This window comes from Phyllobates terribilis, unplaced genomic scaffold, assembly GCF_046119375.1.
Source record: "Phyllobates terribilis strain yellow unplaced genomic scaffold, ASM4611937v1 Scaffold_1__5_contigs__length_1240528914, whole genome shotgun sequence".
In the NCBI taxonomy this organism is placed as follows: Eukaryota; Metazoa; Chordata; class Amphibia; order Anura; family Dendrobatidae; genus Phyllobates; species Phyllobates terribilis.
In genome coordinates this window covers 818,597,651-818,669,739 of record NW_027362761.1, presented here as the reverse complement: position 1 = coordinate 818,669,739, position 72,089 = coordinate 818,597,651, and the positions used below count along the sequence as shown (strand labels likewise).

At 45.0% G+C, this 72,089-nt stretch overlaps 1 protein-coding gene across 1 annotated transcript; it reads left to right on the top strand.

Annotated features, from left to right (window-relative positions):
* The first annotated feature begins 28,947 nt into the window (after positions 1-28,947).
* On the top strand, positions 28,948-54,506 carry LOC141152939 (uncharacterized). The gene is made up of 5 exons (XM_073637591.1): positions 28,948-29,134; positions 32,603-32,667; positions 46,971-47,024; positions 48,735-48,815; positions 50,479-54,506. The coding sequence occupies exons 1-5, from the start codon at positions 29,128-29,130 to the stop codon at positions 51,631-51,633; spliced, it is 1,362 nt and encodes a 453-aa protein (XP_073493692.1). The 5' UTR covers positions 28,948-29,127; the 3' UTR covers positions 51,634-54,506.
* The last annotated feature ends 17,583 nt before the right edge of the window (positions 54,507-72,089 follow it).

The window sequence follows — 72,089 nt, the reverse complement described above, 5'->3', positions numbered from 1 at the left end:
AGGATTTTCGAGACCTTATGTCCGTCGCAGTGCCCCAGTACCAGATGCCCAGTCGGCACTACTTCTCAAAGAAAGGTGTGCCTGCGCTCCACCAGCATGTCGCACACAACATCACCGCTTCTTTGAGAAACTCTGTGTGTGACAGGGTGCATTTCACCACAGACACTTGGACGAGTAGGCATGGACAGGGGCGTTACATGTCGCTGACTGGGCACTGGGTAACTATGGTGACAGCAGGACAAGGGGCTGCTGTCCAAGTCTTGCCGTCCCCACGAGTTGTGCGTCAATCCTCTTTATGTCAAAGTTCCACCACTGCTTCTGCCTCCTCAACCTCCTCTCGGTCTTCCACCTGCACCCAAAGCCTGTCTGGTCATGCCACAAGCTTTCTAACTGCGCAGAAGGGATCCTGCACACCTCCTTACTATGCTGGCAGTAGGGCTCAACGTCATCAGGCGGTTTTTACATTGAAATGTCTGGGAAATGTGAGTCACACAGCTGAGGAGTTGTGGTCAGCTCTGGAGAACCAATTTCATGAATGGTTGTCTCGACTGGACCTGAAACCAGGGAAGGCCGTGTGCGACAATGCTGCAAACCTGGGTGCGGCCCTTCGCCGGGGCAATGTCACACACGTGCCTTGTATGGCTCACGTGTTGAACCTGGTTGTCCAGCAATTTTTAGCCCACTATCCCAGACTAGATGGCCTTCTGCAGAGGGCACGGTCGCTGTGTGCTCACTTCCGCCGTTCGCATCCCGCAGCTCAGCGACTTACATCTCTACAGAAGTCGTTGGGCCTGCCACTTCACCGGCTAAAATGCGATGTGCCTACCCGGTGGAATTCAACTCTGCACATGTTGCAGCGACTGTGGCAGCACCGACAAGCCCTGGTGCAATACGTTCTGACGTATAGCCTGGGCCAACGAGATTCAGAGGTGGGGCAAATCACGCTGGAGGAGTGGTCTCAGATCAGGGACCTATGCACCCTTCTGCACAGTTTTGAAATGGCGACGAAGATGTTTAGTGCTGACGATGCCATTATCAGCATGACTATTCCGGTGATTTACATGCTGGAGCACATGTTAAACAGAATTCGGAGTCAGGTGGTGGCACAAGAGGAGGTGGAGGAAGTAGAGGAGGAGGAGTTGTATGCGGAAGGGCTAACATCTGCAAGGTCCAGACGGTCGGCAGCACCAAGGCGGCAGGCATGTGAGGGTGGGGGAGATGGTTTTACCAGGGCGCATGGTAGCAGCCAAACTAGTGAGGAAGGTGCAGGAGCCCAGGAAGAAGTGGAGGACGAACTGATGGAAGACTCATCAGATGAGGGAGACCTTGATCACATTTCTGTTGTGCGAGGTTGGGGGGAGAGGACAGAGGAAGGAAGCATGATTGTTACCTCGCCACCAACACAACAGGGACTTGGTGCTCCTGGATGCGCAACACACATGAGTGCCTTCTTGCTGCACTACCTGCAACATGACCCTCGAATTGTGAGAATTAGAAATAATCCTGACTACTGGGTTGCCACACTGTTAGATCCCCGGTACAAAAGTAAATTTGCAGAAATTATTCCTGCCATAGAAAGGGATGCACGCATGCAGGAGTATCAGCAGAGACTGTTGCAGAATCTTACATGTGCTTTTCCACAAAATACCAGTGGTGCACGTAGTGAATCTCACAGTTCCAACTTGCCAACCGTGGTCTGTATGGAATTGTTCAATAAAGGGCCCAAAATTAAGATAACATAGATGGGAGAGGTCTCTATGAATAGGAATTCCTAAGTATTTGATACCCTGTGAGGGCCAGGCAAAGGGAAAGTTGGACTGGATGGAATCCTATATGGATTTAGGGAGGGAGACATCGAGGGCCTCAGACTTCGCTGCATTGATTTTAAAATTTTACCATGTAACAAAGTGATCTATTTCAGCTATAACAGCAGGGATGGATATATGTGATTGAGTGATATATATGACGCGCCCCCTGGGCCATATTCTTTAGGGGGAATATCCGGAGCCGGATCAGATGGGAGTTGTAGTCTTCCGAGTGGCTGTGACCCGGTCCGTGCCCAGGGTGTCAAACTCAGTTGTATGTGGCAGTCCTACAGATGTTATTAAGTTCTTTATTGTCGACTACGCCACCCGTTGTATTGCGGTCACTATGGCCGCCGCTGCAGCAGGGTCCGCTGAGGCTGATGGTGTTGGTGCAGCTTTTGGTGGTATAACCCCCAACGGGTGGGGTATAGCCTCAGGGGGTCAGGTGCAGAGGATGGGGGTTGTGGTGGTGCAGCATAGATGTTAAAGGAAGACAAAGTCGGGTTGTGCAGTTTAGGGTATTTACTCACTGCTGATGTTCCGGTCACTCCAGCTTCAAGTGACCTCCCGAGCCGTGCTGCATCCACCAGGTCCTGGATCCAGCCAACCCCCAAGCGAGTCCGGAGCGTGACCCTGAGCTCCCCTTCTGTCCTTTCTCTGGCCGTCCCCACTATTGATCCACCCAGGTCCAGCTCCCTCGGGCCTTCTGTTGGGAGACCCTTGGCCTTGGGTTGCCTGACCCTCCACGTGGTATGCCTTCGAGGTGGATGTGGTGGGTGGCCATGGCAGACGCTGCCCACGGCCTCCGGTCTCTGGCTAGGGTGTGCTTTTGCCCCCACCAGCTTGGGTTCCGGTACCCTGATGCCAACTCTTCACCCGCTGATGGACTTTGGGTTCTCAGAGTTCCCTTTCTGTTTCCCCCTCTGGGTCTTTCTGGCTTTCTCCTCTCTCTCTCTCTCTGGGACTGCTCTGCTCCTCTTCCTCCTCTGACTTCTCTGCAAAGACTCACAGACTGACCCTGTTCTTTGATGGTGCCCACCTTATATACACCCTCTATGTGTGAGCTCAGGTGACCAGCACCCAATGAGCTCCTATCTTTACCCAGGCTGCTCCCCCTATCTGCCCCTACACTACTTGGGATGTACCACCCCCCTCCCACTCCAGCCAGGAACAGACTCGGTCGTACCTGCACATTTCTAAGTGGGAGTACCGTCGGCCTGCTCCTCGGAAATGGGATGTGTGTAGTGCATGCAGCCTACCGAGCTCAGTTCCACACTCCATCCTTACCCGGGAGTGGAATATCACACCTCTGGGTTGAGGTGCAATACCCCTGTAGCAGCCGAATCCTCAGGGTGCTACATATACTAGGACATCATCAGCAAATAGAGAGCACTTGTACTCGGTGCCTCCCACCTCAATCCACCTAATATTGGGGTTATGGCGAATTGATGAGAGCAGGTGCTCCGTCACTAGGATGTATAAGAGAGGGGACAGAGGACATCCCTGCCTTGTCCCATTGGTGATTGTGAAAGGTGATGAAAATGTTCTGACGCACCCCCTGGGCCTTGGGACACCCGGAGCCGGACCCTTTTTGGTGGATGCTGGTGGTTGTAGTCCTCGTGGTGGCGATCCGGTTCCGTGGCTCAGGGCGGTCAAACCAGTGGCGGAACTATTTATGTGGTTTTGATGTTTAAATGTCCGACTACGCCACCCATGGATTGTGGTCAGAGTGAACCGCCGCTACAGGGCAGACCGCTAAGGCTGGTGTTGTGGGTGCAGCAGAGCGTAGCATAACTCCCCACGGGAGGAGTATAGCCTCAGGGCAGTGTATGCGGAGGATGGGGGTGATGGTGCAGGGCAGCAGCAGTAACGACACGGAGTCAGTGATGCAGTTCAGGGCCTTTACTCACAGTTCTTATTATCCAGACCACGTCTGCAGGTAACGGCTGCCCACGTCGTACTGTGCTCACCAGGTGAGGGGCTCAGACAACTCCCAGATAACTTTGGAGCGCTTCACAGGACCCCCTTTGTGTGTCCTTTGTCTGGCCTTTCTTACCAACACTTCTGTCCGGCTGCCTCGGGCCTCCTCTTGGTAAACTTGGCGCCAGTTTCCCTGACCCTATGTGGTGCCTTCCTAGCGGGTGGAGCAAGGGGCTGCGCCACATAAAATGTCAGAGCCTCCGGTCTCTAGCTGAGGGTCGTTTCCTGCCTCCACTAGTTCGGGGACCGGTCTCCCCCTTTGGCCTGACCCCTCCACGCAGGTGGATTCGGGCGTGCGGTGGCGACTCGCCCGTCCGCACCCCTGGGATCCCTTCATTCCTCGTTCCTGGAGCCTTCTCCGCTCCTCTTCCTTCCTTCTCCCTCTTGCAGGCCTGGGCCTCTGTTACTAGGCCCGCCTCCGGAGCAGAGCTCATGCAGAGCCCCTGCTCCCTGCCACTTCTGCTCAGACTTCTCTGCACTGAACTAAGATGGTGCCCACCTTTTATACTCCCTTCTCAATGCACCCAGGAACTGCTTCCTCCCTGCTCCTGCACTGCAGGGTTCCCCTTCCTCAGTGTTCCCTCCCCCCACTCCAGCCAGGGACAGGGACTGTCGTGCCCATCTCAGGGGCATATTGGTCGCCCTGCCCCACGGCAATGTGGTGTAATGCATGCAGGTGTCGGGTCCTGATCCACACTCCATCCTTATCTGAGAGTGAGATATCACACCTCTGGGTGAGGTGCAATACGTCTGTAGCAACCGAGCCCTCGGTGCTACAGTTCCATTTATCTTCAGCCTAGGTGACGTATTGTGATACAGGGCCGTGATTTTGGCTATAAAAGGGTCCCCTAGACCCCTACCCCAAGCTTTTTAAGAGAATCATATATGGCGTGCCAGGAGACTCTATGGAATGCTTTCTCAGCATCCAACGAGAGTATCTACTTACAAATTTTTAACTGCATCTAGCCCAGGAAATACTTTGTGCCTAGTAGCAGTGTCTGCTAGTCAGCGGATTATCCCGGCTGTTAAGCAAGCTACACCACCTGTAGTTTGGACACTTAATTTTTTCAAAGGAAATGCTTCGGGACCACGGGATACTTAGTGAAGAGCATCAGGAGGCACCCCAAGGCATAGGGGCTGGGACTGGCACTAGGATGCCTTGCGGTGGACAGCCGAGCTCGATTCTTATAAAAGCTTTTTAACTGCAGCAGCTTTAGTGGACGCTACTGGAGCTGGAATTACGCGGCTGCTGGCATGAGACTTGCCCTCCAATAGATCCTTGTAAATGGATTTAAAGTGTATTCATTCAAATTAGAGGGACAATTTAAATTAAAAAGCTTAGAGCTGCCTCCACCACAGGGGGGCTCTCTCGACCCACCAGCGGACAGGCACCAGTATTGGGAGAGGGGGGCTGGCCGTCAGGGTTCACCGCGGCTCTGGCACAAACCCGGCAACACGGAGGTGGCACGGGCAGGAGCGGACTGGCCGTCTCGGCTTCTCACTTTTTGGATTTTAGAAGGGCATGACATGCCTATATCTGTGTCTTCCCCTCCTTTTACTCCTCCACCTCTTTTCTTTTCGCATGACTATATGTACTTGTCACTTTTCCATGTGTTAGTTGTGTCTTCTGAGCAGTTTGTCAGCTTTTGGACACCTTTGAAGGTGTTTTCTATGTGTTTCTATGTGTTTTTGTTTGCCTGCCATTGGTTTTAACGGTGTTCGAAGGTGTTCGACGAACAGTTCAACGAACAGTTCGGCGAACACACGGGTGTTCGACGAACCGAACCGAACTCGAACACTACGGGGGTGGCTCAACACTACCGGGGACACCCTTATCAACCTCGTCTAAGCACAACAGCCAGCCCTCGGTCCCTCAGATGTGGACAAGTAAAAGACCATTTCCCCCTAGCCATGAGAAAGCTAAGAGGTTGAATTTCACCATCTGCAAGCTCTTGGCTACAGAAATGCTGCCTTTCCGCCTGGTGGGCACAGAGGATTTTCGAGACCTTATGTCCGTCGCAGTGCCCCAGTACCAGATGCCCAGTCGGCACTACTTCTCAAAGAAAGGTGTGCCTGCGCTCCACCATCATGTCGCACACAACATCACCGCTTCTTTGAGAAACTCTGTGTGTGACAGGGTGCATTTCACCACAGACACTTGGACGAGTAGGCATGGACAGGGGCGTTACATGTCGCTGACTGGGCACTGGGTAACTATTGTGACAGCAAGACAAGGGGCTGCTGTCCAAGTCTTGCCGTCCCCACGAGTTGTGCGTCAATCCTCTTTATCTCAAAGTTCCTCCACTGCTTCTGCCTCCTCAACCTCCTCTCGGTCCTCCACCTGCACCCAAAGCCTGTATGGTCATGCCACAAGCTTTCTAACTGCGCAGAAGGATCCTGAACACCTCCTTACTATGCTGGCAGTAGGGCTCAACGTCATCAGGCGGTTTTTACTTTGAAATGTCTGGGAAATGTGAGTCACACAGCTGATGAGTTCTGGTCAGCTCTGGAGAACCAATTTCATGATTGGTTGTCTCCACTGGACCTGAAACCAGGGAAGGCCGTGTGCGACAATGCTGAAAACCTGGGTGCGGCCCTTCGCCGGGGCAATGTCACACACGTGCCTTGTATGGCTCACGTGTTGAACCTGGTTGTCCAGCAATTTTTAGCCCACTATCCCGGACATGATGTCCTTCTGCAGAGGGCACTGTCGCTGTGTGCTCACTTCCGCCATTCGCATCCCGCAGCTCAGCGACTTACATCTGTACAGAAGTCGTTGGACCTGCCACTTCACTGGCTAAAATGCGATGTGCCTACCCGGTGGAATTCAACTCTGCACATGTTGCAGCGACTGTGGCAGCACCGACAAGCCCTGGTGCAATACGTTCTGACGTATAGCCTGGGCCAACGAGATCCAGAGGTGGGGCAAATCACGCTGGAGGAGTGGTCTCAGATCAGGGACCTATGCACTCTTCTGCACAGTTTTGAAATGGCGACGAAGATGTTTAGTGCTGACGATGCCATTATCAGCATGACTATTCCAGTGATTTACATGCTGGAGCACATGTTAAACAGAATTCGGAGTCAGGTGGTGGCACAAGAGGAGGTGGAGGAAGTAGAGGAGGAGGAGTTGTATGCGGAAGGGCTAACATCTGCAAGGTCCAGACGGTCGGCAGCACCAAGGCGGCAGGCATGTGAGGGTGGGGGAGATGGTTTTACCAGGGCGCATGGTAGCAGCCAAACTAGTGAGGAAGGTGCAGGAGCCCAGGAAGAAGTGGAGGACAAACTGATGGAATACTCATCAGATGAGGGAGACCTTGATCACATTTCTGTTGTGCGAGGATGGGGGGAGAGGACAGAGGAAGAAAGCATGATTCTTACCTCGCCACCAACACAACAGGGACTTGGTGCTCCTGGATGCGCAAGACACATGAGTGCCTTCTTGCTGCACTACCTGCAACATGACCCTCGAATTGTGAGAATTAGAAATAATCCTGACTACTGGGTTGCCACACTGTTAGATCCCCGGTACAAAAGTAAGTTTGCAGAAATTATTCCTGCCATAGAAAGGGATGCACGCATGCAGGAGTATTAGCAGAGACTGTTGCAGAATCTTACATGTGCTTTTCCACAAAACACCAGTGGTGCACGTAGTGAATCTCACAGTTCCAACTTGCCAACTGTGGGACCGTCGAATGTTCAGCACTCAAACCGTAACAGAAACACAGTATCTGCTGGTAACATCAATTTTGCGGAATCATTTCACCACTTTTTTAGCCCATCCTTTGCAAGGCCACAGGAGACAAGAAGTCTGACACATAGTCAACGCCTAGAGACGATGGTACAGGAGTATCTCCAAGTAAACATTGAAGCCATGACTGTGTCACTGGACCCTTGCTCTTTTTGGGCTTCCAATATGGATAAATGGCCGGAGCTAGCCACTTACGCCTTGGAGATCTTGTCATGCCCCGCAGTCAGCGTTCTGTCTGAACGTGTGTTCAGCGCTGCTGGTGGTGTGCTGACAGATAAGCGCACGCGCCTCTCCACTGATAATGTAGACAGACTCACGTTCATAAAGATGAACAAATCATGGATCCGAAACGACTATTCTACCCCTGTGTCATCCTGGGGAGAGTAAAAGCTTGATGATTGGTTAAAATCACCTCACCAACCGTTTTAAGCTTTCAAATTACTAATCATGTTTATCTGTATCTTGGCTGGAAAATAATTTGGGCTTTGTAACAGTGTGCAGCACTGATTCTATCAGGCCATCTATACTAAGCTCCACCAGATTTAAAATTACTAATCATGTTTATCTGTATCTTGGCTGGAAAATAATTTGGGCTTTGTAGCAGTGTGCAGGACTGATTCTATTAGGCCATCTATACTAAGCTCCACCAGATTTAAAATTAATAATAATTTTTAGCTGCATCTAGCCCGGAAAATAATTTTGGGGCTCCGAGATGCGCAAGACACATAAGTGCCTTCTTGCTGCACTACCTGCAACATGACCCTCAGATTGTCAGAATTCGAAGTAATCCTGACTACTGGGTTGCCACACTCTTAGATCCCCCACACTCTTCGATCAACCTTTTCATTTTAATAAAGACCAAAAAAATGGTCATTTTTGAAATTATAAGCATTAGCAGGTTATTAGAAACTGAAATCAAACAGTTTTCAACTCAAAACTTTATTCTAGGTGACGTTACATTTGCACATAGGACCCCTTGTTCGAAAGCAGCTTCTGAACTCTCTCGTCCATTGAATTTGTCAGGTTTTGGATGGTTTCTGCTTCAATTGTTTTGCATGAGGACAGAATACCCTCCCAGAGCTGTTGCTTAGATGTGATCTGCCTCCCGCCATCATAGACACTCCTTTTGATGATGTTCCAGAGGTTCTGAATGGGGTAGAAGTCACGGGAGCATGGGGGTCACACCATAAGTTTGTCCCCTTTTATGCCCATATCAGCCAGAGATGCAGATGTGTTATGAGCAGCATGAGACGGTGCATTATCATGCATGAAAATGATCTTGCTGTGGAATACATGGTTCTTCTTTTTGAACCATGGCAGGAATTGCTGTTTGAGAAACTCCACATACATTATGGAGTTCATCTTTACCCCTTCAGGGATCCTAAAGGGGCCGACAATCTCTCTCCCCATGATTCCAGCCCAAAACATTACTCCACCTCCTCCTTGTTGGCGCTGTAGCCGTGTTTGCGTGGGGTGTCCATCAACCAGCCATCCTCCACTCCATCCATCTGGACCATCAAGCGTTGCACGGCACTCATCCGTGAACAAAACAGTTTTAAAATCAGTCTTCATGTATTGTTTGGCCCACTGGAGCCGTTTCTGCTTGTGTGCAGTGGATAGAGGAGGTCGGCAGGATGGCGTACGCACAGCTGCAATCCTCTGAAGGAACCTGCATCTTGTTGTTCGGGGGACGTTGGAGGCACCAGCAGCTTCAAAAACTTGTCTGCTGCTATGACAAGGCTTTTTTGCCGCTGCTCTTTTAACCTGACGTAATTGCCTGTAGGAAAGAGTCCTCAATTTGCCCTTATCAGCACGCACGCGTGTGTACTGTGAGTCAGCTACATACTTCTTGATTGCCAAGACACTTCATCCTGATCATCGCACAATGTTGATTGTAGTCATGCCTTGACCTAAACACTCCACAATTTGTTGCTTCTCAGCAGCCGACACATCCTTTTTCTTTCCCATTTTGGCAGAAAATGTAGGCTGCTTAATAATGTCGGACAGCCTTCTTAAGTAAGCTTGCCTTTCATTGGACACACCTGCCAAACTAATTAGCACAGGTGTCTGCAATTGCTTACAGTGATATAAAGAGCCCTGACACACATCAACATCAATGAGTTTAACTGACAAACAAACAAATTCTTCCCTTATCACTCCTAAACACTTTTTGCATAATAATTTGGAACACAGTGTACATGTGCTTTTCCACAAAATACCAGTGGTTCAGGTAGTGAATCTTACAGTTCTAACTTGCCAACCGTGGTCTGTATGGAGTTGTTCAATAAAGGGCCCAAAATTAAGATAACATAGACGGGAGAGGTCTCTATGAATAGGAATTCCTAAGTATTTGATACCCTGTGAGGGCCAGGCAAAGGGAAAGTTGGACTGGATGGAATCCTGTATGGATTTGGGGAGGGAGACATCGAGGGCCTCAGACTTCGCTGCATTGATTTTAAAATTTGACCATGTAACAAAGTGATCTATTTCAGCGATAACAGCAGGGATGGATATATGTGATTGAGTGATATATACTAGGACATCATCAGCAAATAGAGAGCACTTGTACTCGGTGCCTCCCACCTCAATCCACCTAATATTGGGGTTATGGTGAATTCATGAGAGCAGGTGCTCCGTCACTAGGATGTATAAGAGAGGGGACAGAGGACATCCCTGCCTTGTCCCATTGGTGATTATGAAAGGTGATGAAAATGTTCTGATGTGCCCCCTGGGCCTTGGGACACCCGGAGCTGGACCCTTTTTGGTGGAGGCTGGTGGTTGTAGTCTCCGTGGCGGCGACCCGGTTCCGTGGCTCAGGGCGGTCAAACCAGTGGCGGAACTATTTATGTGGTTTTGATGTTTAAATGTCCGACTACGCCACCCGTGGATTGCGGTCAGAGTGAACCGCCGCTGCAGGGCAGACCGCTGAGGCTGGTGTTGTGGGTGCAGCAGAGTGTAGCATAACTCCCCACGAGAGGAGTATAGCCTCAGGGCAGTGTATGCGGAGGATGGGGGTGATGGTGCAGGGCAGCAGCAGTAATGACACGGAGTCAGTGATGCAGTCCAGGGCCTTTACTCACAGTTCTTATTATACAGACCACTTCTGCAGGTAACGGCTGCCCACGTCGTACTGTGCTCACCAGTTGGTGGGCTCAGACAACTCCCAGATAACTTTGGAGCGCTTCACAGGACCCCCTTTGTGTGTCCTTTGTCTGGCCTTTCTTACCAACCCTTCTGTCCGGCTGCCTCGGGCCTGCTCTTGGTAAACTTGGCGCCAGTTTCCCTGACCCTATGTGGTGCCTTCCTAGCGGGTGTAGCGAGGGGCTGCGCCACATAAAATGTCACAGCCTCCGGTTTCTAGCTGAGGGTCGTTTCCCGCCTCCACTAGTTTCGGGGACCGGTCTACCCCTTTGGCCTGACCCCTCCACGCAGGTGGATTCGGGCGTGCGGTGGTGACTCGCCCGTCCGCACCCCTGGGATCCCTTCGTTCCTCGTTCCTGGAGCCTTCTCCGCTCCTCTTCCTTCCTTCTCCCTCTTCCAGGCCTGGGCCTCTGTTACTAGGCCCGCCTCCGGAGCAGAGCTCATGCAGAGCCCCTGCTCTCTGTCACTTCTGCTCAGACTTCTCTGCACTGAACTAAGATGGTGCCCACCTTTTATACTCCCTTCTCAATGCACCCAGGAACTGCTTCCTCCCTGCTCCTGCACTACAGGGTTCCCCTTCCTCAGTGTTCCCTCCCCCCACTCCAGCCAGGGACAGGGACTGTCGTGCCCATCTCAGGGGCATATTGGTCGCCCTGCCCCACGGCAATGTGGTGTAATGCATGCAGGTGTCGGGTCCTGATCCACACTCCATACTTACCCGAGAGTGAGATATCACACCTCTGGGTGAGGTGCAATACCTCTGTAGCAACCGAGCCCTCAGGGTGCTACAGTTCCATTTATCTTCAGCGTAGGTGACGTATTGCGATACAGGGCTGTGATTTTGGCTATAAAAGGGTCCCCTAGACCCCTACCCCAAGCTTTTTAAGAGAATAATATATGGCGTGCCAGGAGACTCTATGGAATGCTTTCTCAGAATCCAACGAGAGTATCTAATTACAAATTTTTAACTGCATCTAGCCCAGGAAATACTTTGTGCCTAGTAGCAGTGTCTGCTAGTCAGCGGATTATCCCGGCTGTTACGCAAGCTACACCACCTGTAGTTTGGACACTTAATTTTTTCAAAGGAAATGCTTCGGGACCACGGGATACTCAGTGAAGAGCATCAGGAGGCACCCCAAGGCATAGGGGCTGGGACTGGAGGTAGGAAGCCTTGCGGTGGACAGCCGAGCTCGATCCTTATAAAAGCTTTTTAACTGCAGCAGCTTTAGTGGACGCTACTGGAGCTGGAATTACGCGGCTGCTGGCATGAGACTTGCCCTCCAATAGATCCTTGTAAAAGGATTTAAAGTGTATTCATTCAAATTAGAGAGACAATTTAAATTAAAAAGCTTAGAGCTGCCTCCACCACAGGGGGGCTCGCTCGACCCACCAGTGGACAGGCACCAGTATTGGCAGAGGGGGGCTGGCCGTCAGGGTCCACCGTGGCTCTGGCACAAACCCGGCGACACGGAGGTGGCACGGGCAGGAACGGACTGGCCGTGTCGGCTTCTCACTTTTTGAATTTTAGAAATCCTCCACCTCTTTTCTTTTCGCATGACTATATGTACTTGTCACTTATCCATGTGTTAGTTATGTCTTCTGAGCAGTTTGTCAGCTTTTGGACACCTTTGAAGGTGTTTTCTATGTGTTTCTATGTGTTTTGTTTGCCTGCCATTGGTTTTAACGGTGTTCGAAGGTGTTCGACGAACAGTTCGGTGAACACACGGGTGTTCGACGAACCGAACCGAACTCGAACACTAAGGGGGTTGCTCAACACTATTTAGCAGCTGTCACACACTAAAAGACGCTTTTTTTGGCAAAGACTAGTTTTTGCAATCATTTTCCCATATTTCGGCCACAGTAAAAACTATTTGATAGAAAAAAAAATTTTTTTGCATCGTTTTATTCTGAGAGCTATAACTTTTTTATTTTTTGGCTAATGGAGCTATTTGGCAGCTTATTTTTTGTGGAACAAGTTGACGTTTTTAGCGGTACCATTTTTATTTAACTGTCTTTTTGATCGCATTTTATTCCATTTTTTGTTTGGCGGTATGATGATAATGCATCGTTTTTTATTTATTATTTTTACCTTATTCACTAAATGGGTTAACTAGTGGGACAGTTTTATAGGGCAGGTCGTTCTGGATGCAGCGATACCAAATATGTGTAGTTTTATTGTTTTTTTTTCATAATAACATTTATTTATGGGTACAGTATATTTTTATTTTTTTGGATTATTTTTTATTTTTTTATATTTTTATATTTTTACAATTTTTTTTTCACTTTTTTTCACTTTCTGATACTTTTACACTTGCATTTTTTTGCAGGTTGATCACTTGCATAGCAAAGAGATGCAGCAGCATCCTTGTGCTATGCAGGCTGTCAGCCCTGCAGGCACAAGTTAGATCGTTCACTGCGCATGATCTATCTAACTTCATGATTTCTGATGACCCGGATGTCGTCATGATGACATTCGGTAACCATGGCAATGATCGGGACCCCGCGTACACAGTGCGGGGTCTCCGATCCAAGTTAAGAGGGGATCTCTTACCTCTGCCTGTTCCCGCAATGCTGCGATCGACTTCGATCGCAGCATTTAGGGGAATTATTGTGCTGGGACTGGTGCTGGACCGCTCCTAGAACATAGTACCGGGTGTCAGCTGTTAGAATTAACTGACAACCAGCGGCGATCGCGCCCGCACAGCCTCTGTGAAAGGCGCCATCAGTGAGGTGTAATAATATGGAACTGGTCATTGAGGCCCAGGTTACAGGTATGTATTATTGCGCCTCACATCAGAAGGGGTTAAGGAGGGAATTTAGATGCAGAAGCACCAAGTATATGTCCCCAAATCTGCTCGACTTGAAGTCCTCAAACTTGTACATGATTACAAACTTGTAGGACACCCTGGAGTCATGAAAACTGAAGAACTACTGCTCCATTCTTTTTGGTGGTCTAATTGTAGGAGGGATGCGATAAAATATACTTCTTCCTGTTTAACATGTGCACAGAAAAAGACGCCACAATCTTACATTTTAGGACTCCTTCAACCTCTTCCTGTTCCATCCAGGCCTTGCGGATCAGTCTCAATGGATTTTATTGTGGACCTACCTCCATCTAACAAAATGACTGTTATTTTTGTCGTGGTGGATCGGCTCACAAAAATGGCACATTTTATTCCAACTAAAGAGATTCCTACCTGCTAAACCAACCACAGAATTAATGGTCAGAGAGATAGTCAGGCTGCATGGAAGTCCTGACAATGTAATTTCTGATAGAGGTGTTCAGTTTATAAAAAAATTTTGGGAAAGCTTCTGTATAGCTTTAGGAGCTACTGTCAATTTGTCTACTGCTTTCCATCCACAATCAAATGGCCAGACTGAGAGAACTAACCAAACTCTCGAAGAATATCTGTACTGTTTTATTTCTTACCTGCAGGATGACTGGGTGGACTATTTGTCAATAGCAGAATTTGCCTACAATAACTCCAAACACAGTTCTACATCCCAAAGTCCATTTTTTACTAATTATGGCTTGTATCCAGTAATTTATTTTTAATCTTCCATGTAATACTTCAGTTCCTGCTGTTTCTGACAGACTGACAAAGTTTCAAGAAGCAGAAGGAGGGCAAGCCAGATACTGGGGCAGGTAAGCACTCAGAGTCGAAGATACAGGGTTGTGGGCTCCATATGAAGAATGGGATGGGGGTCTCAGTATGGAGAATGGGGTAAGAGTAGTGTTGAGCGAACATGCTCGACACTGCTCGTTGCTCGCCCGAGCATCTCACTACTCGGGATGTTCGGCGAGCACTGAGCATTTTCGGGTTACTCGGGCGGGAGCTCGGGTCTCCGTCCTGCATGTTTGGCACTCTTTACAGAGCCAATGAACATGCAGGGATTGCCAGCCAGTCACTGTAATGCCGCAGCCATGTTGTTTGTGGGCATTACAGTGATTGGCTGGATGCACAGCGTCACCTCGAGTATTTAAAACCGGGCGCCGCCATCTTGGACACAGTCGCTCTGGATCAGACAGTGTAGGGAGAGTTCTGCTGAGCTAGGGAGAGATTTATACTGCAAAATAGATAGTGTAGGGTCTCTAAAGCCTGCAAAATCAAACAAACAGTCCTTCTGAGGACTAATATCCATCCCAGATATCAGGCAGGCAGGCAGGCTGTATAGGAGATGCAGTGGTTATACCAACAAACACTGCATTACAGTCCTGTGTGCTGCTGCTGCTCAAATTGATAGACTTAGCCCCAGGTCTCAGGGGCCAGGAAAAATCCTTTTTTTTTCATCTAAATCCTCTTTTTTTTTTTTTCTCTCAGTCAGACTGTGCAAATACCCATCTTATTAACCTTTTGGTATTTTTTCCGCCCCCCCCAAAAAAAATTTAGTGTGTCTGTGAGTGTTCAGACACAAATTTATCTGTTTAAAAGAGTCTGGTTTCAGCCAGATAACTAGAACTGTGGTTTTGCAGTTCCACGGTTCAAATTTCTGTATTATACACTTTTTTGCCTTTTTTCCATAAAAAAAAACAGTTTGAGTGTCTCGCTGACTGTTCAAACACAAATATATCTATTTAAAAAAGTCTGGTATACGCCAGGAAATTAGAACTGAGGTTTTCCTCTTCCACGGTTCAAATCTGGGTGTTATCCACCTTTTTGCCTTTTTTCCATAAAAAAAAACAGTTTGAGTGTCTCGGTGACTGTTCAGACACAAATATATCTGTTTAAAAGATTCAGGCGTAGGCCAAAGAACTAGAACTGTGGTTTTCCTCTTCCACGGTTCAAATCTGGGTGTAATCCACCTTTTTGCCTTTTTTACATAAAAAAAAACAGTTTGAGTGTCTCGCTGACTGTTCAGACACAAATATATCTGTTTAAAAGATTCTGGTGTAGGCCAGAGAACTAGAACTGAGGTTTTCCTCTTCCACGGGTTCAAATCTGGGTGTAATCCACCTTTTTGCCTTTTTAACATAAAAATAAACAGTTTGAGTGTTTCGCTGACTGTTCAGACACAAATATATCTGTTTAAAAGATTCTGGTGTTGGCCAGAGAACTAGAACTGTGGTTTTCCTCTTCCATGGTTCTAATATCCTTTTTATTACCCTTTTGCCATTGATAGTGTGAGTGTAAGCTATTTTACTTCATTTACAATGGGCAAGGGACATGGAACGTGACGTTCTGGTGATGGTGCGTGCAGAGGACGGGCCCTGGCCAAGGTGAAAATGTGCCACAACCAACAGCCACATCTTCTAGCTTCCAGTTCTTGACCGAATTACTAGGGAAGCACACAACAACACCCCTATTGCCAACTGATCAGTGTGAACAGGTTATTAATTGGATAGCAGATAATACTTCCAGTCACCTGGGCACCACCACCTCCGGTCTGTCTTCCACATGGTCAAGTCTTAGTAGCCGTGAGTCTCGACCGCATACTCCTCCTCACCCTGATGCTCCTTCCTCCCACCATGCCAAATGTCCTCAGACAGCAACTGATCCCACAGTTGGGCACTCTGAAGAGCTGTTCACTGGTCCATTTCCATATTTGTGCCCCTCGCCTGCTCCGCTTGAAGTGGTGGAAGAGGAGATCCCATGTAGCGATGGCCAAATATTTGAACAGCCACGGCCACAGGAAGGCGACGCTGGAAATTTGTCACAAGAGGTGGATGATGACAAGACACAATTGCCAGGAAGTGAGGAGGAGGATCGTGGTGCACAAGTGGAAGAGGAGGAGGTGGTGGATGATCTAGTAACTGACCCAAAGTGGTAGGAGGACATGCAGAGCGAGGCCAGCAGCACACAGGGTGAGGGAGGCAGAGTACCCCAACAGGCAGGAAGAATCAGTGTGGTGGCCGCACACAGAAGGCAGGCAACAGTTCCCCGTAACACCAACATGAGGGACGCTGCCAGTACAACCTGTAGGTCTTCCAGAGTCTGGAATTTTTTTAAAGACTCTGCTGATAACCCCAAAAAGGCCATTTGTACCACCTGCCATGCCAGCATCAGCAGGCATGACAAAACTACCAGCCTGACCACCACCAGCATGATCAGGCACATGGCAGCAAAGCACCCGACTTTGTGGGGTAAACCCTAGGGTCCACGACCAGTCTCAACGGGTGTCACCACTGCTTTTTCCACTGTTGTGCGTGCAATAGAACCCCCTGTTGTGTGTGCAAGGCAATCCACTGTCCATACTGCATGCAAAGATGCCCCCTCCTCTCAGTCTTCACTTGTTATGGCAGTTTCTCAAGAAACAGCATCAACGTCCACGTCCACGTCCCACCGCAGCGTTCAATTGTCCATATCCCAGACCTTTGAACGAAAGCAGAAATTCGCAGTCAACGCCCCACAGGCCACAGTCCTAAATTCGCACATTTCACGACTGTTTGCATTGGAAATGATGCCTTTTAGGCTGGTGGAGACGGAATCCTTCCGCAACCTTATGGCGGTGGCCGTCCCTCGGTACTCGGTCCCCAGTCGACACTATTTTGCCTGGTGTGGCATCCCCGCACTACACAAGCACGTGTCCCAAAACATCTGCCGTGCCCTCAACAGCGCAGTTACTGGGAGAGTCCACCTAACAACGGACACGTGGACAAGTGCTTGTGGCCAGGAATGGTACATCTCCCTGACGGCACACTGGGTAAACATAGTGGAAGCCGGGACCCATTCGGACCTTGGGACGGAACACATCCTCCCCACACCGAGGATTGCGGGCCCTATGTCAGTCAGAGTTGCCCCCACAGTGTACAGCTCCTGCGCATCATCCTCCTCCTCCTCCTCATGTTCAGCCTCCATCTCAGATATCACCACATCAGTTACAAGCTCGAAGCACTGCAGTACTGCCTCCGCCAAGCTACAACAGGCTGTGCTGAAACTCATAAGCTTAGGTGAGAAACCTCACACTGCTTGTGAGTTGTGGACAGCTGTGAAAGAGCAGGCCGATCTGTGGCTGAGACCGCTGAACCTACATCCAGGCATGGTCGTGTGTGACAATGGCTGTAACCTGGTGGTGGCTCTGAGGCGAGGCGAGATCACACATCTACCATGCCTGGCTCATGTGTTTAACCTCATGATTCAGCAGTTTCTTAAATCGTGCCCCGAGTTGCCAGATCTGCTCATCAAAGTACGCCACCTTTCAGCTCATTTTCGCAAGTCGGCTACAGCTTCCACCGCCCTTGCTGTGTTGCAGCAGAATTTGCAGCTTCCGTCACACCGACTGGTGTATGATGTCCCCATGCGTTGGAACTCTACCCTCCACATGTTGCAAAGGATTTGTGAGCAGAAGAGAGCAGTTGTGGAGTACCAGCTGCAACAAGGCCGTCGATATTCAGGTCATATTCCACACATAACACCTCAGGAGTGGACCTGGATGTCAGACATGTGTACCATCTTGACAAACTTTGAGGAGTCCACCAAGATGGTGAGTGGTGATGACGCCATCATTAGCATCAGCATTCCACTTGTCTGTCTTTTGCAATGCTCTCTGCAGAGAATTAAAGAGGAGGCATTGCTGCCAGAGTATGATGAGATGGATCAAGAAGCCGTAGCGGTCAATTACACACAGCCCAGCCTCATCTCATCACAACGTGCATTGGGGGACAATGAGGGAGAGGAGGCGGAGGAAGAGGAGGAGGAAGAACAGGAGCTGGTATCATGCGCTGTAGGCGGTAGTACCTGTACAACTGTCATACCGTCGGTTCAGCATGGGTGGCCTGAGGACAGGAGGGATGAGGAGGAGGAGGAGATCATGGTCAGTCGTCATCTTGGTGAGGACAAGGAAGTCTTGCCCGTTACCAGTCTGGCACGCATGGCAGAAATTATGTTACGTTGCCTTAACTGTGACCCTCGCGTTGTCAGAATGTTGCGTGACAGTCATTACTGGTTGGTGACACTTTTAGACCCTCACTACAAGGAGAACTTTCACTCTCTTATTCCTGAGGTGGAGAGGTCTACAAAAATGGGGCAGTACCAGAAGGCCCTTGCTGCAGGACTGTTAAAAAAATTTCCCATCTGAACACGCTAGCGGTATAGGTCACAGTTCATTGCCCAACCAAGGAGTACATGCGAGAGAGACGCAGCTCCAATCCAGCAGAGGCAGGGGAACACTGTCAATGTTCAGGGACAGTTTTCTCAGACCCTCCCTTCGGACAGACCCTGAGGCGCGAGGTGCTCTCACCAGGAGTGGAAAGTTTCAAAAGATGGTGAGGAAGAACCTTGCCGACCGTACCAGCGTCCTCCGTGATTCCTCTGTGCCTTTTAATTATTGGGTATCCAATCTGGACACTTGGAATGAACTCGCTCTGTACGCCTTGTAGGTCCTGGCCTGCCCTGCCATTAGCGTGTTATCGGAGCATGTTTTTAGTGCCGCTGGGGGAATTATAACTGATAAGCGCACTCGCCTGTCAACTGACAATGCTAACAAGCTGACCCTTATCAAAATGAACAAGGGCTGGACTGGGCCAGACTTCTCATCACCACCAAATGACAGCAGAGTAACATAAAGTCAAATCCAATGTGTTATTTCGGGAGGTGCATTGACATAACCGTCTTGTTAAGCTACTGCGACCTCCACGTCTCTTCCGAGGGGCATTAAAACCGTCTTGTTAAGCTACTGCGACCTCCACCACTTTTTCAAGGGGCATTAAAACCATCTTGTTAAGCTACTTCGACCTCCACGTCTCTTCCGAGGGGCATTAAAAGCATCTTGTTAAACTACTGTGAACTCCACAGCTCTTCCAAGGGGCATTGAAATGATGTTTTTAATTAACTCTAGCCTCCACGACTATTCGAACGGGCATTGCATTTTCTCCTAATTTTTGGCAGCTTTTGCTTGGAAGGCATAAGCAAAGTCTATGGGAGACCCACTCCCCAATAATGGGAATAATGTATGTAATATGCTGTACTGCATGGCTCTTGTAAGGGGCATTGCAAGTTCCTCCATCCTAATTTTTGGCAGATTTTGCTTGGAAGGCATAAGCAAAGACGATGGGACACCCACTCCCCAATAATGGGAATAATGTTTGCAATATGCTGTACTGCATGGCTCTTGTAAGGGGAATCGCAAGTTCCTCCATCCTAATTTTTGGCAGCTTTTGCTTGGAAGGCATAAGCAAAGACTATGGGAGAACCACTCCCCAATAATGGGAATAATGTTTGTAATATGCTGTACTGCATGGCTCTTGTAAGGGGCATTGCAAGTTCCTCCGTCCTAATTTTTGGCAGCTTTTGCTTGGAAGGCATAAGCAAAGACTATGGGAGACCCACTCCCCAATAATGGGATTAATGTTTGTAATATGCTGTACTGCATGGCTCTTGTAAGGGGCATTGCAAGTTCCTCCGTCCTAATTTTTGACAGCTTTTGCTTGGAAGGCATAAGCAAAGACTAGGGGAGACCCACTCCCCAATAATGGGAATAATGTTTGTAACATGCTGCACTGCATGACTCTTGTAAGGGGCATTGCAAGTTCCTTCGTCCTAATTTTTGGCAGCTTTTGCTTGGAAGGCATAAGTAAAGACTAAGGGAGACCCACTCCCCAATAATGGGAATAATGTTTGTAACATGCTGTACTGCATGGCTCTTGTAAGGGGCATTGCAAGTTCCTCCATCCTAATTTTTGGCAGATTTTGCTTGGAAGGCATAACAAAGACGATGGGAGACCTACTCCCCAATAATGGGAATAATGTTTGTAATATGCTGTACTGCATGGCTCTTGTAAGGGGAATCGCAAGTTCCTCCGTCCTAATTTTTGGCAGCTTTTGCTTGGAAGGCATAAGCAAAGTCTATGGGAGACCCACTCCCCAATAATGGGAATAATGTTTGTAATATGCTGTACTGCATGGCTCTTGTAAGGGGCATTGCAAGTTCCTCCATCCTAATTTTTGGCAGATTTTGCTTGGAAGGCATAAGCAAAGACGATGGGAGACCCACTCCCCAATAATGGGAATAATGTTTGCAATATGCTGTACTGCATGGCTCTTGTAAGGGGCATTGCAAGTTCCTCCGTTCTAATTTTTGGCAGCTTTTGCTTGGAAGGCATAAGCAAAGACTATGGGAGACCCACTCCCCAATAATGGGAATAATGTTTGTAACATGCTGTACTGCATGGCTCTTGTAAGGGCATTGCAAGTTCCTCCGTCCAAATTTTTGGCACCTTTTGCTTGGAAGGCATAAGTAAAGACTAAGGGAGACCCACTCCCCAATAATGGGAATAATGTTTGTAACATGCTGTACTGCATGGCTCTTGTAAGGGGCATTGCAAGTTCCTCCATACTAATTTTTGGCAGATTTTGCTTTGAAGGCATAAGCAAAGACTATGGGATACCTACTGCCCAATAATGGGAAAAATGTTTGTAATATGCTGTACTGCATGGCTCTTGTAAGGGGCATTGCAAGTTCCTCCGTCCAAATTTTTGGCAGATTTTGCTTGGAAGGCATAAGCAAAGACTATGGGAGACCCACTCCCCAATAATGGGAATAATGTTGGTAATATGCTGTACTGCATGGCTCTTGTAAGGGGCATTGCAAGTTCCTCCATCCTAATTTTTGGCAGCTTTTGCTTGGAAGGCTTAAGCAAAGACTATGGGAGACCCACTCCCCAATAATGGGAATAATGTTTGCAATATGCTGTACTGCATGGCTCTTGTATGGGGCATTGCAAGTTCCTCCGTCCTAATTTTTGGCAGCTTTTGCTTGGAAGGCATAAGCAAAGACTAAGGGAGACCCACTCCCCAATAATGGGAATAATGTTTGTAACATGCTGTACTGCATGGCTCTTGTAAGGGGCATTGCAAGTTCCTCCATCCTAAATTTGGCAGATTTTGCTTGGAAGGCATAAGTAAAGACTATGGGAGACCCACTCCCCAATAATGGGAATAATGCTTGTAATATGCTGTACTGCATGGCTCTTGTAAGGGGCAATGCAAGTTCCTCCGTCCTAATTTTTTGCAGATTTTGCTTGGAAGGCATAAGCAAAGACTATGGGAGACCCACTCCCCAATAATGGGAATAATGTTTGTAATATGCTGCACTCCATAGCTCTTGTAAGGGGCATTGCAAGTTCCTCCATCCTAAATTTTGGCAGCTTTTGCTTTGAAGGCATGAGCAAAGAATATGGGAGACCCACTCCCCAATAATGGGAATAATGTTTGTAATATGCTTTACTGCATGGCTCTTGTAAGGGGCATTGCAAGTTCCTCCGTACTAATTTTTGGCAGATTTTGCTTTGAAGGCATAAGCAAAGACTATGGGAGACCTACTGCCCAATAATGGGAATAATGTTTGTAATATGCTGTACTGCATGGCTCTTGTAAGGGGCATTGCAAGTTCCTCCGTCCAAATTTTTGGCAGATTTTGCTTGGAAGGCATAAGCAAAGACTATAGGAGACCCACTCCCCAATAATGGGAATAATGTTTGTAATATGCTGTACTGCATGGCTCTTGTAAGGGGCATTGCAAGTTCCTCCATCCTAATTTTTGGCAGCTTTTGCTTGGAAGGCTTAAGCAAAGACTATGGGAGACCCACTCCCCAATAATGGGAATAATGTTTGTAATATGCTGTACTGCATGGCTCTTGTATGGGGCATTGCAAGTTCCTCCGTCCTAATTTTTGGCAGCTTTTGCTTGGAAGGCATAAGCAAAGACTAAGGGAGACCCACTCCCCAATAATGGGAATAATGTTTGTAACATGCTGTACTGCATGGCTCTTGTAAGGGGCATTGCAGGTTCCTCCATCCTAAATTTGGCAGATTTTGCTTGGAATGCATAAGTAAAGACTATGGGAGACCCACTCCCCAATAATGGAAATAATGTTTGTAATATGCTGTTCTGCATGGCTCTTGTAAGGGGCATTGCATGTTCCTCCGTCCTAATTTTTTGCAGATTTTGCTTGGAAGGCATAAGCAAAGACTATGGGAGACCCACTCCCCAATAATGGGAATAATGTTTGTAATATGCTGTACTGCATGGCTCTTGTAAGGGGCATTGCAAATTCCTCCGTCCTAATTTTTGGCAGCTTTTGCTTGGAAGGCATAAGCAAAGACTATGGGAGACCCACTCCCCAATAATGGGAATAATGTTTGTAATATGCTGTACTGCATGGCTCTTGTAAGGGGCATTGCAAGTTCCTCCGTCCTAATTTTTTGCAGATTTTGCTTGGAAGGCATAAGCAAAGACTATGGGAGACCCACTCCCCAATAATGGGAATAATGTTTGTAATATGCTGTACTGCATGGCTCTTGTAAGGGGCATTGCAAATTCCTTCGTCCTAATTTTTGGCAGCTTTTGCTTGGAAGGCATAAGCAAAGACTATGGGAGACCCACTCCCCAATAATGGGAATAATGTTTGTAATATGCTGTACTGCATGGCTCTTGTAAGGGGCATTGCAAGTTCCTCCGTCCTAATTTTTTGCAGATTTTGCTTGGAAGGCATAAGCAAAGACTATGGGAAACCCACTCCCCAATAATGGGAATAATGTTTTTAAGATGCAGTACTGTATGGCTCTTGTAAGGGGCATTAAAACCGTCTTGTTAAGCTACTGCGACCTCCATCACTTTTCCAAGGGACATTCAAACCGTCTTGTTAAGCTACTGTGACCTCCACCACTTTTCCAAGGGGCATTAAATCGTCTTGTTAAGCTACTGTGACCTCCACGTCTCTTCAAAGGGGCATTAAAAGCGTCTTCTTAAAACACTCTGAACTCCACAGCTCTTCGATGGGGCATTGAAATGTTGTTTTTAATTACCTCTAAAGTCCACGACTCTTCCAACGGGCATTGCATTTCCTCCAAATTTTAGTCAGCTTTTGCTTTTCATTGTAAAGGTGAAAACTAAGGGAGACCCACTCCCCAATAATGGGCAGAAGGTTTTTAGTACGCTGTAATCCACGTCTGTTTCAAGGGGCATTGCAGTTCCTCATAATTTTTGGAAAGTCTTCTATTCACTGCTTAGTCCAACAGTGTACAGGAGACCCAGTTGCTATAAATGGAAAAAACGGTTTAGTTAAGGCCCTCTGACCTCCATGTCACTTCCAAGGGGCATTGGAGTGCCTAGAAATTTTTGGTAGGCATTGCACTCACTGTATGCCCTATAACTGTGTAGCCGAGCCGCTCCTTTTGCTTCAGAAACATATCCTACAAGACATGTGTGGTTGACTGGCCTGATATTGATTTGAATGGTCCCTGTTCCTCCTGCTCTTTCTCCTTTGCCACCACCTCATCCATCATTTATCACCTGAAGCTTTATTTTAACAGGAGTCATAGAACTGGGATAGTAGCAGGAAACATCCAGCAATCCTCGGAGGAGGTAGGATATGCGCCAAAACGCTGACCACCTCAGGCCTAGCCGCTACTACATACATGCGCTTGCATTCCAAGAAAACAAAGCAGATGCTAACTTCTATCATCATCATCATGCTCCTCACCTGGGCACTCTCAACTCCCCTAATGGAGAAGCCAGGGCCCACCGGAGGAGTCTGGTTCTCTGGTGGTCTCGTCCAATGCTGCCCTAAAGCAGGCCTGGCTAAGAAAAGTGTGGGGGAAGGTGACAGGAGAAATAGGGGCGGCTGGGGACCATTTATGGACACCCGGCCGCCCCCAGGCGGCTGGGGACCGTGTGTGGACACCCGTCCGTGGGACGGCTGGGGACCGAGTATGGACACTCGGCCGCCCCCTGGCGGCTGGGGACCGAGCGTGGACACCCGGCCACCGGGCGGCTGGGGACTGAGTATGGATATCAGGCCTCTGAAGCAGCTATGATGTAGTGGCCAGCTTCAGCCTCCTCCAAACTAAAAGGCCCCATTTCAAGTGCAAGCTAGCAGTATGGCATTGTAGCCTGGGGGTGGGTGGGTGGCAGGCTGCACACTTACGCTTGCATTAAAAGAAAACAAAGCAGATGCTAACTTGTATCATCATCATCATGCTCCTCACTTAGGTACTCTCAACTCCCCTGATGGAGAAGCCAGGACCCACCGGAGGAGTCTGGTTCTCTGGTGGGCTTGTACAATGCTGCCCTAAAGCAGGCCAGGCTAAGAAAAGTGTGGGGGAAGGTGACAGGAGAAATAGGGGCGGCTGGTGACCGTTTATGGACACCCGGCCGCCCCCAGGCGGCTGGGGACCGAGTATGGACACCCGGCCGTCCCCTGGCGGCCGGGGACTGAGCGTGGACACCCGGCCGCCGGGCGGCTGGGGACTGAATATGGATACCTCGCTGCCGAAGCAGCCATGAGGTAGTGGCCAGCTTCGGCCTCCTCCAAACTAAAAGGCCCCATTTCAAGTGAAAGCTAGCAGTATGGTATTGCAGCCTGCGGGTGGTGGATGGTTGGCTGCATATTTGCGCTTGCATTGCAAGGAATGGGGGAGGTACAATTGAACACTGCCCTGGGACAAGGACTTGCACGGGGATAGTTGCAAGTCTGCATCTTCTGATGCGGCAAGGATCATTTCTGATGGGCACACTTTTAGGCAGTGACCTGGGAGTCAGAGATGCTTCCAGGGGTCTTCCCCATGCTGTTCCCATGTCTTTTCTGCACTGTATGCATGTGTCACACAGCACATGGCCAGATAAGGTTGTAAAATGTTAAAATGACATTTCCCGGTGAATGCATTTGAAAAATGCTACTTGTGAACATAGCCCAAGGTGTGCAGGAGTATTTTTGTTTTTGGTTATTTATTTTACCTTATACACAAGTCTTTACCCTGGAAAGGAAATTCCTTAACATATTTCACCGGTAAACCATTTCAGTTTCGTTTTTGAACGTTTTATTGTGAGCCCGTAAAAGTGGCTTAATACCTCTGACCACGTTGTTGACAGCAGTGACTTGGGGGTCAGAAATGCTTCCTGGGGCGATCCCCATGCTGCCCCCATGTCTTTTGAGTACTGTCACTATCGTTTTGGGCACTTTTTAGGCTTTCTACAGACTGCCGGGGGTGCCGCCGCAAAAAATGCTCGGGTCTCCCATAAACTAAAATTGGGCTCGTTGCTCGGGTCGAGCACCCGAGTATCACGGTGAGCTTGGCCCGAGCTTCGAGCACCCGAGCATTTTAATGCTCACTCAACATTAATAGTCTTATTTTCTTCAGGAGGTAGAGGGGGATTTACTGTGCAATTAAATGGATTCTATCATTTTCTTTCCTCAGGAGCATCCATCTCCTCTGACTCATAGCTTACCGACTGCGTGGTCTGGTGCACTCGTGGAGGTTGACAGTGGAGCTGTGTCCTCCCCCATGTTGCTAGCTCAGGCAGCTTTGCCTCTGCAGCTTGCGGAACAAGTGCTCTGAAGCTTGCCAGATCCAGCTATAGAGCCCCTGTGTGCTTCTTGCCTAGCATGCCTAAGAAAGCTTTCACTTCAAATAGATTATTCTTGAGAAAAGAGAGGATTTTTGTTTATAAGATATCCATTGCAAAATTATTTAATAGAATGTGACAACACCATTAATGGGGTGGTCCCAAAATCAAATCACTTATCAAAAACATTTAAGTGTATGAAAAGCCACAGCTGTGACACATATCAAGAGATTGGGTCAGCATGTCCCCCACTTGAATGGAAAAGCAGTTGAGAATGTGCATTTCAACTCCTTTAAAGTCTTTAGGAGTGACCGAGATAGCCAAGAAGTGTACTTGTCTTAGTCAGACCCAAAAGACTTTGAATAGAAATTGTAACATTTATATTCCACTGTTGGGTGTGCATGATATCTGTCATCATTGGTGGTCCCGCTGGTGTGACTCCCAATGGTCATATACTATATTGCAACCCTTTAATGCACCAATATTCTACACAATACCATAATCTTTTTTCAAAAATTTCCCATGTACAATTGCCTTTTATTACAAATGTATTGGTGGCATAGTGAACTTTTCATGCACAACTTTAGACCACAAAAGTGATTGTATGTATACTTTAAAAGTAACTTGCCATGATAATCAGCTTATCAAAGGACCCTTTTTAAAGAAAGGGACAACACTTTAAAAAGTAATTAAAATATTTTTTGTAGTATACAGTACAGACCAAAAGTTTGGACACACCTTCTCATTTAAAGATTTTTCTGTATTTTCATCACTTTGAAAATTGTACATTCACACTGAAGGCATCAAAACTATGAATTGACACATGTGGAATTAAATACTTAACAAAAAAGTGTGAAACAACTGAAAATATGTCTTATATTCTAGGTTCTTCAAAGTAGCCACCTTTTGCTTTGATGACTGCTTTGCACACTCTTGGCATTCTCTTGATGAGCTTGAAGAGGTAGTCACCTGAAATGGTCTTCCAACAATCTTGAAGGAGTTCCCAGAGATGCTTAGCACTTGTTGGCCCTTTTGCCTTCACTCTGCGGTCCAGCACACCCCAAACCAACTTGATTGGGTTCAGGTCTGGTGACTGTGGAGGCCAGGTCATCTGGCATAGCACCCCATCACTCTACTTCTTGGTCAAATAGCCCTTACACAGCCTGGTGGTGTGTTTGGGGTCATTGTCCTGTTAAAATAAAAGTGATGGTCCAACTAAACGCAAACCGGATGGAATAGCATGCCGCTGCAAGATGCTGTGGTAGCCATGCTGGTTCAGTATGCCTTCAGTTTTGAATAAATCCCCAACAGTGTCACCAGCAAAGCACCCCCACACCATCACACCTCCTCCTCCATGCTTCACGGTGGGAACCAGGCATGTAGAGTCCATCCGTTCACCTTTTCTGCGTCGCACTAAGACATGGTGGTTGGAACCAAAGATCTCAAATTTGGACTCATCAGACCAAAGCACAGATTTCCACTGATCTAATGTCCATTCCTTGTGTTCTTTAGCCCAAACAAGTCTCTTCTGCTCTTTGCCTGTCCTTAGCAGTGGTTTCCTAGTAGCTATTTTACCATGAATGCCTGCTGCATAAAGTCTCCTCTTAACAGTTGTTGTAGAGATGTGTGTGCTGCTAGAACTCTGTGTGGCATTGACCTGGTCTCTAATCTGAGCTGCTGTTAACCTGCGATTTCTGAGGTTGGTGACTACGATAAACTTATCCTCAGAAGCAGAGGTGACTCTTGGTCTTCCTTTCCTGGGGCGGTCCTCATGTGAGCCAGTTTCTTTGTAGCGCTTGATGGTTTTTGCAACCGCACTTGGGGACACATTCAAAGTTTGCCCAATTTTTCGGACTGACTGACCTTCATTTCTTAAAGTAATGATGGCCACTCGTTTTTCTTTACTTAGCTGCTTTTTTCTTGCCAAAATCCAAATTCTAACAGTCTATTCAGTAGGACTATCAGCTGTGTATCCACCAGACTTCTGCACAACACAACTGATGGTCCCAACCCCATTTATAAGGCAAGAAATCCCACTTATTAAACCTGACAGGGCACACCTATGAAGTGAAAACCATTTCCGGTGACTACCTCTTGAAGCTCATCAAGAGAATGCCAAGAGTGTGCAAAGCAGTCATCAAAGCAAAAGTTGGCTACTTTGAGGAACCTAGAATATAAGACATATTTTCAGTTGTTTCACACTTTTTTGTTAAGTATATAATTCCACATGTGTTAATTCATAGTTTTGATGCCTTCAGTGTGAATGTACAATTTTCAAAGTCATGAAAATACAGAAAAATCTTTAAATGAGAAGGTGTGTCCAAACTTTTGGTCTGTACTGTATATTTTATATATTCTAGATCTCATCTTCAAAAACAGGTTTATAATTACAGCAAATCATTAGTCTTATGTGAAATTCACTTTAGCTATAAAAAGGGATTTTGTTTCTTGAGTAAATAGGTTGTTTACATATAAGTATTCTTAACTGTTACCAGGAAAATTAAAATTAAAAATCTCACATCATTTGTTTGTGATGGTGGTTAGTGCCCTTCAAATACTAGACTATAATTAAGCTTTTCAGGAAATGATCCATGTGTAGCTGGGTATTTATTTCAAAAGAAATAAAAAGTTACATATTTTATAAACCTTTAATTAATGAAATGTGTTTGGAAAAATGAAAATGAGACTGGAATTTTTTTTAGCTATGCAAACACTCCAGATTTACACTTTTCATTTGTCTAAATGTAGTAAATGAGTAAGTGCACTTTCCATTGTTCTGTGGTGTAGTAAACCACAAGTATCTCCCTGTGTATCACTGTGGTTAGAAGTTCTTGTATTCTCCAGCTCATCTTCTTGTGCAGTATCTCCAAAATTCTTACGTAAGGGAAAATTTCCCTATTTGATATTAACCGAACACAGAATTTAGGTCTAAAAATAATCCAATCATTTATTTTGCACAGGCTGTAAAATCCTCTATTTCTCAATATGCTGTTTTGTTTTCTTTCTAATTGTTGTCACCACAGATATATTTTAAGCATGAAGTAACCCTGTCACATTTGTGTACGCTGGTGACTTCTGTGACACAAAAATCTGATTGGCTGTCCCCATGGTTAAATCTTTGAAGTTAACATTCAGTCTACAAATTCAGAAGGGATAAAGCGATAAGAGATGACAGGTAATATATTTGTTCTATATATGTTTGTAGTTTGTTGTAATTTATTTTTAAAGTTACATTTTACTATTAGATTGGATGCAATTAGCCCTTTTGATTCAAGATTGAATTGTATTAGCATGAAAACAGCTAGTATCTTTACAAGAATACATCAGAAGATATAAAAAACAGTCCAAAAGTCAAATATATACTTATTATTTTTTGCTTGCAGAATTTACTAAAACAACTTAACTGTTTGTTTCTCTATGCAATTTTAGTTTTAGATTATGTTTTTTTTCTATTTGTCCTATATTAACTTCTAAATGTATATTCTTGTGCATTTGTAATTTTCTACAATGCGTTTACTTTTGTTACCAAAAACATTCATAAAGAGGTAAAATTCTTGAAGTGTCAATACCATAATCATGTTGTTTTTTTAAAATTCTCATATACAATTGCCTTTTCTTAGGAAAGTATTGGTGACATAGTATACGTTTCATACACAACTTTAGACCACAAAGCTGATGATATGCTTTAAAAGGAAGCTATCATGTTGTACAGGCAGTGTGATTTGTGGACAGCACAGTATAGAGAAGGAAAGGTTGAGCAGAATGATATATAGTTTGTTGAAAAAGATTCAGTATAACTAATATTTTATTCATTGAAATCACTTGTATTCAAATGCATATGAGTCCAGTGGGTGGTCCTATTCAGTGATTGGCAGTTATCTCTGCATGCACATACAGGGAAGACTGTCAATCACTGAATAGGACCACCCACTGGACTCATATTTTTATTTATTTATTTTACTCACTTATATATCGTCATTAATTCCACAGCACTTTACAGAGATTATCATCACTGTCCCCATTGGGGATCACAATCTAAATTCCCTATCAGTATGTCTTTAGAGTGTGAGAGGAAACCGGAGAACCCGGAGGAAACCCACGCAAACACTTTTTACAAACACATATCCCAATAGACACCAAGTATTTTCATGAATAAAATTGAATTTTTGCTGAAACTTTTCCCATACAAATGTACATCAATCTGATCAGCTCCATATTTTCTATATCACCTTGCCTACAGAACAGATACCATTTTTAATAAGACAGGTTTCCTTTAACTTCAGACTCTAAAGAGAGCACATTATTATTATGGAGCTCAGCCTTCCACTTTGCATAATTTTCACACTATATCTGGAGCAGGTTCATTAATTCTCTTGAATATTTAAACGGTGTAAACTCAAATTAGATAGTCTGAAATTGCACCAAAATTATAGTAGTGACTCCGAATTATGTATTTGATAATACATACATTTTATATAAATAAATACATTTAAGAAAATACGTAATTAATCAGTATAAAGCTAGACATGCTTTTTGCACCAAAACATATAACATTTTGTCACATTTTTTATGTGATCAATCACATTAGTAGCAAATCGACCCCTGTAGGTAAACATACACAGTCCATAAAAAGCCTCCTCATTATGAAAACAGCTTTAACATAAAATTCCTAATGTTCAATGTCACATTTTTCTCTGAAATAGTTTCACTGATTATTCAACAGTATAGTACTCAATAAAGTAATTAACCGCCATGATTTTCAGAGTAGCAAATTTATTTTAAGATATTAATGTTTTGCTATAAATTTTGGGTTACATGCACGTATAATTACACAGGTCTACAAAAAAAAAAATTCAAGTGCCACGTTTTTTTTGAAGGAATTTAGGATATTTTGAGGGTGCTGAATTAAAAAATCCCATTTCTTTTGCTGAATTGGTTCTAGTTTTTGACATAATTCATCCATGAAAATAATGCATTCCCCCACTGCGACTTGTGTGTGATAACAAATACAATAGCTACAGATCTTTTGACTTTTTTTTGACTCTTTAACAGTGTCTTAGGTAATGAAATATCACATATAATTATTTTGTATTCCAATTTATAGGCTTACAATGCTATAAAAGCGACATTTTGAAGCCAGAATTGTACTGTAATTAATTAACTATGAAATATCTCAGAAACTAGAGCCAAGATCTTGCAAAACCGAAGTCATATTCTTAATCAGCACTATAAACTTAATATAAAATCCTTGAGACATCGCTGGCACCAAAATCACTGTATAACAGTGTTATCATTGTTGCCATAAAAAATTTTTTTTTATAGAAAACAGATCATATAAAATTAGTGAAATGGTCTAGAGTCTTTTATGTGTTTGTATGTATTTTGGGTATAGAGGTGTAGTGTTAAGTTTATTCTTTCAATGGTTTATTTTATTATTACTATTTTTGAATTAGAGTATGTGCACACGATGCAGAAATGAAGCAGAAAATTTCTGCATCATTACTGCATCTCCCTGGCAGAAAAAACGCATGCGGATTGTGCATGCGTTTTTCCTGCGGAATACATGCGGATTCACATGCGTTTCCGCATGTGAATTGACAAGAGCTTTCCAGGCGATTTTAGCTTCACCTGGAAAGTGCTTGACAACTAGGTTACACTATATAAATCCATGCAACCGGCATGGATTTATATAGTGTGACCCGAGAGAGTGGTAAAAATAAAAAATAAATATATACTTTACCCTCCGATGGCCCGCGCTGTCCTGCTCACTCCGTTCTCCCTCGCCGGCAACTTTGAATTGAAAGACCTGCCGACGTCAGCGTCACGTGACCCGTCACATGACTCTGACGTCAGCGCAGGTCCTTCAACTCACTGCAAAGTGCCGGGAACCAAGCAGGAGCGGTGCGCGGGCCGACAGAAGGCAAGTATACATTTATTTTTTATTTTATTTTTTTTTTACAGATTTTTTAATGGTACCTGGGTGTGGATGAGACTCTCCTCTCCTCCACACCCGGGTACCATCCGCACATTAGAACGCGCCAATTACGCAAGTACAGATGCAGTCTTGCGGAATTGGCGCGTTCTAATGCAAGTCAATGGCGGCGAAAACGCCGCGTTTCCGCAAAATTAATGGACATGCTGCGGATTTTTGAGCGCATCATGGGCACAGCACATGCGGATTTCAATTGGGGAACATTGCTGCCCTTCTACCATGCGTTTTTAATGTGTTTCCGCGGCATTTACGCAGCTGCAAAAATGCCGCGGAAGCGCAATAAAAACGCATCGTGTGAACTCAGCCTTATATCTGCATTCCTCAAGTAGAATAAGTAAATGTATCCTCTCTGTAATTTGACCAATTGCTGAATGTGCTACTCAATGTATTCTCTCTTCTGCTAGGGTAGTATTTTACTTGAAAAATATTGGCCTTAAATTGGCACTTATCTTACGTTAAAATAATAGTCTTTATAGACAATGATAAGGTGATATCATGGAGTATAAATACAAGTTATAAGTACTACTTATGTGATAAGACTTGGAAAATGTTGAAAATGTAGAGTAAAAATGTAGAAATATGACAGTATATTCAAGGAAAGAGTGATAAATTCAAAAGCATCAGCATTTAACTATTGTGATCTGTCCACAGAATTAATCAAAATGAAGCTTATTCTTGTATGGATCTGTCTTATTTCAAAAACCTTTCTATTTCCAGTAAGTATATACAACAAATGTATCTATACATTATATTTCTTTAACTCCTATGACAGCCAGTGCCCACAAAGCACGAAGTAGGTATGTATATTTCATAATTGAGCTCTTAAGTAGTGATGAGCGAGCGTGCTCATTTAACCCTTTAAACGAGCACGCTCGGGTACTCGCCGAGTAGTTTCGGCGTGCTCGGCTTCTCTTTTTAATCAGCTGCATGTGTCGTGGCTGATAGACAGCTGTCACACATGCATGGATTGCCTAAAAAACAGGCCGATCAAAAAGAGAAGCCGAGCACGCCGAAACTATTTGGCAAGTACCTGAGCGTGCTCGTTTAAAGGGTTAAACGAGCAAGCTCGCTAATCACTACTCTTAAGTCTAAATTGGACAACATGATGGCTCAATGGTTAGAACTGTTGCTTTGCAGAGCTGGGTTCCTGGGTTCAACTCCCACCAAAGACAACCTGCAAGGAGTTTGCATGTTCTATGCTTGTTTGCATGGACTTCTGTCAGGTGCTCTGGTTTCCTTCCACACTCCAAACACATACTGATAGGAAATTTACATTGTGAGGCCCAATGTGCACAGTTAGGCTGTGTGCCCACAATGCATTTTTTAAGCCTTTCCTCAGAGGCAAAAAAGCTGCAGAAACGCTTAAAAAACGCATGGTAGAAGGCCTGCCATGTTCTCCAATGATAATCCGCATGTGCTGTGCACATGCTACGGAAATTTCCGCTGTGGATTATCATTGCGGAAAAAAACGCAGCACTACCAATTATTTTGCGGAAGCGCTGTGTTTTCGCTGCCATTGACTTGCATTGGAACGCATGGAATCCGCATCACTGGATCTGTACATGCAGAATCCAAGCATTATATGCAGATGATACCCGGGTGTGGAGAAGAGGAGACTCTCCTCCGGACCCGGGTACCATAGAACCTGTGAAAAAAAGAATAAAATAAAAAATAAATATTTTATTTACCTTCTGATGGCCCCCAGTCTCAGTCATAGTCATGTGACGGCAGGTCCTTCAGTGTACCGCGAGCTGCCAGCAAGCCAGGACGGAGCGAAGCAAGACTCCTGGGGCCATCGGAAGGTAAGTATAGATTTATTTTTTTGTTTTGTACCATTATTTAGGTGACAGTATATATAAATCCATGCCTTTTGCATTTATTTATATAGTGTGACCAAGTTGACAAGCACTTTCCAAGTGATGCTAAAATCGCTTGGAAAGCGCTTGTCAACCCGCATGCGTAAATGCAAGTGAAGAACGCTTTACATCCGCATGTCCCTGGCAGGAAAAACGCATGTACAATCCGCATGCGTTTTTTCTGCCAGGGAGATTTCCAAGCGATTTTAGTATCACTTGGAAAGGACTTGTCAACTTGGTCACACTATATAAATCCATGCAAAAGGCATGGATTTATATACTGTGACCATAAAGAATGGTAAAAAGAAAAAAAAAAATCTATACTTACCTTCCGATGGCCCCCGGAGTCTTGCTTCGCTCCGTCCTGGCATGCTGGCAGCTCCCGGTACACTACACTGAAGGACCTGCCATCACATGACTATGACGTCAGCGCAGGTCCTTCAGTCCACCGCGAGTTGCCGGCAAGTGAAGACAAGGAGACCGGGGGCCATCAGAAGGTAAATATAACATTTATTTTTTATTTTATTCTTTTTTTCACAGGTTTTATGGTACCCAGGTCCGGAGGAGAGTCTCCTCTCCTCCACACCCGGGTACCATCCACACATTGGAACGCATGGATTCTGCATGTACCAATGCAGTGATGCGCAATCCATGCGTTTCAATGCAAGTCAATGGCGGCGAAAATTCAGCGCTTCCACAAAATAATTAGTAGTGCTGCATTTTTTTCCGCAATGATAATCCGCAGCGGAAATTTGCGCAGCATGTGCACAGCACATGCGGATTATCATTGGGGAACATGGCAGGCCTTCTACCATGCGTTTTTTAAGCGTTTCTTCAGCGTTTTTGCCGCTGCGGAAACACTTAAAAAACGCATCGTGGGAACACAGTCTTATAATGATGTCTGTAAAGTGCTGATTAATATGATGCTGTTATATGATCTAAACATAATTAATCAGTACATTCTCATGAAGAGTATTTGGTGCATTTTTTCATGTTGAATAAATGTAGCGTATTAAAGTTTGAGTAAAGAGTATGAGATTTATACAAATTTCATGACCACCATGCTTTTCTTTTAACATGGTAGATACTGACCTACAATGTGATTTTGCATTCCACAACATGCCAATTTCTCTTGCAGTAATTGTTTGCTATATGTAGATTTTTCCCATAGACTTGAGATGTGGAAATTCCACAGATTAAAAATGAATATATCATATTTTTCGGACTTTAAGATGCACCGGACCATAAGACGCAATCAAAAAATGTGGTCATAATGCACTGTTATGGTGGGGGGTTGCTACTGACACTGTTATAGGTTTAATGTCCCTTAATTCTGTACTAATATCCTCCATCCTGGTATAAATATATTCCCCCATTCTGATATGCATGGCACCCCCATCCTGGAATGCATGTCACCCCCTTCCTGATATGAATGGCACCCCCCATACCCTTCCTAGTATGCATGATCCCCTGATCCCCATCCTGTCATGCATGGCATCCCCATCCTGGTATGCATGGCATCCCCATCCCCAACCTGGTATGCATGGCCCTCTAATCTCCATCTTGGTATGCATGGCAACCACATCCCCATCACGCAGCACACAAAAAAATTAAAAAATTCTACTCACCTCCCCTCTGCTCCAGAGCTGCATCCTGTTCTGCTGCCAGCAGCTGATCTCACCATGTGAGCAGCACATGACGTCCCTGCCATGCACCCTTACATGCTGAGATTAGCTGCCAGAATACTGTGGGCGTGGGGAGCCGCAGTCACGGCTCCTGCACTAGGTTGGCATGGGAGTGGGGAGCAGTGAATATTCATTCTCTTTAATAGCGGGCGCAGTGTTGGCTGCAGCAGGCGGCTCCTGCCTCCTGTGCTCCGCATAGTGGGGAAAAAAAGTATTTGATATACTGCCGATTTTGCAAGTTTTCCCTCCTACAAAAAATGGAGAGGCCTGTAATTTTTATCGAAGGTACACTTCAACTGTGAGAGACAGAATCTTAAAAAAAAATCCAGAAAATCACATTGTATGATTTTTACATAATTACTTAGCATTTTATTGCATGAAATAAGTATTTGATTCAATAGGAAAACAGAACTTAATATTTTGTAGAGAAGCCTTTGCTAAGCCTCTCCAGGACCATGAAATACTTCTTACAGAGCCACTCCTTAGTTGCCCTGGCGGAAAGGAGGTTGACCCCATCCATCGTCCGTTCAATATGATGCAGCTGTCCTTTTACAGAAAAGCACCCCCAAAGTATGATTTTTCCTCCACCATGTTTCACGGTTGGGACAGTGTTCTTGAGGTTGTACTCATCTTTCTTCTTCCTCCAAACATGGCAAGTGAAGCTGATACCAAAAAGGTCTATTTTGGTCTCATCTAAACACATGACCTCCTCCCATGCCTCCTCTGGATCATCCAGATGGTCATTGGTGAACTTCAAGCAGGTCTGGACATGTGCTGGTATGAGCAGGGGAACCTTGCATGCCCTGAAAGATTTTTAATCCATGAAGTTGTAGTGTGTTACTAATGGTAATGTTTGATACTGTGGTCCCAGCTCTCCTGACCTTTCTTACCCCATGAGGTGAGATCTTGCATGGAGCCCTAGCTTTGCTCAGTGCATTACTTTACTAATTCCCCTCTTCCAATCTCAGACCACATCCTTCTTTTCTTCTCTGTCAGGAGCTGTCTCCACTCCCAGAATACCCCCACTTATCACACATACAGAAATCTATGTGCTATCAATGCCCAGCAGCTGATTAACAATATCCAGTCATCTTTAGCGCCCATTTCCTTCCTCTCCTGTCCAGACTCAGCATTGTCACATTGTAATAATACATTGTAAAGTGCCCTGGATGAAGCAGAAATGGCTACATGCAGAAATACCTGACACAGACAGCAGCAACCATGACACTCACTGCAAACACATTTTCTCCAGCGCTGCTCAAAGTGTGCCAAGCGTCTGTGGAGAAAATTACTTTCAGCAGAAGACTTCATTCACTATAAGCTCATGCTCAAAACTTATAACTCTGCTCTACATCTGGCCAAGCAAGTCTAATTCATCACTCTTATCAAATCTCTAGCCAATAATCCAAAATGACTCTTCAAAACCTTCTACTCCCTCCTGAGCCCTAAAGTACAGGGCCCAGTCACCAACCTCAGTGCTGATGATCTGGCCACTTATTTCCTACAAAAAATCAGCCACATCCATCAGGACATTTTTGCACGATTGTGCCTGGATCCCCTTCCCTCCTCAACCTCAAGCTCCGTTCCCATCATCGAACCTGTCACAGAAGAAGTGACCAGGCTCCTTGCTTCTTCTTGCCCTACAACCTGCACCAGTGACCCAATTCCCTCACATTTCCTCCAGTCCTTCTTCCCAGCTGACATTACCTACCTAATTAAAATGTTTAACCATTCTCTTTCTACTGGTATATTTCCCTCTTCATTCAAGCATGCCATCATAACCCCTTTACTTACCCCTTTACTTAAAAAAAATCCCTTGACCAGAATTGCGCTGCTAACTATAGACTGGTCTCTAATCTTCCCTTTATCCTACCTTATCGTTAAAACATAACTTTCAAGCGGCATGCTCGCTGTCTTGGGGTCATATTTGACACAGAACTTTCCTTTTTTTCCCTATATCCAATCACTTACTAGTTTAAGTTACCTGCATCTTAAAAACATCTCCAGAATCCGACCTTTTCTCACCTTTCAAACTGCAAAAACACTTACTGTCACTCTTATTCATTCTCGTCTGGACTACTGCAATTCTTTACTGACCGGTCTCCACAGTATCCAAACTTTTTCCTCTCCAATTCGTCCTGAATGCGGTAGCCAGGGTTGTATTTCTGTCCAGCCACTTCACGAATGCCTCCACCTTGTGCCAGTCATTACACTGGTTTCCCATTTGCTACAGAATACAATACAAACTTATCTGTCTCACCCACAAAGCTCTTCACAGTTCTGCACCACGCTATATCTCATCCCTCATCTGTCTATCGCTGCACATGTGCCCTCTGTTCTGTTACTTATCTAAGACTAACGTCCTCCATAATCCGAACCTCACACCTCCAAAGACATACTGATCGGGAATGTAGATTGTCGACAGTGCCTATAATGTCTGTAAATTGTCTGAATTGTAAAGCGCTGCGGAATATAGTATGTTGGCGCTATATAAATAAAAAGATTATTATTATTGCCTCCGTCTCCAAGTATTCTCTCGTGCTGCGCCAATGTTCTGGATTGCACTAATCCAAATGATCTGACTAATATTTAGTTCCATGTTTTTAAGCATACTTTAAAAACACATCTCTTTAGACAAGCCTATCACCTCAGCTCACTAACCTAACTCTCCCCTGTTCCCTCATTCTAAATGTTAATCATAATCTGCTCCCTCCTATTCATCTGTCTCCACATCCTCCATGCACCCAATAGCATACGGTAACTGAACTTAGACAGATACTGGCTGATGACTGGCTCATGTAGCTTCATATGAAAATTCTTATTCATTATAAATATGGCTGAACCATACATAACAAGCATGTTCTTCCAATTGGCTCCCCCCTATTTCCTTATAGATTGTAAAATAGCGAGCAGGTCCCTCACTCCTCCTGTAACTACACTGTGTGCAGAATTATTAGGCAAGTTGTATTTTAGAGGATTATTTTTATTATTGATCAACAACTATGCTCTCAATCAACCCAAAAGACTCATAAATATCCAAGCTTAATATTTTTGGAAGTTGGAGTGGTTTTTTTTTTAGATTTGGCTATCTTAGGAGGATATCTGTTTGTGCAGGTAACTATTACTGTGCCGAATTATTAGGCAACTTAAAAAAAACCAAATATAATCCCATCTCACTTGCTTTTTTTCACCAGGTAAACCAATATCAGTGCACAAAATTTAGAAATAAACATTTCTGACATGTAAAAAAAAAAAAAAAAATTAGTGATCAATATAGCCACCTTTCTTTATGATGACACTCAACAGCCTTCCATCCATAGATTCTCTCAGTTGCTTGATCTGTTTTCGATCAACATTGCGTGCAGCAGCCACCAGAGCCTCCCAGACACTGTTCCGAGAGGTGTACTGTTTTCCCTCCCTGTAGAACTCACATTTTATGATGGACCACAGGTCCTCTATGGGGTTCACTTCGGGTGAACAAGGGGGCCATGTCATTATTTTTTCTTCTTTTAGACCTTTACTGGCCAGCCATGCTGTGGAGTAGTTGGATGCATGTGATGGAGCATTGTCCTGCATGAAAATCATGTTTTTCTTGAACGATACCGACTTCTTCCTGTACCACTGCTTGAAGAAGTTGTCTTCCAGAAACTGGCAGTAGGTCTGGGAGTTGAGCTTCACTCCATCCTCAACCTGAAAAGGTCCCACAAGTTCATCTTTGATGATACCAGCCCATACCAGTACCCCACCTCCACCTTGCTGAGTCGGAGTGGAGCTCTCTGCCCTTAACAGATCCAGCCTCTGGCCCATCCATCTGGCCCATCAAGAGTCACTCTTGTTTTATCAGTCCATAAAACCTTTGAAAAATCAGTCTTAAGATATTTCTTGACCCATTCTTGACGTTTTATCTTATGTTTCTTGTTCAAAGGTGGTCATTTTTCAGCCTTCCTTACCTTGGCCATGTCCCTGAGTATCACACACCTTGTGCTTTTTGATACTCCAGTAACATTGCAGCTCTGACATATGGCAAAACTGGTGGCGAATGGCATCTTGGCAGCTTCACGCTTGATTTTCCTCAATTCATGGGCAGTTATTTTGCGCCTTTTTTGGCCAACACGCTTCTTGTGATCCTGTTGGCTATTTGCCATGAAACGGTGATCACGCATCAAAAGTTTGGAAATTTCAAGACTGCTGCATCCCTCTGCAAGACATCTCACAATTTTGGACTTTTCAGAGCCCGTCAAATCTCTCTTCTGACCCATTTTGCCAAAGGAAAGTAAGTTGCCTAATAATTAAGCACACCTTATATAGGGTGTTGATGTCATTAGTCAACACCCCTCCTCATTACAGAGATGAACATCACCAGATTTACTTAATTGGTAGTTGGCTCTCAAGCCTATGCAGCTTGGAGTAGGACAACATGTATAAAAAGTATCATGTGATCAAAATACTCATTTGCCTAATAATTCGTCACACAGTGTATTGACCTATGTGTTAGTTTGTATTGTATTTATTGTCTGTACATGTCCCCGCTTAATTGTAAAGTGCTGCGGAATATGTTAATGCTATATGAATAAAAATTATTATTATACTGAACATACAATATGTGACCTAAGTATAGCCAAAGAGTTCTAAGTTTCATTGATATATTTCATCTGTCACTGAATGAAAATGTAAGAAAGAGCAAGGTTTGCTTTAAACAAATCTAGGACAATGATTCATCTTCTCCGATTATTAATAATAATTATAATTATTATTATTACTAGATGGTGGCCCGATTCTAACGCATCTGGTATTCTAGAATATGTATGCGGCCGACCGGGCGCAATCAGCAGAACGTTGTTTAAATTTGGCGCCAAAATCGTTGATTGGTCGCGGCCGGCAACTGCGACCAATCAGCAAAACGGTGTTTAAATTTGGCGGCAATATCGGTGATTGGTCGCGGTTGACAGCCGCGACCAATCAGTGAACTGTGTTAGTGAGGACCGGAGAGCTTGTTTAAATTTGGCGATAAAATCGATGATTAGTCGCGACCGCAACCACTCAGCAAAACGGTGTTAAAATTTGGGTCCAATAATGCTGATTGGTTGCGGCCGGCGACCGCGAACAATCAGCAGAGCGGTGTTTAAATTTGGCGCCAATGTCGCTGATTGGTCGCGTCTGGCAACCGCGACAAATCAGCAGAGGGGTGTTTAAATTTGGCGCCAATATCGCTGATTGGTCGCGGCCAGAGACCGCGACCAATCAGCAGAGCTGTCGTGGCCGGCGACCGTGAACAATCAGCAGAGCGATGTTTAAACTTGGCGCGAATAATGCTGATTGGTCGCGGCCGGCCGCCGCGACCAGTCAGCAGAGCATTGTTTAAATTTGGCGCCAAAGAGTAGAGCGGTGTTTAAATTTGGCGCCAATCAGCAGAGCGTTGTTTAAATATGGCGCCAATCTCGCTGATTGGTCGCGGCTGGTGCCCGCGACCAATCAGCAAAGCAGTGTTTAAATTTGGCACCCATAATGCTGATTGGTCGCGGCCGGCGACCGCGACCAATCAGCTAAGCGGTGTTTAAATTTGGCGCCAATAATGCTGATTGGTCGCGTTGTGGCCGTGACTAATCAGCAGAGCGGCATTTAAATTTGCCGCCCATATCGCTGATTGGTCACGGCCAGCAGCCGCGATCAATTAGCGAACTGTGTTAGTGAGTACTGGAGAGCGAGATTAAATTTGGTGCCCAAATCGCTGATTGGACGCAGGCAGCGTCCGCGACCAATCAGCACAGCAGTGTTTAAATGTGGTGCCAAGATCACTGATTGGTCGCAGGCAGCGGCCGCGACCAATCAGTACAGCGGTGTTTAAACTTTGCGCCAAGATCACTGATTGGTCGCGGCCGCTGTTTAAATTTTGCTGTAAAATGGCTGATTGGTCGCGGGCAGCGTCCGCGACCAATCAGCACAGCAGTGTTTAAATGTGGTGCCAAAATGGCTGATTGGTCGCAGGCAGCGTCCGCGACCAATCCGCACAGCAGTGTTTAAATGTGGTGCCAAGATCGCTGATTGGTCGCGGCCGCTGTTTAAATGTGGCGCCAAAATCGCTGATTGGTCGTGGGCAGCGGCCGCGACCAATCAGCACAGCGGTGTTTAAATTTTGCGCCAAGATCACTGATTGGTCGCGGCTACTGTTTAAAATTTGCTGTAAAATGGCTGATTGGTCATGGGCAGAGTCCGCGACCAATCAGCACAGCAGTGTTTAAATGTGGCGCCAAAATCGCTGATTGGTCGCGGGCAGCGTCCGCGACCATTCAGCACAGCAATGTTTAAATGTGGCACCGAGATCGCTGATTGGTCGCGGCCGCTGTTTAAATGTGGCGCCAAAATCACTGATTGGTCGCGGGCAGCGGCCGCGACCAATCAGCACAGCGGTGGTTAAATTTTGCGCCAAGATCACTAATTGGTCGGCCGGCGACCGCGAATAATCAGCAGAGCCCTGTTTAAATTTGGCGCCAATAATGCTGATTTGTCGTGGCCGGCGACCACGACCAATCAGCAAAGCAGTGTTTAAATTTGGCACCCATAATGCTGATTGGTCTCGGCCGGCGACCGCGACCAATCAGCTAAGCGGTGTTTAAATTTGGCACCAATAATGCTGATTAGACGCTGCCGGCGGCCGCGACCAATCAGCGGAGCGTTGTTTAAATTTAGCGCAAATCTCGCTGATTGGTCACAGCTGGCGGCCGCAACCAATCAGCACAGCGATGTTTAAATTTTGCGCCAAAATCGCTGATTGCTCGTGGCCGGCGGTCGCGACCAATCAGCAGAGCGGTGTTTAAATTTGGCGCCAATCTCGCTGATTGGTTGTGGTCGGCCGGCGGCCGCGACCAATCGGCAGCGCGTTGTTTAAATGTGGCGCCAAGATCGCTGATTGGTCACGGCCGCTGTTTAAATGTGGCGCCAAAATCGCTGATTGGTCGCGGGCAGCGGCCGCGACCAATCACCACAGCGGTGTTTAAATTTTGCGCCAAGATCACTGATTGGCCGCGGCCGCTGTTTAAATTTTGCTGTAAAATGGCTGATTGGTCGCGGGCAGCGTCCGCGACCAATCAGCACAGCAGTGTTTAAATGTGGCGCCAAAATCGCTGATTGGTCGCGTGCAGCGTCCGCGACCAATCAGCACAGCAGTGTTTAAATGTGGCGCCAAGATCGCTGATTAGTCGCGGCCGCTGTTTAAATGTGGCGCCAAAATCGCAACCAATCAGTACAGCGGTGTTTAAATTTTGCGCCAAGATCACTGATTGGTCGGCCAGCGACCGCGAACACTCAGCAGAGCGGTGTTTAAATTTGGCGCCAATGATGCTGATTGGTCGTGGTCGGCCGGCGGCCGCGACCAATCAGCAGAGCGTTGTTTAAATGTGGCGCCAAGATTGCTGATTGGTCACGGCCACTGTTTAAATGTGGCGCCAAAATCGCTGATTGGTCGCGGGCAGCGGCCGCGACCAATCACCACAGCGATGTTTAAATTTTGCGCCAAGATCACTGATTGGCCGCGGCCGCTGTTTAAATTTTGCTGTAAAATGGCTGATTGGTCGCGGGCAGCGTCCGCGACCAATCAGCACAGCAGTGTTTAAAAGTGGCGCCAAAATCGCTGATTGGTCGCGGGTAGCGGCTGCGACCAATCAGCACAGCGGTGTTTAAATTTTGCGCCAAGATCACTGATTGGTCGGCCGGCGACCGCGAACAATCAGCAAAGCAGTGTTTAAATTTGGCACCCATAATGCTAATTGGTCGCGGCCGGCGACTGCGACCAATCAGCTAAGCGGTGTTTAAATTTGGCGCCAATAATGCTGATTTGTCGCCGCTGGCGGCCGCGACCAATCAGCATGGCGTTGTTTAAATTTGGCGCAAATCTCGCTGATTGGTCACGGCTGGCGGCCGCGACCAATCAGCAGAGCGGTGTTTAAATTTTGTGCCAAAATCGCTGATCGCTCACGGCTGGCGGCCGCGACCACTCAGCAGAGCGGCATTTAAATTTGCCGCCCATATCGCTGATTGGTTACGGCCGGCGGCTGTGACCAATCAGCACAGCAGTGTTTAAATGTGGCGCCAAGATCGCTGATTGGTCGCGGCCGCTGTTTAAATGTGTCGCCAAAATTGCGAACTGTGTTAGTGAGTACTGGAGAGCGAGATTAAATTTGGTGCCCAAATCGCTGATTGGACGTGGGCAGCGTCCGCGACCAATCAGCACAGCAGTGTTTAAATGTGGTGCCAAGATCACTGATTGGTCGCGGGCAGCGGGCAGCGGCCGCGACCAATCAGTACAGCGGTGTTTAAACTTTGCACCAAGATCACTGATTGGTCACGGCCGCTGTTTAAATTTTGCTGTAAAATGGCTGATTGGTCGCGGGCAGCGTCCACGACCAATCAGCACAGCAGTGTTTAAATGTGGTGCCAAAATGGCTGATTGGTCGCGGGCAGCGTCCACGACCAATCAGCACAGCAGTGTTTAAATGTGGCGCCAAAATCGCTGATTGGTCGCGTGCAGCATCCGCGACCAATCAGCACAGCAGTGTTTAAATGTGGCGCCAAGATCGCTGATTGGTCGCGGCCGCTGTTTAAATGTGGCGCCAAAATCGCTGATTGGTCGCGGGCAGCGGCCGCGACCAATCAGCACAGCAGTGTTTAAATTTTGCGCCAAGATCACTGATTGGTCGGCCAGCGACGGCGAACACTCAGCAGAGCGGTGTTTAAATTTGGCGCCAATAATGCTGATTGGTCGTGGTCGGCCGGCGGCCGCGACCAATCAGCAGAGCGTTGTTTAAATGTGGCGCCAAGATCGCTAATTGGTCACGGCCGCTGTTTAAATGTGGCGCCAAAATCGCTGATTGGTCGCGGGCAGCGGCCGCGACCAATCACCACAGCGGTGTTTAAATTTTGCGCCAAGATCACTGATTGGCCGCTGTTTAAATTTTGCTGTAAAATGGCTGATTGGTCAGCACAGCAGTGTTTAAATGTGGCGCCAAAATCGCTGATTGGTCGCGGGCAGCGTCCGCGACCAATCAGCACAGCAGTGTTTAAATCAGCAGAGCGGTGTTTAAATTTGGCACCAGTAATGCTGATTAGTCGCAGCCGGCGACCGCGACCAATCAGCAGAGCGTTGTTTAATGTTGACGCCAATAATGCTGATTGGTCGCGGCCGGCGACCGCGACCAATCAGCAAAGCAGTGTTTAAATTTGGCACCCATAATGCTAATTAGTCGCGGCCGGCGACCGCGACCAATCAGCTAAGCGGTGTTTAAATTTGGCACCAATAATGCTGATTTGTTGCCGCTGGCGGCCGCGACCAATCAGCGGAGCGTTGTTTAAATTTGGCGCAAATCTCGCTGATTGGTCACGGCTGGCGGCCGCGACCAATCAGCAGAGCGGTGTTTAAATTTTGTGCCAAAATCGCTGATTGCTCACGGCCGGCAGTCACGACCAATCAGCAGAGCGGTGTTTAAATTTGGCGCCAATCTCGCTGATTGGTCGTGCTCGGCCGGTGGCCGTGACCAATCAGCAGAGCGTTGTTTAAATTTGGCACCAATCTCGCTGATTGGTCGCGGCTGGCGGCCGCGACCAATCAGCAGAGCGGCATTTAAATTTGCTGCCCATATCGCTGATTGGTCACGGCCGGCGGCCGCGACTAATCAGCGAACAGTGTTAGTGAGTACTGGAGAGCGAGATTAAATTTGTTGCCCAAATTGTTGCCCAAATTGTCCGCGACCAATCAGCACAGCAATGTTTAAATGTGGTGCCAAAATCGCTGATTGGTCGCGGCCGCTGTTTAAATGTGGCACCAAAATCGCTGATTGGTCGCGGGCAGCGGCCGCGACCAATCAGTACAGCGGTGTTTAAATTTTGCGCCAAGATCACTGATTGGTCGCGGCCGCTGTTTAAATTTTGCTGTAAAATGGCTGATTGGTCGCGGGCAGCGTCCGCGACCAATCAGCACAGCAGTGTTTAAACGTGGCGCCAAAATCGCTGATTGGTCGCGGGCAGCGTCCGCGACCAATCAGCACAGCAGTGTTTAAATGTGGCGCCAAGATCGCTGATTGGTCGCGGCCGCTGTTTAAATGTGGCGCCAAAATTGCTGATTGGTCGCGGGCAGCGGCCGCGACCAATCAGCACAGCGGTGTTTAAATTTTGCTTCAAGATCACTGATTGGTTGGCCGGCGACCGCGAACAATCAGCAAAGCAGTGTTTAAATTTGGCACACATAATGCTAATTGGTCGCTGCCGGCGACCGCGACCAATCAGCTAAGCGGTGTTTAAATTTGGCGCCAATAATACTGATTTGTCGCCGCTGGCGGCCGCGACCAATCAGCGGAGCGTTGTTTAAATTTGGCACAAATCTCGCTGATTGGTCACGGCTGGCGGCCGCGACCAATCAGCAGAGCGGTGTTTAAATTTTGTGCCAAAATCGCTGATCGCTCACGGCTGGCGGCCGCGACCACTCAGCAGAGCGGCATTTAAATTTGCCGCCCATATCGCTGATTGGTCACGGCCGGCGGCCGTGACCAATCAGCACAGCAGTGTTTAAATGTGGCGCCAAGATCGCTGATTGGTCGCGGCCGCTGTTTAAATGTGGCGCCAAAATTGCTGATTGGTCGCGGGCAGCGCCCGCGACCAATCAGCACAGCGGTGTTTAAATTTTGCGCCAAGATCATATTGGTAAGGACCGGGGAGCAGAATCGTATTGGTGAGGACCGGGGAGTGGCGCTGCCTGTGCGGCTATTTCCGCTGCGAGAAGCCGGGAGATGAGCGGCTGCTCGCAGCAGAAGTATCCCGACCGGCAGCGCCGCTCCCCGGTCCTCCCTAGACACCCTAGCCGCATGGAGGTCAGCGGCGCTGCCGCTCGGGGTCCTTCTGCTGCTAGCGGCCAGGAGTTGAGCGCCTCGCGCCGGTCATCTCCCTGCTGCGTCGCCGCTGACCTCCGTCCTGCAGATGAGCCGCTAACGGCCGCCATCTTTTTCTCAAATCCCGCGTCGTTGATTGGCCACGGCCGGACCAATGAGCGACGCGGGATTTCCTGGACAGACAGACAGACAGAAAGACAGACAGAAAGACAGACAGACAGACAGACGGGACAAGACTATTATATATATAGATTATAAAATGGGCTGTTGCCTTTATTGTTGGAATTATTAGGTTGTGTTGACACAAAGTGGAATTATTTGACCTGTATACAGTATATAGCTATGAATAAGATTACACAATGGAAAATCTGCAAGATGCCTTTAAATCTTCCCTGATTTTTTTTAATTGTTTTTTGGAAATTATAATCACAACCTTTCCAATGTACTGCAGTTCCACTTTGGATTTCCATTTCTGAATCCATAACTACTATCCAGTTAATCAATTGTGTGTAAACCCAGCTATGGTTATCGTCAGGATAAGTCACCAATATCATCCAATAACATCTCTTCTCTTCTTTGCTTTGTTTTTTTTTTTAACTTAAAGGTCCAGTCTCCCGATGTAGATGATACCACAGCATGTCGTGCGCAAAACCCAAAAGTAAGCCATTCATGTAGTATTATAGTTTAAATCAGCTACGATAAAATGTAGATTGCCAAAAGCAACCAATTAACGTCCAAACTTCATTTCCCCAGATGTTATTTTTTTATATCTGTATTTGTGTACCTACTTTCATCAGTGGTCTGTTTCAATTCATGGCCATCTTTGTTACAATCATAAGGCCGGACTCAGACTGCAATGCCTGTACTGAGCACGAATTTCCAAAGCCAAACTTCCAGTTTCATAATTGGTTATGAAGCTGTAAGTTTGGGTTGAGACCCAAGGTCAGTCCATGCATTGCTGTCCGTATACGGACCATATAATATACCTGTCTGTACCCAGCCTTAGGAAGATATGAATGTAAATATTTTTAATGGCAAGTTAATCATACCTCTACATACCTCAACAGATGCTGAAGGTATAGCTATAGGAGGATTGTAAAGCTGGTGATACATATGAGATCACACAAGAATAATATCAGATGTTAGTTAAACTAATTCAATCTGTCAGTGATCTGTAGATAAATAACTCACATTTGCAGAGCCAAACTAGAAGAAAAAACAGATTTCAACTGGACCAGTTTTTTTTTAACATTTAAGTCTATGGAAAACGAATCCATTAATTATCCATCTGTTTTTCTTTCATTTGATGATTATCAGTTTTTTGCTTACTGGATCATTTTCAAATGAAAGAGAAGGGATGGCTATTTAACGGATCCATTTTCCATAGACTTCAATGTTAAAAAAAGGATCCAGTAGAAATCACTTTTTTTTAGCTGGACAAAAAGTTGTGTCTCCACAACTTTTTTGTGAACAGATTGCTGCTATATCCATTCCGGATGATTACTGGACATGTAAAAAAGCCTAGAAAGAATACACAATGCAAAATACCAGATAAACACAAAATAATTAAGTTTTATTTGAAACAGCACTTATAGGGCCAGACATTAAAGGGAACCTGTTATGTCCAGAAATGTGTTTTACCTTTGGAAATAGTGGTAATTTGCTGGTAAAAAAGTGTTTAAATCATATACTGTATATAATCAGATTACTGGATCAGTGGCCACAGGGAGAAAACCAAGTTTTATTCCCTCTGCAGCTGCTCACTTCCAATCATTTACTACATTGTGAGGGAACTATAATCACTTTCCAGCACATTGATTGACAGTCAGCTCTGCAGTGTGTGTCAGATGAAAATGTTTCCTTTAAAAAAAATTAAATAGAGCACAAATCCTTCAATAATATCAGTGGGGCTGCACCTTAATAAATACCCCGTCCCAGACCCTCACATGAAATAATAATAATTACCATGGGTCCTGATACAGATGTATACTTAATAAGATAGCAAATAAGAGCACACAAGTATACCAAAAGCAAAGTAGCAACAGCAAGTGAATGCAAAAAAAATAAACCAATACAATACAATAAAACCAGACCAATGAGTCCCCAGGTATGGAGGAGAAAGTCCCGTTATTCGACATGACACACCCAAGCAGAAGCTGCTGAAGAACTCAATAAAAAAATTCCTTCATATTCTCTCTCACTAAGATAACCTAAAGCACATCAATCTGCACTTTGTGAATAAATACTGTACCTCTTTTGTTATAAATACTATTTTGTATTGAATCTTTGAACTATGCTTAATTCTTTCTTTTGTTTTTTTTTTCTTTCTTTTTTTGGTGGGGGTGGGGGATTTCGTCCTTATATTTAGCTAATTTACCAAGGTCGTGATTCCAACAGAGGCATAAATGTCTATATATTTGAATTTCTACCAGAAAGTAAAGAAGCCAAGGTAATTCTATATTATGATTTTTTATACAAATGGAAAATGCTGACATTGGTCAAGAGAATATTTACTAATATAACATTACATAATAATATTAATAACATTATATAATCAATCAGAGCAGTAGCCAGGGCTTGGTTATAGACAAATTTACACAGAGTGAAGAAAAGTGACAACAGGAAGTGCCGCCATATTGGTTCTCACTGTTGAATTAGTATGTACTTTTGATTACAAAGTTTTCTTTTTGGAGAAGCTAATTCTAAACTGACAGCCAATATGGTTGTGCTTCCTTTTGTCACTTGATAAAATGGCAACTACAACAATGCTTTGGCTACTACTGATCTTTAGAATAATGGGGCTTCAGTTTTGCGTTGTATCGACTTTAAAATATTCTCTGTACATTGGCAATGATGGGAATTGTGGCAAGGCCCCCATAAAGGGAATATAACTCTTCTGAAAATCCGTGTACTGTGAAGTACAAGTAACACCGGTGTAGTGTAAAATAGGGAATAGGAAGTGTTAAACTAGCATTGACATACCTTTAATGTCAGAAGCGGTAGAAGTCCCAGCAGTTGGACGCCCAACGATCACAAAGTGATGACATATTCCAGTAATACATCTTTATTTCATGTGATGTGAGTAACTTGAATTTTTGATGTCTATGTAAAATGATCTTTATACAAATCCAAAAATCCGAAAGACATAATATGAAGTGAAGGATGTGTGTGAAACACGTCAGAAAATTGTATTGCTGTAGCTCTGTGAGCATGGACATCCAATAGTTAAGTTAAAATGTTGCTTCTTGGGATATGCAACCCCTTTGGCATTGCTTCAGTGCAAATGGCTAAGAATAGCCATGAACTTTATATTTAATTTGTAATAAAATATCTAAGCTATGCTGATGGAGTTTTACCATTCAAAAAGGTCAAATAGGACCCTCATTTTGAAAAACAAAATGTGTCCTTCCAGATCTGCAACAGTATAATGTTCTGACATGTATGTATCCCACATTTATCCAAACTGCACCTACTAAATGGCCCCCAGTGAGGAACATTGAAAATATCTATTAAAGCACCGCCCCAGCATTTTTATTTTATTTCACTGCTGGAGGGGTGCTTAAAATTCAAGTCCCCTGTCCCTGTCTGATACTCACCTTCTGGCGTTTTCATCTGTTTTTGCTGCCACTCTGGTCCGTTTCCTGTAGTTTGTGACCTGCTGGCTGTACCAGTGTTTCATGGAGTAAGACAGAGGTCACTAATCAATGTAAGTCTATGAGAGCCTTCTTCTGGCCTCGTTCTGGCTCTCATAGACTTGAATTGAGAGCTTGTGATGTAGCTTCTGAGTTCTGACCAGTCAAAAACTCCGCTTACAAGATGGTGCTGTGGGACCAGAAAACTGTGAAACGCCAGAAGGTGAGTATATGACCAGGGGCAGGGGATTTACGTTTAAAGCGCCACTCCAGTGGTGAAAAAAAACAAAATGCTGGAGTGGTGCTTTAACATCTGTAAATACAAATATGTCCCATCTTCTGTCTTCCAAAGAGGTGTAGGTGGTATTTTATTACAGATTGGCATATTTCTTCTGCCTTAACCCCAAATAGAACTTTGTGCAGCCATTTAAGAACTGATATTTTTACCTATATATTGTGTTTCATATGGTCTAATTGAAGGACAGAGTTGAAGACACAACAATGAAGAATGACTTTCCAAGTAACAGAAATTCTCCCATAAGTACAGTAAATAGAGAAATCTATGAAGATACAATCATTCCGACCAATAAACCTGCAAGCATATATGATAAGAAACAGACTCCAGATAAACCTGCAAGCATAAATGATAAGAAACAGACTCTAGATACAAACACTGGAACCAGAGACAACACCCATATGCCTGGTTCAAAGTTTAGCACAGTAGATGCAGGTCAAAATGACATTGAAAGGTATGAAAACACAAGTCTCCTCTCTAACACTACACATGGACTTCAGAAAGGAACGTCACATATTAGAGAGGTGCAGAAGACCGGTGGACATAGTAATCCAGATAATTACTATGTTACTGAAAGAAGTGCACTTCTTGATGTTCCAAGTAAGAGAAACTCTACTAAAACTACTGAAAATGAAGAAAACGATGAAGATACAACTAATCTGATCAACAAACCTACAATCATATATGACAAAAATGACTTTCCTGATACAGAGACTGGTACCAGAGACAGTAGCAGCACACCTGATTTAATGTTTGATACAATTACAAGTACAGTAAGTGTAGCTCAAAATAATAATGAGATGTATGAAGATAGGGGTCTACTTGCCAATGTTACAGAGGGACCTCAGACAGGAATATCACACACTAAAGAAGTGAAAATAAAAGGACACAGCAATGGAGATGATTACTTTGGTACTGAAGGTAGTACACTTCTTGACACCAATATGGGTAATCAAGGACCAAACACAGATTTTCTGCGAAACATTAATAACTCTAGAAATAATATAGGATGTTTTGAATCTGATGGGCAATGCAAGTATCCCCCCAAACCTAAGGAAGATATTTTTGTGACAAAGCCACCAACACAAAAGGACTTGTTCTTTTCAAAAAGAAGTATGGATATGCCCGATAGACACACAAAGGAGGAGAAAAATATCATTAACCAAAAAGTAAAGTCGAGCATAAAAACAAAAAGAACAAACAAGCGTCAAGGTGAAAAACAAACTAAAATAATATTCCAATACAGCAGTGGTAAAAGACAAAAGAGTGGTGGCAAGCAACACAACTACAGACAAAGTTCATCAGAAAGTAGAAGTGACAGTAGTCAAGAATTTGATTAACTGCTGGGATCATTAAAAATGAAAAGTGATAGGAGGCAGTTCTTCTTTTGGTGAACACAGGTCATTAATTATATTTTGTTTTCCAGCTAAATATTTTTCTGGCAATTTACATGTAATAAAAGTCAGAGTCCAATGGGTTCCATGGTAAAATTCAAAATTTGGACACCCCCCCCCTCCATCACACACACATGCTAGCATATTGCTCAGTTGCGTGGGCATTAGTAGCATAGAGTTTGTGTTAGCCCCCGATAACAAAATAGTAGAAAGGCATCCATATAGTAGTATTTATGCCCTGATACAAGTGTAACATATATCGTGTATAATGCATAAATGTAACAATATCTTTGTTTTCTTGATATTGTAGTGATATTCCCCTATGTAGCCCCATACATTAACAACATCCTCCTTGTGGTCCCCATATATTAACAATGTCCTCCTACATGAGCCCCATACATTAAAAATTTTAAAATGGCTCCCATATAGTAATGTCCCCATTTGGTCCCCATATATAAATAATATCCCCCAATTCTGGCCGCCATAAATTAATTATGCCTCCTCTGTGGCCTTCATATAATAATAATGTCTCCAAATTCTGGCCTCAATATATTATGCCCCATATGTAGCCCTCATATTGTAATAATGCCCCCTATTGTGTTCCGTATAAATTATGCTCCCATATGTGTCCACCATATTGTAATAATGTCCCCCATCAATTATGCCCTCCCCTATGTGGCCCTCTTATTGCCATAATGTCCCCCAATTCTGGCCCCCTTACAATAATATTGACCCTTATGTGACCCCCATTGTGCCCAAGTCGTCATCCCCCACAGTGCTCTACTATCTGAAAAAGGAACCCAATTTCTTACTTGTCCCTGCTCCCACACCGAGTGGCACTGTCCTCTTCTTCACTGGCATCATGTAATGACATCATGCTGGTGTAACGTACTTGGCCCATTCTGGTGTCATTACACTGGAGTGCTCTGCAGCTATGGGCCTGTGATAGGCCTGCAGCTATAATGTAAGTGAGAGGCAGGGAGCCAGTGGCCATCTGCTTCACAGTAGTTTTCAACTGGAGGTGTGTCCAAAGAAGCACCTCCATTTCAAAATAGCACTTGCCCTGATGGGCCCATCCTCATCCACTGGCTCTTCTGTGGTAACACACTCTGTGACTGTGATCATTATGCCTCTGTCAATGGGGCGATAAAATAACTGGGACTTTCATAAATTCTAGAAAGGTCTATTTCCCCAAATTGCATCAAGAGATGGCTACTTTCTGTATTAAAAGCTTTTATAATATCATAAAAATATGGTTAATAGATTGAAGAGTTCCATAAATGTATAAAAATGCAACCAATTTTATAATACTTTTGCAGTTGAGGACTACTTTTTGTAGAGTTCGAAGCTTGGTGACCAAGGATCGCAGATGTTCCTACAAATTCCATGTCCCTATTTTAGTGCCCTCAAAATACTGATAACAGCCACATTTACATTTTTACCTGGTCTATAGTTATGCCCCTTATATCATCTACACACTAGACTGTCCTCCCTTTGAGATGTCATAATGTGTTTGGTTTGAAACCCAACTAAATAAGACTATTAGTCAAGACTCGCTAGTTTGACAATTAACCTTAATTGAAAAAATGGTGGTGAAGGGAAGCTCTCTCAAACATTGACCTTTGAGAAAGCATCTTTTTCCACTTTTGTGTAAAAGGTCGTCAGAAAACCTGGGTCCCCACTAGTGATAAGCGAGTATGTTTTATTAACCCTATCGCCGAGTATACTCGGGTGAGCACCAAGTATTTATAGCGTGCTCGGTGATATGTTTGAATCACTCCCGTGTGCATGATTTACAACTGTTTGACAGCTTTAATACATGTGAGGAATGTCTATTTCTTACACATTCCTCACATGTATTAAAGCTGTCACAAAGTCGCATATCATGCCCACGGGAGTGATTCAAGCATAGTCTGGGAGTCCTTCATGTGTTTTTAAGCAAACTCTATGCGGGCTTTCGTATGTCTTGCACTGAGGAGAGGTTTCCGTTGGGCCACTCTGCCATAAAGGCCCAACTGGTGGAGGACTGCAGTGAGAGTTGACTTTGTGGAACTTTCTCCCATCTCTCTACTGCATCTCTGGAGCTAAGCCACAGTGATCTTGGGGTTCTTCTTTACCTCTCTCACCAAGGCTCTTCTCCCACGATTTCTCAGTTTGGCTGGACGGCCAGGTCTAGGAATACTTCTGGTGATCACAAACTTCTTCCATTTAAGGATTATTGAGGTCACTGTGCTCTTAGAAACCTTGAGTAATGCATAAATTCTTTTGTAACCTTGGCCAGATCTGTGCCTTGCCACAATTCTGTCTCTGAGCTCCTTGGGCAGTTGCTTTGAGCTCATGATTCTCATCTGGTCTGACATGCACTGTGAGCTGTGAGGTCTTATATAGACAGGTGTGTGCCTTTCCAAATCAAGTCCTATCAGTTTAATTAAACACAGCTAGACTCCAATGAAGGAGTAGAACCATCTCAAGGAGGATCACAAGGAAATGGACAGCATGTGACGTAAATATGAGTGTCTGAGCAAAGGGTCTGAATACTTATGACCAAGTGATATTTCAGTTTTTCTTTTTTAATAAATCTGCAAACATTTCAACATTTCTGTTTTTTTTCAGTCAAGATGGTGTGCAGAGTGTACTTTAATGAGAAAAAAATGAACTTTTTAGAATTTACCAAATGGCTGCAATGAACCAAAGAGTGAAAAATTTAAAGGGGTCTGAATATTTTCCGTACCCACTGTATGTAAATACATGACTACTATAATAAATCTAATAATATATTGCAGTTTACAAATAGTACATATTAATTTCATGTTAATTGAAATATAATAAAGCATAATGTAATATTGAGACTGGTGTGTCTTGTATTAATTTGTTTTTTAAACCATGTAGTAATCAAATTCAAGTTGCAATCTTTTTCAATTCCTTAGTTTTACTTCATATTTTCAACATCCACTAATTATTCTACTCTTTAAAGTGGCATTTTAATATGACCATGGGACTTTAAAAACAGAACCTAAGAACTTATAACCAGTTAGAAAAGCTCTGATGCTGGAACACTCAGCACTGTTGATTAGAGACAATAAAAGTAACTAGTCTTTCTAAAAATTGACGGACTGAAGAATGGGCACTTTGCAAATAAAAATATTATTCACAGACCTAATAGAAAATTGTTATCATCTCAGTTTTTACACAAACATAATGCATAAAAACAGTATCCTTTATTTAAAGAAGGAATCACATCTATATATCTATATATTTTTTATTGTTTGTATGTGTATATGCATATAATGAAGTGTGAGTGAATTAATATATTCACTTACCGCTGATTTCTCCGGTGTCCAATGCTGTTCTTCTCTGCTTCTCAGTACAGACTGTTCGGATCACACTGTTCTCTGCATGACCTGGAAGCGTCTTTTACAAAGTAAACCTATGGAAAGTCAGAACGAGGCTCCAAAGGCTTTCATTGTAAAAAATGCAGGAAAGGGTTGCTGTGAAACTGCTGGTGGTAGAGTATATAAATCCAGGTTCACACAATAGATTTCTATTTTTAATTTTGTCAACGTGTTTCAAAGTTCATCAGGACAAAAAAACGTTGGCAATGGCAAGTTCATACACTTCTTCATTTGGACAATCATGGATTTCTTTTCATATACATCATCCAATGCGGTGTACATGATACAATGTACAAGGTGCCCTGAAGGTGTCTATATTGGCGAAACTATGCAAAAACTACGAACCAGAATGAATAGACAGAGACACACAATCAGGAATGAACCTGACACACCTGTGGGAAAACATTTCTCAGGACTTGAACACTGTATGACAGATTTAAAAGTCTTAATACTGAAAGATCTTTTCAAGGATGACAGAGAGAGGAAAATTTGGGAATCCAAATTGATAAGAATGTTCAATTCCTTGATAATAGGACTCAATTTAACACCTGGATTTATGACTCACTACATGGATTCAACTCACACCTCCACCAGATGGTCTCCAGATAATTAACCCTTTCCCGACATGCGCCGTACATGTACTGCTCTGCGGGAGAGCAGAAGAGAGCAGGAGCTGAGACGCCTCCTTCCTGCCTGTGAGACTCTGCTCTGATGCTCTGCAGTGCAGATGCATTGCAGAGCATCAGGTCAGTGATCTGACAGTTTGAAGGTGATGTCCCACCCTGGGATAAGGTAAAAAAGTAATAACATTTTTAATAAAAATTATAAAAATATTTTTAAAAAAAATTACAAAATAAAGAATAAAAAGAAAAAATATTAATCCAATAAATATATGTATCTGTGTAAAAAAAACAAAAAAAACAATAAAAGTGCACATATCTGGTTTTGCCGTGTCCGTAACGACCCGACCTATAAAACTGTCCCACTAGTTAACCCCTTCAGTGAACACCATAAAAAAAAAGAGTAAAAATCAAGTCAAAAAACGATGCTTTATCATCATACCGCCAAACAAATAGTGGAATAAAACGCAATCAAAAAGACGACTGTAAATAAATATGGTACCACTGAAAATGTTATCTTGTCTGCAAAAAACAAGCCACCATACAGCTCCGTCAGCAGAAAAATAAAAAAGTTACAGCTCTCAGAATAAAGTGATGCCAAAATAATTATTTTTTCTATAAAATAGTATTTATTGTGTAAAAGCGCCAAAACAAAAAACAATATAAATGTGGTATCGCTGTAATTATACTGACCCGAATCAAATCACTACACCTGTAGATAAATTCACAAAGGGGTCACTTGAGGGGAATTCTGCTCTTCTAGCACGTAAGGGATCTGTATATGGAATCCGCAACATATTCTAGGAAAATCTGCGCTCCAGGAGGCAAAAAGCGATTCGTCCCTCCCAAGTCTCGCCGTGTGGCTAAGCAGTACTGTACAGCCACATATAGGTTATTTCAACATTCAGCAGAAATTGTGGGACAAATTTTGGTGCCATTTTTACCCATTTCCCAGTGTGAAAATTTAAAATCTGGGGCTAAAACTAAATTTTTGTGGAAAAAATGTAATTATTTTTTCTTCACTGCCCAATGGTATAAAATTATGTGACGCACCTGTGGTGTCAATATGATCACTGCACTCCTAGATGAATTCATTGAGAGGTGTAGTTTGTAAAATGAGGTCACTTATGGGAGGGTTCAGCTGATCTGGCACCTCAGGGGCTCTACCTCAGAGGCAGACTCAAAACAGTCCAACAAAATCTGAACTCCAATATGGCGCTTCTTCCCTTCTGAGCTTTGCACTATGCCTCAAAAGTAGCTTTTGACTTCATACGGGGTATCTGCATACTCAAGAGAAATTGCAAAACAAATGTTGGGGTCCATTTTCTCCTGTTACCCTTGTGAAAATGCTAAATTTTGTGCTAGAAAACATTCTTGCGGGAAAATTTTTTTATTTTTTATTTTCACAGCTCAATGTTGAAAACTTCTGTGAAGCACTTGGGGGTTCAAAGTGCTAACCACACATCTATGTAAATTCCCTGAGGGGTCTAGTTTTCAAAATGATGTCACCTGTGGGGGGTTTCCACTGTTTAGCACATCAGGGGCTCCCCAAACACGACATGGCGTCCGCTAATTATTCCAGTAAATTTTACATTCAAAAAGTCAAATGGTACTCCTTCCCTTCCAAGCCCTTCTGTACGCCCAAACAGTGTTTTTTTACCCACATATAGGGTATTGGTTTACTCAGGAGAAATTGCACAACAAATGGTATGGTGCAATTTTTCCTGTTACTCTTATAAAAATGCAAAATTGGGGGCTGAAAAACATTTTTGTGGGAAAAATGTGAAAATTTTATTTTTACGGCTCAATGTTATTAACTTCTGTGAATCAACTGGGGGTTCAAGGTGCTCACCACCCATCTAGATAAGTTCCCTGAGGGGTATAGTTTCCAAAATGGTGTCAATTTGTGGGGGCACTGATTAGGCACATTAGGGGCTCTTCAAATGCGGCATAGCATCCACTAATTATTCCAACAAATTTTACATTTAAAAAGTAGACATGTGGGAAATGTTATTTATTTCCTATTTTGTGTGACATATCTCTCTGATTTAAGGGCATAAAGATTAAAATTTTCAAATTTTCAACATTTTCAACATTTTTGCCAAATTTCTGATTTTTTCACAAATAAATGTAAGTCATATCAAATAAATTTTACCACTATCATGAAGTACAATATGTAATGAAAAAACAATCTCAAAATCACCGGGATCTGTTGAAGCGTTCCAGAGTAATTACCTCATAAAGTGACAGTGGTCAAAATTCAAAAAATTTGCCTGGTCAGGAAGGTGAAAACAGGCTTTGGGGTGAAGGAGTAAACATTCCCACAGCCTCTCCATGTGCAACAAAAATACCCTAATTTGATTTTTTTGGCTTATCTTTAGGAGGCATCACCCCCTCCACCTTATGAACAAATGTCCTGCTGTAATATATCTTATATATTGTACCTTCTTCATTTGTCTTAATACAGGGAAAATATATATTTTTTTACCGTGTTAGCCAGTAGGTAGGAAAATATTTAGATTTGAGAGTCCTCAGTGGTTGATACCTTTTAATGGCTAACTGAAAAGATGGTAACAAGTTGCAAGCTTTCAAGACTACTCAGGCCTCTTCGTCAGGCTAGTATAACACAAAATCTGAAGAGTCACATATTTATACACAATAGGACACAGAAATAATGCAATAGATGAGACAGGTGACGGAAAGCAGAGCTATTACTATGGGAGAGATAAACAGTACTGGCTATAAAAATTTTAGCATTCATAGATAGGGAGTATGAAAGTTTTATTGTCCTGTGACTTGGTCCAGGGTTGTGATGACCCACCAGGTCTGATGAGCACATACCTTACTTGATGTAGAATGACATAAATCCATGCAACACATTCATCCCTGCTCTAAAGGTGTCAAAGGTCATCATGACTTTATATTCCGAGATTCTTCTGTCTCTCTGAGATTTGAAGTTGACTTTTAATACCAGTAATTTTGTGTCTTTGATGCTATGATCAGGGGAACAAAAATTCTTGGTAACAGGTAGATATTAGTGTTGAGCCACCCCCGTAGTGTTCGAGTTCGGTTCGGTTCGTTGAACACCCATATGTTCGTCGAACTGTTCGTCGAACACCTTCGAACACCGTTAAAACCAAGGGCAGGCAAACAAAAACACATAGAAACACATAGAAAACACATAGAAAACACTTCAAAGGTGTCCAAAAGCTGACAAACTGCTCAGAAGACACAAATAACACATGGAAAAGTGACAAGTACATATAGTCATGCGAAAAGAAAAGAGGTGGAGGAGTAAAAGGAGGGGGAGACACAGATATAGGCATGTCATGCCCTTCTAAAACCAAAAAAGTGCGAAGCCGACACGGCCAGTCCGTTCCTGCCCGTGCGACCTCCGTGTCGCCGGCTTTGTGCCAGAGCCGCGGTGGACCCTGACGGTGGAGGCAGGTCTAATATTTTTAATTTCAATTGTCTCTCTAATTGAATGAGTACACTTTAAATCCTTTTACAAGGATCTATTGAAGGGCAAGTCTCATGCCAGCAGCCGCGGTAATTCCAGCTCCAGTAGCGTCCACTAAAGCTGCTGCAGTTAAAAAGCTTTTATAAGGATCGAGCTTGGTGGTCCACCGCAAGGCGTCCTACTGCCAGTCCCAGCCCCTGTGCCTTGGGGTGCCTCCCCAATGCTCTTCACTGAGTGTCCCGGGGGCCCGAACCATTTCCTTTGAAAAAATTAAGTGTCCAAACTACAGGTGGTGTAGCTTGCTTAACAGCTGGGATAATCCGCTAACTAGCAGACACTGCTACTAGGCACAAAGTATTTCCTGGGCTAGATGCAGTTAAAAATTTGTAATTAGATACTCTCGTTGGATGCCGAGAAAGCATTCCATAGAGTCTCCTGGCACGCCATATATTATTCTCTTAAAAAGCTTGGGGTAGGGGTCTAGGGGGCCCTTTTATAGGCAAAATCACAGACCTGTATCGCAATACATCACCTAGGCTGAAGATAAATGGAATATTTTCATCACCTTTCATAATCACCAATGGGACAAGGCAGGGATGTCCTCTGTCCCCTCTCTTATACATCCTAGTGACGGAGCACCTGCTCTCATTAATTCGCCATAACCCCAATATTAGGTGGATTGAGGTGGGAGGCAGCGAGTACAAGTGCTCTGCATTTGCTGATGATGTCCTAGTATATATCACTCAATCACATATATCCATCCCTGCTGTTATGGCTGAAATAGATCACTTTGTTACATGGTCAAATTTTAAAATCAATGCAGCGAAGTCTGAGGCCCTCGATGTCACCCTCCCCAAATCCATACAGCATTCCATCCAGTCCAACTTTCCCTTTCCCTGGCCCTCACAGGGTATCAAATACTTAGGAATTCCTATTCATAGAGACCTCTCCCATCTATGTTATCTTAATTTTGGGCCCTTTATTGAACAACTCCATACAGACCACGGTTGGCAAGTTAGAACTGTAAGATTCACTACGTGAACCACTGGTGTTTTGTGGAAAAGCACATGTACACTGTGTTCCAAATTATTATGCAAAAAGTGTTTAGGAGTGATAAGGGAAGAATTTGTTTGTTTGTCAGTTAAACTCATTGATGGTGATGTGTGTCAGGGCTCTTTATATCACTGTAAGCAATTGCAGACACCTGTGCTAATTAGTTTGGCAGGTGTGTCCAAAGAACGGCAAGACTACTTAAGAAGGCTGTCCCACATTATTAAGCAGCCTACATTTTCTGCCAAAATGGGAAAGAAAAAGGATGTGTCGGCTGCTGAGAAGCAACACATTGTGGAGTGTTTAGGTCAAGGCATGACTACAATCAACATTGTGCGATGATCAGGATGAAGTGTCTTGGCAATCAAGAAGTATGTAGCTGATTCACAGTACACACGTGTGCGTGCTGATAAGGGCAAATTGAGGACTCTTTCCTACAGGCAATTACGTCAGGTTAAAAGAGCAGCGGCAAAAAAGCTTTGTCATAGCAGCAGACAAGTTTTTGAAGCTGCTGGTGCCTCCAACGTCCCCCGAACAACAAGATGCAGGGTCCTTCAGAGGTTTGCAGCTGTCTGTACGTCATCCTGTCGACCTCCTCTATCCACTGCACACAAGCAGAAACGGCTCCAGTGGGCCAAACAATACATGAAGACTGACTTCAAAACTGTTTGTTCACGGATGAGTGCCGTGCAACGCTCGATGGTCCAGATGGATGGCGTGGAGGATGGCTGGTTGATGGACACCCCACGCAAACAAGGCTACAGCGCCAACAAGGAGGAGATGGAGTAATATTTTGGGCTGGAATCATGGGGAGAGAGATTGTCGGCCCCTTTAGGATCCCTGAAGGGGTAAAGATGAACTCCAGAATGTATGTGGAGTTTCTCAAACAGCACTTCCTGCCATGGTTCAAGAAGAAGAACCGTGTATTCCACAGCAACATCATTTTCATGCATGATAATCCACCGTCTCATGCTACACATAACACATCTGCATCTCTGGCTGATATGGGCATAAAAGGGGACAAATTTATGGTGTGACCCCCATGCTCCCCTGACCTCTACCCCATTCAGAACCTCTGGAGCATCATCAAAAGGAGTGTCTATGATGGCGGGAGGCAGTTCACATCTAAGCAACAGCTCTGGGAGGGTATTCTGTCCTCATGCAAAACAATTGAAGCAGAAACCATCCAAAACCTGACAAATTCAATGGATGAGACAGTTCAGAAGCTCCTTTCGAACAAGGGGTCCTATGTGCAAATGTAACATCACCTGGAATAAAGTTTTGAGTTGAAAACTGTTTGATTTCAGTTTCTAATAACCTGCTAATGCTTATAATTTAAAAAATGACAATTTTTTTGGTCTTTATTAAAATGAAAAGGTTGATCGAAGAGTGTGGGGGATCAAAGAGTGTGGCAACCCAGTAGTCAGGATTACTTTGAATTCTGACAATCTGAGAGTCATGTTGCAGGTAGTGTAGAAAGAAGGCACTTATGTGTCTTGCGCATCTCGGAGCCCCAAAATTATTTTCCAGGCTAGATGCAGCTAAAAATTATTATTAATTTTAAATCTGGTGGAGCTTAGTATAGATGGCCAATAGAATCAGTACTGTACACTGCTACAAAGCCCAAATTATTTTCCAGCCAAGATACAGATAAACATGATTAGTAATTTTAAATCTGGTGGAGCTTAGTATAGATGGCCTAATAGAATCAGTACTGCACACTGCTACAAAGCCCAAATTATTTTCCAGCCAAGATACAGATAAACATTATTAGTAATTTGAAAGCTTAAAACGGTTGGTGAGGTGATTTTAATCAATCATCAAGCTTTTACTCTCCTCAGGATGACACAGTGGTAGAAAAGTCGTTTCGGATCCATGATTTGTTCATCTTTATGAACGTGAGTCTGTGTACATTATCAGTGGAGAGCTGCGTGCGCTTATCTCTCAGCACACCACCCGCAGTGCTGAACACACGTTCAGACAGAATGCTGGCTGTGGGGAATGACAAGATCTCCAAGGCGTAAGTGGCGAGCTCCGGCCATTTATCCAGATTGGTAGCCCAAAAAGAGCAAGGGTCCAGTGACACAGTCATGGCTTCAATGTTTACTTGGAGATACTCCTGTACCATCGTCTCTAGGCGTTGACTATGTGTCAGACTTCTTGTCTCCTGTGGCCTTGCAAAGGATGGGCTAAAAAAGTGGTGAAATGATTCCGCAAAATTGATGTTACCAGCAGATACTGTGTTTCTGTTACGGTTTGAGTGCTGAACACTCGACGGTCCCACGGTTGGCAAGTTGGAACTGTGAGATTCACTACGTGCACCACTGGTGTTTTGTGGAAAAGCACATGTAAGATTCTGCAACAGTCTCTGCTGCTACTCCTGCATGCGTGCATCCCTTTCTATGGCAGGAATAATTTCTGCAAATTTACTTTTGTACCGGAGATCTAACAGTGTGGCAACCCAGTAGTCAGGATTATTTCTAATCCTCACAATTCGAGGGTCATGTTGCAGGTAGTGCAGCAAGAAGGCACTCATGTGTCTTGCGCATCCAGGAGCACCAAGCCCCTGTTGTGTTGGTGGCGAGGTAACAATCATGCTTCCTTCCTCTGTCCTCTCCCCCCAACCTCGCACAACAGAAATGTGATCAAGGTCTCCCTCATCTGATGAGTCTTCCATCAGTCCGTCCTCCACTTCTTCCTGGGCTCTTGCACCTTCCTCACTAGTTTGGCTGCTACCTTGCGCCCTGGTAAAACCATCTCCCCCACCCTCACATGCCTGCCGTATTGGTGCTGCCGACCATCTGGACCTTGCAGATGTTAGCCCTTCCGCATACAACTCCTCCTCCTCTACTTCCTCCACCTCCTCTTGTGCCACCACCTGACTCCGAATTCTGTTTAACATGTGCTCCAGCATGTAAATCACCGGAATAGTCAAGCTGATAATGGCATCATCAGCACTAAACATCTTCGTCGCCATTTCAAAACTGTGCAGAAGGGTGCATAGGTCCTTGATCTGAGACCACTCCTCCAGCGTGATTTGCCCCACCTCTGGATCTCGTTGGCCCAGGATATACATCAGAACGTATTGCACCAGGGCTTGTCGGTGCTGCCACAGTCGCTGCAATATGTGCAGAGTTGAATTCCACCCGGTAGGCACATCGCATTTTAGCCGGTGAAGTGGCAGGCCCAACGACTAGAGATGAGCGGTGTTCGACTAGAACTGTTCGCCAATCTCAAATTCGAGCTGTTTTGGGCGGTGTTCGAGTTGTTCGACGAACCCGAACGATTTGCAAAAAATTCGGCTGTTCGAGGTTATGTTCGATAACTGTTCGTGCACCAAAAGCGTGTCCTGCATGTCTGGCGCTTTTTAGAGCACCAATCATGCATGGATTGTCTGCCACTCACTGTAATGCCACAGCCATGGTGGTTGTGGCATTACAGTGATTGCCCAAATCGATGGGATCAGTGCCAACAGTGAAACATGAAAAGCCGGCAATTCAGCAGCGGCGTACACCGGTACCCGACAATTTAGAACCGAAAGAATAGAGCTTCACACATAGATTAGATAGATAGAAACATGTCAGCCACATATATACGAAGTACAGTGAAAGTGCTGCTTACTGTACTTGTCATTTAGCGTAAAGGATTTATCAAAAAAAATAATAGTGTTTTCATGCACCGTCTCTTTAAAAAAGCCGGCAATTCAGCATCTGTACCCGACAATTTAGAATAGAAGGAATAGAGAATCACACATAGATTAGATAGATAGAAACATGTCAGACATATATATATACGAAGCACAGTGACAGTGTTGCTTACTGTAATTGTCATTTAGTGTAAAGGATTTATCAAAAAAAATAATAGTGTTTTCATGCACTGTCTCTTTAAAAAAGCCGGCCGGCAATTCAGCATCTGTACCCGACAATTTATAACAGACAGAATAGAGCTTCACACATAGATTAGATAGATAGAAACATGTCAGTCACATATATAAGAAGTACAGTGATAGTGTTGGTTACTGTACTTGTCATTTAGTATTAAAATAAAGGATTTATTATTAAAAAAATTGGCGTGGGGTTCCCCTTAATTTTAGGCTCTAGCGGAGGTTAAGCAGACGGCTGGGGCAGATGTTTGAAGCCTGGGAAGGGGGTAATACCCACGGAGCTTCCCAGGCTACTAATATCAGCCCCCAGCTGAATACATAGCCTTTACTAGCTATTAAAATGGGGGACCCCCCAAAAAAAATGACGTGGGGTCCCCCCTAATTTAATAGCTAGCAAAGGCTAGGCAGACAGCTGGGGGCTGATATTAATAGCCCAGGAAGGGAGCCATGAATATTGGCCCCCTCCCAGGCTAGAAACACCAGCCGTCAGCCGCCCCAGAAATGGCGCATTCATAGGATGCGCCAATTCTGGCACTTAGCCTCGCTCTTCTACGCTGCCCTGGTGCGGTGGCAGGGGGTAATAGGGTTGGGGTTGATGTCAGCTTATAATGCCAGCTGACATCAAGCCCAGGTTAGTAATGGAGAGGCGTCTATAAGACACCCCCATTACTAACCCCATAGTCAAAGTTAAAAAAAACACAAACACCCAGAATAAAGTCCTTTAATTGAAATAAAGACACAATCCTTTATTGTTCTAAATTAAACCATACTTACCGTCACGCCCATTCCAGCTGAAGCCAACGATCTCCTGCAATAAAAGAAAAATAATAAAGCAACCTCATCCTTACCTTTCCATGGTTCCCACGACAGCTTCAGCTCTGCTACATCGAGATGACAGGCTGGACCGCAGCAGAACGCTGTCATCCAGCCTCTCATCCCGCAGACACTGAGAAGCGCAGGCTTGCTTGCGCTGCTCAGCGTCTCTCTGTGACGACATCCAGATGAGCCGAGTTCATGTCCAATTAACTTTGCTCACCTCATGCACGTCACTGACAGCGTGGGAAAATTCTCACGCTGAAGCGGTGAGTGCAGGAGAATTCTCCCACGCTGTCAGTGACGTGCATAAGGTGAGCTCATGTCCAATGAACTCAGCTCACCTCCTGCACATCACTGACAGCGTGGGAGAATTCTCCTGCACTCAGCGCTTCAGCGTGAGAATTCTCCCACGCTGAAGCGCTGAATGCAGGAGAATTTTCCCACGCTGTCAGTGACGTGCATAAGGTGAGCTCATGTCCAATGAACTCAGCTCACCTCCTGCACGTCACTGACAGCGTGGGAGAATTCTCCTGCACTCGACGCTTCAGTGTGAGAATTCTCCCACGCTGAAGCGCTGAGTGCAGGAGAATTTTCCCACGCTGTCAGTGACGTGCATGAGGTGAGCTGAGTTCATTGGACATGAACTCGGCTCATCTGGATGTCGTCACAGAGAGACGCTGAGCAGCGCAAGCAAGCCTGCGCTTCTCAGTGTCTGCGGGATGAGAGGCTGGATGGCAGCGTTCTGCTGCGGTCCAGCCTGTCATCTCGATGTAGCAGAGCTGAAGCTGTCGTGGGAACCATGGAAAGGTAAGGATGAGGTTGCTTTATTATTTTTCTTTTATTGCAGGAGATCGTTGGCTTCAGCTGGAATGGGCGTGACGGTAAGTATGGTTTAATTTAGAACAATAAAGGATTGTGTCTTTATTTCAATTAAAGGACTTTTTTCTGGGTGTTGTGTTTTTTTTAAATACTTTACTAGAAATTCATGGCGGTCATGTCTAATATTGGCGTGACCCCATGAATTTCGGGCTTAGGGCCAGCTGATAATGCCAAGCTGGCCCTAACCCCTTTATTACCCAGTGAGCCACCGCATCAGGGCCCTGGATGAGTTGGGTACAGCGCCAGAAGATGGCGCTTCTATGAACGCGCCATTTTCCGGGGTGGCTGCGGACTGCAATTTGCAGCGGGGGTGGCCCAGAAAGCTTGGGCCTCCCTGCGCTGCGGATTCCAGCCCCCAGCTGCCTAGTTGTACCTGGCTGGACACAAAAACAGGGCGAAGCCCCACGTCAATTTTCTTTAAATTATTTCATGAAATAATTAAGAAAAAAAGGGCTTCCCTATATTGTTGTGTCCGGCCAGGTACAAATAGGCAGCTGGTGGTTGGGGGCAGCCCGTTCCTGCCTCCTGTACCTGGCTGGACACAAATATAGTGCGAAGCCCCACGTCAATTTTTTTTAAATTATTTCATGAATTTCCTGAAATAATTTAAAAAAATTGAAGTGGGGCTTCGCACTATATTTGTGTCCAGCCAGGTACAGCAGGCAGGAACGGGCTGCCCCCATCCACCAGCTGCCTATTTGTACCTGGCCGGACACAACAATATAGGGAAGCCCTTTTTTTCTTAATTATTTCATGAATTTCATGAAATAATTAAAAAAAAAGTACGTGGGGCTTCGCCCTATTTTTGTGTCCAGCCAGGTACAACTAGGCAGCTGGGGGCTGGAATCTGCAGCGCAGGGAGGCCCAAGCTTTCTGGGCCCCCCCCCGCTACAAATTGCAGTCCGCAGCCACCCCGGAAAATGGCGCGTTCATAGAAGCGCCATCTTCTGGCGCTGTACCCAACTCATCCAGGGCCCTGGTGCGGTGGCTCACTGGGTAATAAAGGGGTTAGGGCCAGCTTGGTATTATCAGCTGGCCCCAAGCCCAAAATTCATGGGGTCACGCCAGTATTAGACATGACCGCCATGAATTTCTAGTAAAGTATTTAAAAAAAACACAACACCCAGAATAAAGTCCTTTAATTGAAATAAAGACACAATTCTTTATTGTTCTAAATTAAACCATACTTACCATTACACCCATTCCAGCTGAAGCCAACGATCTCCTGCAATAAAAGAAAAATAATAAACCAACCTCATCCTTACCTTTCCATGATTCCCACGACAGCTTCAGCTCTGCTACATCGAGATGACTGGCTGGACCGCAGCAGAACGCTGCCATCCAGTCTGTCATCCCGCAGACACTGAGAAGCGCAGGCATGCTTGCGCTCCTCACTGTCTCGCTGTGACGGCATCCAGATGAGCCGAGGTCATGTCCAATGAACTCGGCTCACCTCATGCACGTCACTGACAGCGTGGGAAAATTATCACGCTGAAGTGCTGAGTGCAGGAGAATTCTCCCACGCTGTCAGTGATGTGCATGAGGTGAGCTCATGTCCAATGAACTCAGCTCACCTCCTGCACGTCACTGACAGCGTGGGAAAATTCTCCTGCAATCAGCGCTTCAGCGTGAGAATTTTCCCACGCTGTCAGTGACGTGCATGAGGTGAGCCGAGTTCATTGGACATGAACTCGGCTCATCTGGATGTCGTCACAGAGAGACGCTGAGCAGCGCAAGCAAGCCTGCGCTTCTCAGTGTCTGCGGGATGACAGGCTGGATGGCAGCGTTCTGCTGCGGTCCAGCCTGTCATCTCGATGTAGCAGAGCTGAAGCTGTCGTGGGAACCATGGAAAGGTAAGGATGAGGTTGCTTTATTATTTTTCTTTTATTGCAGGAGATCGTTGGCTTCAGCTGGAATGGGCGTGATGGTAAGTATGGTTTAATTTAGAACAATAAAGGATTGTGTCTTTATTTCAATTAAAGGACTTTATTCTGGGTGTTTGTGTTTTTTTTAACTTTGACTATGGGGTTAGTAATGGGGGTGTCTTATAGACGCCTCTCCATTACTAACCTGGGCTTGATGTCAGCTGGCATTATAAGCTGACATCAACCCCAACCCTATTACCCCCTGCCACCGCACCAGGGCAGCGTGGAAGAGCGAGGCTAAGTGCCAGAATTGGCGCATCCTATGAATGCGCCATTTCTGGGGCGGCTGACGGCTGGTGTTTCTAGCCTGGGAGGGGGCCAATATTCATGGCTCCCTTCCTGGGCTATTAATATCAGCCCCCAGCTGTCTGCCTAGCCTTTGCTAGCTATTAAATTAGGGGGGACCCCACGTCATTTTTTTTGGGGGGTCCCCCATTTTAATAGCTAGTAAAGGCTATGTATTCAGCTGGGGGCTGATATTAGTAGCCTGGGAAGCTCCGTGGGTATTACCCCCTTCCCAGGCTTCAAACATCTGCCCCAGCCGTCTGCTTAACCTCCGCTAGAGCCTAAAATTAAGGGGAACCCCACGCCAATTTTTTTTAATAATAAATCCTTTATTTTAATACTAAATGACAAGTACAGTAACCAACACTATCACTGTAATTCATATATATGTGACTGACATGTTTCTATCTATCTAATCTATGTGTGATGCTCTATCTTTCTGTTCTAAATTGTCGGGTACCGCTGCTGAATTGCCGGCCGGCTTTTTTAAAGAGACGGTGCATGAAAACACTATTATTTTTTTAAATAAATCCTTTACACTAAATGACAAGTACAGTAAGCAACACTATCACTGTACTTATTATATATGTGACTGACATGTTTCTATCTATCTAATCTATGTGTGAAGCTCTATTCTTTCTGTTCTAAATTGTCGGGTACAGATGCTGAATTGCCGGCCGGCTTTTTTAAAGAGACAGTGCATGAAAACACTAATATTTTTTTTAATAAATCCTTTACACTAAATGACAAGTACAGTAACCAACACTGTCACTGTGCTTCTTATATGTGTGACTGACATGTTTCTATCTATCTAATCTATGTGTGATGTTCTATTCCTTCTTGTCTAAATTGTCGGGTACCGGTGTATGCCGCTGCTGAATTTGCCGGCCGGCTTTTTTAAAGAGAGTGTCTTCTGAGCAGTTTGTCAGCTTTTGGACACCTTTGCAGGTGTTTTCTATGTGTTTCTATGTGTTTTTGTTTGCCTGCCATTGGTTTTAACGGTGTTCGACGGTGTTCTAAGGTGTTCGACGAACAGTTCGACGAACAGTTCCTCGAACATCCCGGTGTTCGACGAACCGAACCGAACCCGAACACTACGGGGGTGGCTCAACACTACCAACGACTTCTGTAGAGATGTAAGTCGCTGAGCTGCGGGATGCGAACGGCGGAAGTGAGCACACAGCGACCGTGCCCTCTGCAGAAGGCCATCTAGTCCGGGATAGTGGGCTAAAAATTGCTGGACAACCAGGTTCAACACGTGAGCCATACAAGGCAGGTATGTGACATTGCCCCGGCGAAGGTCCGCACCCAGGTTTGCAGCATTGTTGCACACGGCCTTCCCTGGTTTCAGGTCCAGTGGAGACAACCATTCATGAAATTGGTTCTCCAGAGCTGACCACAACTCCTCAGCTGTGTGACTCACATTTCCCAGACATTTCAAAGTAAAAACCGCCTGATGACGTTGAGCCCTACTGCCAGCATAGTAAGGAGGTGTGCAGGATCCCTTCTGCGCAGTTAGAAAGCTTGTGGCATGACCAGACAGGCTTTGGGTGCAGGTGGAGGACCGAGAGGAGGTTGAGGAGCCAGAAGCAGTGGAGGAACTTTGAGATAAAGAGGATTGACGCACAACTCGTGGGGACGGCAAGACTTGGACAGCAGCCCCTTGTCCTGCTGTCACCATATTTACCCAGTGCCCAGTCAGCGACATGTAACGCCCCTGTCCATGCCTACTTGTCCAATTGTCTGTGGTGAAATGCACCCTGTCACACACAGAGTTTCTCAAAGAAGCGGTGATGTTGTGTGCGACATGCTGGTGGAGCGCAGGCACACCTTTCTTTGAGAAGTAGTGCCGACTGGGCATCTGGTACTGGGGCACTGCGACGGACATAAGGTCTCGAAAATCCTCTGTGTCCACCAGGCGGAAAGGCAGCATTTCTGTAGCCAATAGCTTGCAGACGGTGAAATTCAACCTCTTAGCTTTCTCATGGCTAGGAGGAAATGGTCTTTTACTTGTCCACATCTGAGGGACCGAGTGCTGGCTTTTGTGCTTAGGTGGGGTTGATAAGGGTGTCCCCGGCAAACTGCCGGTCTGTGAGGAAGATGCAGGCGGACATGTTAGGTTGCCTTGATCCAAAGGTGGTGCTATCGATGTCGGACAGCGCTCAACACCAGCTGTTGTTACCACCTCCAAAGAAAATGATGACCTGCCAATCAAGCTGGCTGTTGCGGGTAAAGAGGTGGGAGGTCTGCGTCACAAAACAGGTGTGACTGCTGTCCCCCCAGTCACAGAGGATGAAGAGGCCACAGATGCACAAGATGGGGTAGATGGCGTTTGGCCCGGCCGGCCAGGCCGCATTGTAGCACAGTGAGCTTCCCACTGCAACTTATGCTTCATGTCCATGTGCCGGTTCATGCATGAAGTACTCAAACTATGTATTTTTTGACCTCTACTTAGCTTTTGTTGACAAATGATACAGATAACACGAGTTGGGTCATCTTTATCGATCTGAAAAAATGCCCAGGCTATGCAAGGCTTAGCAGCCATGCGACCAGAAGAGCCACCATGACTTGTGGTCAGAGGCAGAGTTGCGTTTGAGGATGCAGTTGTTGACGTGCTTCCAGTACTACGTCTCTGTCCAGGAAGGCACAACCTGACCTCGTCGTCACTAGCATCCTCCTCCACCTCCTCTGCTGACCTCATCTCTTGGCTGACTGTGGGTTGACAGTAGAGATGAGCGTTGTTCTACTCGAACTGTTCGCCAATCTCAAATTCGAGCTGTTTTGGGCGGTGTTCGAGCCGGTCGGCGAACACGAACAATTTGAGAAAAATTCGGCTGTTCGAGGTTATGTTCGATAACTGTTCGTGCACCAAAATCATAACTGGATTTTTTCTCAGTAATGATGAAAATTAATGTTAATACGCAGTTTGAGTGTACAGCGGGGCGGGGGGAGGGGCAGGGGATGGATCTCTGCAGGAACAATGAAGATCTCCATTTTTTTTTCTCTTTCCCGCATTTGCAGTGGGGAGGTGCAATCTGTCAGCCTATCAGCAGCGCACACACGGAGCGAAGTGCTTTTTTTCACACAAGCAAGGGCATGTGTGATTGGCAGTGTATGTCACATGTCCTTGCCCTATAAGACCAAGCCATTTTCCCCGTCGCCACCATTTTCTCACTGCTGCAGCTGCGTGTTAGATGGCACCGCTGTTGCTGTGTGCGCTATACCTTGTTAATTTCAAGCCAATTTTCGCACAAATATACAGATAGCTTGGGAGTAGGGAATAGTTGTGATTGCAGTCCTTTTAAGGACTAGGTTACAGCATTTCCTACGACTTTTATCAGGCAGGTCTGTGCTCTTAAATAGATAGATTGTGGGAGTAAAGACTAATTGTAATTGGAGTCCTTTTCAGGACTAGGTTACATCAGTTCCTATCAGTTTTTGCCAGGCAGGTCTGTGCCAGTGCTGTGCAAGTTTTTTTCACAGCATTTGGCTGAATCTAGCAAAGCTAATCCTTTTTGGCCTATTGCAGAGTGTGTTAGTCAGTGGAGTAGCCTATCTGTGTTGCAAGATATACCACCTGTGTATAGAATACCAATTTTTTTACTGCACCTAGTGAAGTAAAATCTTTTGGGCATAGCATCATTCTATTAGTCCATCTATACTGACCTCCATCAGGTTGCAAACTGAATATAATTTTTTTCTGCATCTAGCTCTGAAAAAATATTTGGGCTTCTAGCAGTGTGTGGGACTTGGTCTATTAGTCCATCTATACTGACCTCCATCAGGTTGCAAATTAAAAATAATTTTTTTCTTCATTTAGCTCTGAAAAAATATTTGGGCTTCTAGCAGTGTGTGGGACTTGTTCTATTAGTCCTTCTATACTGACCTCCAGCAGGTTGCAAATTGAATATAATTTTTTTCTGCATCTAGCTCTGAAAAAATATTTGGGCTTCTAGCGGTGTGTGGGACTTGGTCTATTAGTCCATCTATACTGACCTCCATCAGGTTGCAAATTAAAAATAATTTTTTTCTGCATCTAGCTCTGAAAAAATATTTGGGCTTCTAGCAGTGTGTGGGACTTGGTCTATTAGT

Bases quoted from the DNA above. Each gene is read 5' to 3' on its own strand.
- LOC141152939 (XM_073637591.1), top strand. The intron at 32,668-46,970 runs GTAAGTATATAC...TTTAACTTAAAG, and splicing joins CAAAAACCTTTCTATTTCCA to GTCCAGTCTCCCGATGTAGA. The intron at 48,816-50,478 runs GTAATTCTATAT...GTCTAATTGAAG, and splicing joins CAGAAAGTAAAGAAGCCAAG to GACAGAGTTGAAGACACAAC.